We start from the raw sequence: 72,089 nt of genomic DNA, 5'->3' as shown, positions 1-72,089 counted from the left end.
TTCCTTGGAAGAATTTGAAAGATATAATTTTAGCACACCCAGATACGAAGAAGAAGGTAGATGTCTTTGCTTTGAGTATATACGGCTTAGTTATCTTCCCTAAGGCTTTGGGATGTTGATGAGGCAGTCACTGACTTGTTCGACCGACTTGATAAGAGGGTTACGCCAGTTCTGGCAATTTTGGTAAAAACATTCAGGTCACTAAATGCCTGCCGGAGAGCGGGTGAAGGTAGATCCATCGGATGTGAACAGCTATTACTCGTATGGTTCCACAGTCATTTCTGGAAAGTTGATAAAGTCTCGTATCGGGTCTTCTCTGAAAACTATTCACCACTAAAAAAATAGTAGCTACACTGAGAAGGGACGACATTTTGGAAGAGAAGTGGACGGCCATTCTTCAGAATCTGTAAGAAGAAGACATTGAGTGGAGAGCTCCATGGTTGTTTCTGGACGAGATTTTGTATCGGTGCGGTGGTTTTGACTAGGCCCCTTTGTTGGGAATTTGGGGAGCTATTGGTTATGCCCCACTGCTAGTGCTTGGACAGTATAGGTCAAGGCAGTTTATACCCACGACTTGAGGACTAGCTGAGTGTGAATTCTCATACAAGGTGATGGTTGCAAAAAGAAGATTCGAGAGATATCCAATGTGTGGAACCAGACTCGTCGGATGAAGAGATTAGCCGTAGGTCCAATGAAGACTCTTGAGTATAATGAGTGGTGGGATAGAAGAATCAATGATAATATCCCAAGCCAAGTCAGGAAAACAGTCAGTCAATAGAAGAACATTTGCAGATTGTCCCATCTGAGCTAGAAACCATAAGGCAGAACTTTGAAACAAGAAATACAGAATTAGAAAAGAAGATAGAACAAATGGAGGAAGAAAAGATGAACTTGAGATTAGATATGGATGTTCAAAAACTAGAGGCCAAGAAACTAAAAAAGGGGAAAAATAAGGCTGAGGAGGATCTAAATAGCTTAAAGACAGATTATAAGAAGTTACGTTTGTCGATGAGAACTGCTGGGTTGGGGAAAACTTTGGAGCAGTGGCGTGAAGAGATTCGAGCAAAAAAAGAACAAGGCCGATAGGTGGGAAAGAAAATTCCAGGAAGTTCAGGTACGAAACGAGGTTTTAGAGAGGTCCTCTTGTTAGAAAACTGAAAGGAAAAGGGCGAACTAAAGGATTGTGACACCCCTAATTTGACCCTAGTCGGAAAGCGGTTTCGCGACCGCTAAACCGAGTAACCAAATTATTTGAACATGATATTTATTGTCTAAAATAAATGTGTGAAAATTTTAAGCTTCGATTTAGTAAATTTCATGTGAATTTAGTCAATAGGACTTATGTGTGACATTTTTGAAATGTGATAGATCAAAACATAAGGACCTATTAGTGCATGTTGAAAAAGGGGGGACTTGCATGTCAATTTCCCCCCCCATCTAGTAGTGGCCGGCCATGACATTAGGATGGACAAAGGGTGATGGGCAAAACATGTCATAGACATGTTGTGTTGGTGCATCATGGGAGGAAACAATAAAATAAAGAGCATGGGCGATAAAATATTAGTGTTAGTAGGATGAGAAACAAAAAAAAAAGAAAGGATATGTGTGATAGTCCCCCACCCTTGCCGTGAGTTGAAGGAAAGAAAAACAAAAAAAAAAGTGTTCATCCTTTGGTTCATCCTTGGCCAAAAATTTTAAGGAGGAAGGAAGAAGAAAGATTGAAGAGGTTCGGCCATGCATGTAACTAGGCTAAGGTATGTTTGATGATGTTCCATGAGATGCATGCATGTTTTAGTTGTTAGCTTGAGTTCTACCTAGCCCATGGTCTAAATCTTGCTATGTGATGGAAATGACACTCGGCCATAGATGCATCATTCTTGCTTGGTGTTGATGTTGTGTTGGTGAGATATCAAGTTATTTTTGTGACCAAGTTGAGATTTGAATTTTTGGAATGAGTAAGGTTTTCGGTTATGTTGTTTTGTATGAGTAATGGATTGTTGAGTTCATGCTATTATGAATAAAATTGATTAAGAGAGGCTTGAGATAGTTAAATATGCATGTTGGTGGTAAGATGAGCATTCGGTTTTTATCATGGAAGCATAGGAAGCTTGTTAAAGTTGAATTTTAGAAAAGTTAAATGTGTGTGTGCTTGTGCTAGTGCCGAATGTGCCTAGGGTGATTTAGCATTGAGTTTGGTGTTATATGAATTGAGTTTTATGGTTAGGATTTTTAAATGTTGATAAATACTTTGAATAATATATATATGTGGCTTTGAAATGTGAAACTCGGCCAAGTGGTTATAAGCATGATTTTAGAGATTCAATGATATTCGGCCGATTTGAATAATTCATGGCACCCCAAGCAAATTAGTTTTAGATGTTAATAAATATTGAAATTATTTAAAAGCATATTACCGAATGTGATTTTAGTCAATGATTCGGTTATGAGTGCTGATTTGTTTTATAATTAGCCGAATGTGTATATGTATACTATGAGGTAGTTTAGCTTAAAGAAAATTAAGGTGCTCGGAAGGTGATTGTCGTGGATAGTTTAAGTAATGAAATTTAATTTCTGTTATGTAAAGTGACGACATTGCTGTTTGCAAATTTGAAGTTAAAAATTGTTGATTGAGCATCAAGAGCTTATGGAAACAAAGTCGGATCGTGGAAAAAGGGAAATTGGTCGAATAGTCGGAATTGACGTACATTAGCGATCGAGGTAAGTTTTAAGTATTAAAGCCTATAATGTGATTGAGTATGATATGTTAAGCACATATTAAAAGAATCATAACTCTATTGTAAATTTTTATGCATATAGCCTAATGGCTATTATGAAGTATAGGTAAGTTATTGATATGATATGTTGCCAAATGGATATGATATTATGAAGTGCTAAAAGGATATGTCAGAAGAATAAAATTGTGATAAACCTGCTCAGGATAGCAGCAGTAACATGAATTTAGAAAATCATTATAAATTGTACAAAAATGGTTATAAGATAAAATTTATATGCTTAGACTCCTTAATGAGTCTAGTTTCAAATGAAATCAAATACAACACACTTTGAATTCTGTAAAATGAGAAATCTGATTCGTAGTGAAGAGTGGTCAGATTAGTCAAACAGTGAAACAGGGGAAACTTTAAGAAAAATCTGGTATTGATTGGCCAAACCTAAAATTCTGGAAATTTTATGGATGGAAGATATACGAGTCTATATTCAGGAAAAATTAACGGAAAGTGATTTGGAGTTTTGTAGCTCCAGTTATAAATGATTTAGTGACTATTGCTCAGGAAAAACAGCTTGTGCTGAATTTGAGATTGTGTTGTAAACCTTGATAAACTTGTTCTAGTTGCTCATAAGCTATCGATTAAACCCATACGTGAATTCTAAATTGTGATATTGGAAAATGATAGATGTAGATTCAGCCAAGAAAGTGTATATATGTGATAAGGCCTAATGGCCGATGTGATGAATGTGAAAGTGTATATGTGTGATAAGGCCTAATAGCTGATGTGATGAATGTGAAAGTGTATATATGTGATAAGGCCTAATGGCCGATGTGACGAATGTGAAAGTGTATATATATGTGATAAGGCCTAATGGCCGATGTGATGAATGTGAAAGTGTATATGTGTGATAAGGCCTAATAGCCGATGTGATGAATGTGAAAGTGTATATGTGTGATAAGGCCTAATAGCCGATGTGATGAATGTGAAAGTGTATATATGTGATAAGGCCTAATAGCCGATGTGATGAATGTGAAAGTGTATATATGTGATAAGGCCTAATAGCCGATGTGATGAATGTGAAAGTGTATATATGTAATAAGGCCTAATGGCCGGTGTGATGAATGTGAAAGTGTATATATGTGATAAGGCCTAATGGCCGATGTGATGAATGTGAAAGTGTATATATGTGACAGGGCCGAGTGGCCAACGTGATGGATGTGAAAGTGCATAAATGTGATAAGTCCCGAAAGGCATTTGTGTCAGTACTATATCCGGGTTAAAACCCCGCAGGCTTTATGCGAGAATATTATCACTGATTAATGTCCGTAAGCTTCGTGCTCGTACTATATCCGAGCTCTAAAGACCCGATGACTACGTGTGGGAATTTTGTCCGGGTAAGACCCGATAACTTCGTGTGGAGATTATGTCCGGGTAAGACTTCGTAATAAGAATTGCTTATAAATATATTCAATGCGAAAGGTTAAACAGGTATGTACTCCAAGTTTATATGTGAGCTTGATTTGCACTAAATCATAAGGTAGTTATGTGATGCATACGAGAGCAATCTATGAGACTATTCCTATGATTATGTGACATCGGATCAGTGTGAGAGGTGATGTGAAATCATACGATATATCTATGTCACATGAGCTCACTTTTATGTGAAAGTTTATCTGCCTATTGTATATGATGAGATGTGCATATTCGGTAAAGGGATGGTATGCCCGAAGGAAGAGTGAAATAAAAATACGAACAACTATGTTATAATTTGATTGTTATCTGTTGACACTGCTTAAAACTTACTAAGCATTGTAATGCTTACTCCGTTTACTCTGTTTCCTCTATTTTATAGATCTCATTGCGAAGCTACAGGCTCGAGGATCGTCAGCAACTAGTCACACTATCACTATCCACTATTTGGTACTGCTATGTTTTGGATTATCTTATGGCATGTATAAATAGACTAGTGGCGGAAGAATATTTTGGTTAATGTATATAGCCATGCGAAAATGGCTTATATATGTTTGAGCATAATGTTATAATCATTTGGTATGGAATGGTTAATCACTATCATAATTTGTGCTATTTAAGCTAAAAAGGCTAGTTGAATCATGGAAACTATGAAATAGGTAAAGTCTACCTTAAAGGCAGATGCTGGCAGCAGCAGTGATGTAGATTTGGAAAATCACTAAAAAGAGTAGGATTGGAATTAAATAATGAATAAATTATTTAAACGAACCTTGATGAATCTATTTTCATAGGAAAGTAACGAAACGATCATATGGACAGTATGTTAAGAGATATTCAGGTTCTCGTGAGACAGGGCCAGAACGGTTTCTGGATTCCCTGTTCCAACTTTGGAAATTCATTATAAATTAACCAGAGATAATTAGGAGTCATTCCATACATGTATAGATTCCTCTCTGAGTCTAGTTTCTATAGAAACAAACGGCATCAGTATTGAAGCTCTGTGCAGGGAGATATCCAAGTCGTAATGCGCAAAGGTCAGTGTAGTCGATCCCTGTAACATGGGAGACTTTGACTAATAAACTGTACTAATTGGCCCGACCAAAAATTCTAGAAAAAAAATATGTATATGGGCATATGAGTCTAGTTTCAGGGAAAAATTACAAAACTGATTTTTGAGTTGTGAAACTCAAGATATGATTTTAAGGTGACAGTGTCGCAGTTAGCCAACTGCCTGGAAAATTTTAAAATGGACTGCGATAGTAAGCAAATTTAGTCTGTGAACCCCTCGTGTCCGACTCCGGCAACGGTCTCGGGTACGGGGTGTTACAAGGATAGAGTGGCTGAGTTAGAAAGATCTCTCCATCAGTACCAAACTCAAAATTTCGCAATCGAATTAAGAGTGAACTTGAGCAAAATTGAAGAAATGAAAGGAAGAATAGAAGAGCTAGAATTTGCTTTGCGAAATTGTGAGATCCGGATTGAGTACCTGGAAGCGAACGAAGGTCGAAAGAATAAGCAACTTCACCACTTTCAAAATCAAGGCAGAAGTAGGGATCATATTATGGGAGAAGTTGTGGCTCAAATTAGAGAGGTGGCTGACCACCTGCAGACTTTGGCAGTACAAGCCGATACACTGAGCGTAATATATGAGTTGGAATCAAATTGGGGACAGGAGTCAGCCTCGTTACTTAAGAAGATTAGAGTTCTGAGTATTAGGGTAAAGCCTTATTTGTAGTTCATCTTATGTAAAGAAATTTTCTTTCTAGTAAAGTTTTCTAAATGAAATCAAATTAGAGTCAACGCCATTTTGCATTCATTTCATGCATCACATCATATGCATTAAAAACTATCAAAAAAGAGTCTAATTGATTAAAATTATTTCAGCTAATCTAGAAACCAACCAACCAACCAAACACCCTTACGGCACCCGTGCAAAGTCAAGAAACATGGATGAAAGATTGGAAAAACTAGAACAGTTTCAAAACGAGATGCAAGACAAAATTCAGCTGCAAGTACGAGAGCAGCTAGCTAAGATTCAGCAGGATATCACGGACAAAATGCTGGAGTCCCAAAGGGACATGATGAATCAGTTGACTCAACTATTGACTAGGGGAAACGATAAAGGAAAGAGCCCTATGGATAATTCTAAAGAAGGAGACAATGATAGACTCTATCCTCCCCGCTTTCCCTCTCTGCATGTGTAGACCCAAGCTGAGGTACACCCGCACAAATCCTTTCTCACAATTAGGCCTCAGCAGTTTCAGGCCGGTGCCTCAGCCAACTTTCAAGCCGGATCAGGCTCTAACCCTGGAGATAACCCTATTAACCTCACCATCCCTAATTTCGACGAAGTGGTTGAAAAAGAAAAAACAATGGAAGAATTGTCGAAGTAGCTAGAAGAAAGGTGTAAATGTCTTGAGGAAAAATTCAGGGCAATGGAAAGCACTGAGAAATACCGTGGGATAGATGCTAAATATTTGAGCTTGGTCCCAGATTTGGTACTCCCTTATCAGTTCAAAATGCTAGAATTTGAGAAGTACAATGAGACCAGTTGCCCTGAGGCTCATATCACCATGTTCTGCAGGCGGATGACTGGGCATGTTCACAATGATCAACTGCTAATACATTTATTCCAAGATAACCTCACAGGAGTAGCGTCTAAATGGTACAATCAATTAACCCGTACCAGGATTAGTTCATGGAAAGATTTAGCACAAGCATTCATGAAACAGTACAATCATGTAAAAGACATGGTTCCTGATAGAATCACCTTGCAAAACATGGAAAAGAAGCCGAGCGAAAGTTTTAGGCAATATGCACAGAGGTGGAGGGAGGTTGCAGTCCAAGTTCAGCCACCCCTCTTGGAAAAAGAGATGACAATGCTCTTTATTAACACCTTGAAGGCCCCGTTTATCACACACATGTTAGGAAGTGCCACCAAAAGCTTTTCTGACATAGTCATAAATGGTGAAATGATTGAAAATGTCATCAGGGGTGGGAAGGTTGACGCTAGAGTAAGTAACCGAAGGTCGGCTTCGAAGAAAAAAGAGAATGAGGTGAATAACACGAGTACATATAACAAGGGTTACTTAAAATAGATTATGGTGAATTGGCCGAGGAAGGTGATAGCTAACCAACAAGGCTCATCAAGACAAGAACCCAGAACAAGGCAAAAAAATGTGAAGCTCCAGTTCACGCCAATCCCAATGTCGTATAAGGAGTTGTATCAAAGGTTATTCGATGCACACGTTGTTTCCCCTCACTACTTGAAACCCCTACAATCACCGTACCCTAATTGGTATGACGCGAGTGCGCAGTGCGACTATCATGTGAGGATTATGGGGCATTCCATAGAAAATTGCATAGCCTTCAAAAAGCTGGTTGAAAAGCTAATCAGTATGGGCATTGTCAAGTTTGATGATTTGCCCAATGTAGAAAATCCTTTACCTAATCATGCTAATAATGAGGTGAACATGATATGTGGAAACATGGGGAGAAAAATTAAGGCAGACGTTGTAGAGGTAAGAACCCCTCTGAGATGGGCCTAGAAGGAGATGGAAAATAGGGGGTTGATCATTTTAGATTCAGAAAAAAGTTATGAACAAAAGGGGAACTACTGTGAGTTCCATTATGAGATAGGACACGAGATCTAGGAGTGTAAAGAATTCAGAGCTTTGGTTCAAGGCATGATAGATAATAAAGAGATGGAGTTCTATGAAGAAGTTCAAGAGGAGGGAAACATATGCACATCGGAATCAACGTTGGCAGTTCCAAAAGCTAATTATCCTGTAGTCATCATTTCACGACCTAAGAATAGTGAAGCTAGAGCATATAAAATGCTGAGGATCATCATTCAGAAACTTGTAACCTTCTTTTACAAGGATAGCAAGAATGTCTCGTGGAACTACGAATGCAACACAACCATTCCATGAAAGGAGACTTCAGCTGTTACTGCAGAAGGGGATCAGGGTATAGGTTCTCATACGCATAGTGGGAGGCACTACGATTTGACAAGCCCCTGAACAGAACCAACAAAAGGAAAATCTTTGACAGAAAAGCAAAAGAAAGAAACAACAATCAAGCCTAAACCGTTGATCAATAAGCCAATAAAAGATGAGGAAGCTAAGGAGTTTCTGAAATTTTTTAAGCACAATGAGTATAGTGTTGTGGAACAGTTGCATAAACAACCAGCTCTCATATCTGTACTAGCTTTACTTTTGAGCTCGGATGTACACCGAAATACATTGATGAAGGTACTAAATGAAACATACGTGGCCAATGATATTTCAGTCAACAAGCTAGATCAGCTGGTCAACAACTTAACTGCCGATAACTTTATTTTCTTTAATGATGACGAAATACCTCCCGGAGGTATGGGATCTACTAAAGCTTTGCACATTACTACCCAATGCAAAGGGTATACGTTGCCTGGAGTATTGATCGACAACAGATCGGCATTGAATGTATTGCCCCTATCCACACTTAACAGACTGCCCGAGGATAGCTCACACATGAGGACGTGCCAAAATATAGTAAGGGCATTTGATGGCACAGAGAGGAAGGTCATAGGAAGAATCGATATACCCTTATTGATTGGTCCGACCATCTACGAAGTGGATTTCCTTGTAATGGATATCAAATCTTCCTACAATTACTTATTGGGAAGACCATGGATACATTCGACCGAGGCTGTATCATCATCATTACATCAAAAGTTGAAGCTAGTGTCAGAGGGACGGCTAGTGACTATAAATGCCGAGGAGGATATTATTGCAAGTGTAACCAGTAATGCGCCATACTTGGAGGCAAATGAAAAGGCAGTCGAATGCCCTTTTCGATCTTTGGAGTTCGTAAATGCAACATTTATTATTTAGGGGAACAAGATCCCAGTGCCAAAAATATCCAAGACCATAAGGATGGGTTTGCAATTGATGGTAGGAAGAGGAGCCTTAGCAGGAAGAGGATTGGGGAGATGTCTTCAAGGAAGAATTAAGGTTCCTGTACTGAGAGAAAAGCAAGATCGTTTTGGCTTGGGCTACAAGCCAGAAATGAGGCAAAAAAAGAAAGAGTTAGAAAAGAGACAAGAAAGAAGAAGGGCACGCCTAAGAGGGGATGAGGTTAAATGGGAGCCTATGACCATTCGTCACATATCCTAGACTTTTGTATCAGGAGGGATCATTCATCCTAAGAGAGGGATACTGGTGGAAAAAAGCATCGAGGAGATGTTGGAAAACGCTCACATCAACATTATACATGAAGGCACAAATCGAGAAGGGACCTTGTTAGACATTCGTCCCTATGAAACTGGGAGTGTTCTAAATAATTAGACTACAAAAGAAATACCTGAAGTTTTTAAAGCTTTCTCAGAGTAATATTCAGAACGCACTGGTTGTTTTAGCCTAGAGATAATAAGAATTCCTTTGTGAAATAGGCTCATGTCTGAACATCGTTATTTTAATGAAATACGTCTTTACAAATATGTTGAACAAATACTCCTTTAAGATTACTTTATTCTTTTTGTACGAGTAATTACTTTGGATTCTTTCAATTTCTTCCAAATCATTCTTTCATCAATTCATAATCATATCATACAACTATGTATTCTTAAAATTCATACATTCTTTGTATATTCTTTGATACGTGAAACAGGTCCCTGGATATCAATGACATGAGTGACTCTGCTATGGACTTAGAAAACCCTTTTGAACGAGACATGTGTTTAGAGGGATCTAATGACTTTGAAGACGACATAGATAGTAACTTATCTCCAGACTTGTTGAGGATGGTAGAGCACGAGGAGAAGCAAATCATACCCCATAAGGAAATGGTGGAGATTGTGACCCTAGAGGAGGAAAAAGTAGTAAAGTTGGGAACACGCATAACCAAAGAAACGAAGCAAGATTTCATTGAGTTACTTCAAGAGTTTAATGACGTCTTCGCATGGTCATACCAGGATATGCCCGGTTTGAATACCGATATTGTAGTACATCATCTTCCTGTAAGAGATGGTTGCAAGCCAGTTCAGCAAAAACTTCGAATGATGAGGCCTGATGTTGTACTAAAAATAAAAAAGGAAGTTCAAAAGCAGTTCGATGCTGGATTCCTACAACTAGTCAAGTATTCAGAATGGGTGGCCAACATCGTACCCGTCCCTAAGAAAGATGGGAATGTAAGAATGTATGTAGACTACAGAGATTTAAATAAGGCCAGCCAAAAGATAATTTTCCCTTGCCTCACTTCGACACATTGGTGGACAACACGATAGGATACTCATTATTTTCTTTTATGGACGGTTTTTTGAGATATAACCAAATTAAGATGCATCCTAAAGATATGATGAAGACCACATTCATAACCCTATAGGGAAATTTCTGTTATAGGGTGATGCCATTTGGGTTGAAAAATACGGGAGCTACAGACCAGAGAGTCATGGTGACCCTTTTCCACGATATGATGCATAAAGAAATAGAAGTCTATGTCGACGACATGATTGCAAAATCTCAGACAGAGAAGGAACATGTGCAAGTCCTGAGAAAGTTGTTTCTAAGGTTAAGAAAGTTCCAGCTCAAACTCAACCCAGCCAAGTGTACCTTTGGGACTAGGTCAGGAACGCTTCTGGGGTTTGTAGTCAGTGAAAAAGGGATTGAGATTGACCCAGAGAAAGTCAAAGCAATACAAGAATTGTCTCCGCCGTGTACTCAAAAAGACATTCGAGTTTTCTTAGGAAGACTGAATTACATTGCTCGGTTCATTTCACAACTAACTGAGAAATGCGATCTCATATTCCGTCTTCTGAAGAAACATAACCCAGGTGCATAGAACGAAGAATGTCAAAAAGCTTTTGACAGAGTAAAACAGTACCTATCTAGTACCCCCAATATTGTCACCACCTAATCCGAATAAACCACTGATCCTATACTTAACGGTGTTTGATAAGTCCATGGGATGCGTGTTAGGTCAGCATGATGAGACAGGGAGGAAAGAGAAGGCGATATATATCTTGGTAAAAAATTCACCGATTGTGAAATGAGATATTCGCCTATTGAAAAATTATGTTGTGCGTTGGTCTGGACGACACAAAGATTGAGACAATACATTCTCTACCACACAACTTGGCTAATTTCAAGATTAGACCCCTTAAAATATATGATGGAGTCAACTGCGTTCAATGGGAGGATGGCTAGATGCCAGATTTTGCTCTCTGAGTTCGATATAGTCTATATAAATCAGAAGGTTGCTAAAGGGAGTGCAATAGCAAACTTTTTAGCCAGCCGAGCTTTAGAAGACTATGAACCTCTGGATTTTGATTTCCCAAATGAAGGCTTGATGTGCGTGGCAACTGTTGAACAGGATTCTCAAGAAAATCATCCTTGGAAGCTAAATTTTGATGGAGCTTCAAATGCCGTAGGAAACGGGATTGGGGCAGTCCTGATATCCCCAAATGGAGACCACTATCATTTTACCAGTAAATTGGATTTTGACTGCACAAATAATATGGCTGAATATGAAGCTTGTATCATGGGCATCTGTGCAACTATAGAACGTAAAATTAAGACGTTAGAGGTATATGGGGACTTTGCATTGGTAATATATCAACTCAAGGGTGAATGGGAGACGAGAGACCTCAAATTAATCAGTTATCAGAAGTTGGTCCTCAAATTGACGGAAGATTTTGATGACATTACTTTCCACTATCTCCCACGAGATGAAAACCAGATGGCTGATGCATTAGCCACTCTAGCTTCCATGATCAAGGTGAACAAGCTAGAAGATATGAAGCATATCCAGATGAGCATTTATGAGACCCCGGCTCATTGTTACAATATCGAGGAAGAGAAAAATGACAGTCATCCTTGGTTCCAAGACATATTGCGATATGTGAAGAATCGCAAGTACCCTAATCAGGCAACGGAGAATGATGAGAGGGCATTGAGGAGACTAGCCATTGACTATGTCCTAGATGGAGAGATTTTATACAAAAGAGGGAAGGATCAAGTACTATTGAGATGCGTGGATAATGTGGAAGCCAAGAAAATCCTAGAAGAAGTCCACGAAGGCATTTGTGGAACACATGCCAATGGATTTACAACGGCTAGACAGATTATGCGATTCGGGTATTACTGGTCCACCATAGAAGGAGATTGCATCAATTATGCCAAGAAGTGCCATAAATGTCAAATCTATGCAGACAAAATGCACTCACCTCTGTCACCTCTTTACTTTATAACTTCTTCGTGGCCTTTCTCCATGTGGGGAATGGATGTCATTGGGCCCATATCACCGAAGGCTTCTAACGGGCATCATTTCATCTTCGTGGTTATTGACTATTTCACTAAATAAGTAGAAGCTACTTCCTATGCTAATGTCACGAAGTCAGCAGTCAACAAGTTCTTGAAAATAGAGATCAAATGTCGATATGGAATGCCTGAAAGAATCATATCAGACAATGCGCTGAACTTGAAAAATAGTACAATAGCAGAAGTCTGCAGTAAATTCAAGATCAGACACCACAACTTGTCACCGTATCGCCCGAAAATGAATGGCGCAATGGAGGCAGCTAATAAAAATATCAAGAAAGTTGTAGGGAAAATGACTGAGATTTACAATGACTAGCATGAGAAATTACCATTCGCTCTCCTTGCCTATTGAACATCTATTAGGACTTCTACTGGAGCAACGCCTTTCTCTCTAGTTTACGGGATGGAGGCAGTATTACCAATTGAAGTTGAGATCCCCTCTCTCCGGGTGCTAGCTGAACTAAAGCTAGATGAGGCTGAATGAATCCAATCCCGATATGATCAGTTGAACCTGATAGAAGGAAAATGCTAAAAGCTATTCATCATGGACAGTTGTACCAGAAGCGAATGATGCGAGCCTATAACAAAAAGGTTCATTCCAGAGAATTTCATGAGGGGGACCTGGTGTTGAAAAAGATCCTTCCTCTACAAAAGGATTTTAGAGGGAAATGGATGCCAAATTGGGAAGGACCTTATGTTGTAAAGAGGGCCTTTTCTGGAGGAGCTCTGATCTTGAGCGAGATGGATGGTAAAAGCCTACCTAATCCAGTAAACTCGGACTCAGTCAAGAAATAGTTTGCTTAAAAAGGAGAAGGGACCAAGGTGAAAACCCGTAAAGGTTACTTTGAGTCAAAAAAAAGAAAAAAAGAAGAAGAAAGATCAAGGTGAAAACCTGCAAGAGGCACTTTGAGTCAAAAAAATGATGAAAATGAAAAAAATGGAAAAAATAAAAATGGAGAGGCCAAGGTGAAAACACGCAAAGGGCGCCTTGAGACCAAAAGAGATTTGAGTTGAAAACTCGAAAAGGACGGCTCAAATATTGATCAGAATGGGGCATGAGGTGATCAGAGTTACTCAAATGTTGGTCAAAATGGGGCACGCGGTGATCTTGCTATACCTAAATCAACAGGAAACGGTAGGCGACATCTTGGGGTGTCGACAGAGTACTGTAGATCTCCCAAACACATATCAAACTCAAAATGGTCTTCAAAAAGTTTGTACAAAGAAGTTCAAGCTGCGATATTTAGGACACCTAGTCTTCATACTATTTATATTGAATTTCTTGTTCTTGAAATACTTCATTCTTTTTCAAGATACAAGTCAATTCCTCTTTTAGTCTCAATATCTTTGATGATGTATTCATTTCGAGCCATGCTCTCAAATTAATACTATTTTATCCATCATTATGTTTTTTTGCAAGCATGTTGCGTTAGAATAATGATTAATGGACTAATAAAACTTTCACAATGGAAGTTTTGCATATTACTCTAGAAGTTTCTAAATAATACAAGAACCTGAAACAGGACTATTACTTAGAGCGCACCAAGTTTAAAGGTTGGAAATCTGAAAAGGAAGAGTCTAAATTAGGACTTTCTCTTTGGATTTTGTTGTCAAAACATTGATTGAACAAAGTGACAAGATGTCGTGTCGGTGATAAGGCTTTAATGAACAAGCAAGCAATAATCACCAAGCAATAAGAGGGGGTTTCCTTGGAGAATAGAATCCTTCATTTATGCATAGGCATTTGATATGACACCCTGGGAATGGTGAAAATGACCAAAGACCTTCACATTCTATATCCTTGAATTGCGATAGGAGAGGGTTGAGAAAAAGCCAAGTTTTCTACCATTGGGTTACAGTGGGAGAAAGATGGTACAAATTTTATGTCCCAAAATTACAGTAGATTGAGCCTTGAAGATTATAGTGGGGGGCAATCTGATTAAGTGTTTCTTCGGAGAAGCCAGCCGAGTGAAGGTGTTATAGTGCGTCAGTGATAAAACCATAATAAATGTCGAGCAATGACAACCTGAGCGATAAAGAAGGATCATTCTCAAAAAAAATGACATTCTGCATTCATGCAAACAACATTCATACATACCTAGTTAGAAGCATTTGACTCATAAAATGAATTATACAGGTCATGTTCCCCAGAGAACAAACGGTGAAACTATAAGTCCTATCTCCCTGAACAGCAGTGGAATAGGTAGAAGATTGTAAGTCCTAGCTCCCTGAATAGCAGTGTAATAGGAGGAAGATTGCATGTCCTAGCTCCCTGAACAACATTGGAATAGGTGGAAAATTGTATGTCCTATCTCCCTGAACAACAGTGGAATAGGTGGAAGATTGTAAGTCCTAACTCCCTGAACAGCAGTGGAATAGGTGGAAGATTGCATGTCCTAGCTCCCTGAACAGCAGTGGAATAGGTGGAAGATTGCATGTCCTAGCTCCATAAACAGCAGTGGAATAGGTGTAAGATTGTAGATCCTGTCTCCCTAAGCAGTAGTGGAGCAGATCGAAGATACCAGCCTTGTCTCCCTGAGCAGCAGTGGAGTAGTTTGAAAATAACAGATCTTGTCTTCCTGTATTGGGAGCGAAGTAGATCGAGTGGAATGGAATAGCTGAAGTGGAGTGGATTGAAGCTGTGGGTAGCAAATCCTATATCTTTGGCATTACAGTAGAATAGATTAAAACTACAACAGCGAATCTTACTTCCCAGGCAGTGTAGTGGAATAGATTGAAGCTACAATAGCAAACCCTATCTCCTTGACATTGCAGTGGAGCGGATCGACGCACCAATTCCTATACCTCCAAAGATGTAGTAGGATGGAATGAGGCCACTTGAAGAAGAAGAGCACCAAGGTCCAGCACAACCGGGCAAAATTGGCCCTTTTTAGTCTTTGCTTCATTCCCGTTACACGACAATGAGCAAAGAGGGGCAGCTGTAATAGGCCCAATTTGCCCAAGCCCAAAAGCATAAATAAAATAAACCAAATAAAAATTAAAAGTCTGTTATTATCAATCCATGATTACAAGCCCAAAATAACTAGATAAAATATAAACTAAAATTAACCCCGAGCCCAATGAACTAGGCCCAATTAAGCCTAGCCCAACAAACCAACCCAAATCCCAACCCGATTGCAGAAACCCTAGCAACAAACAACTTTCAGCGCCGCAGCCAGCAGGCTCCCCTCCGCGCCGCATCACCATGCGTCCCCTCCATGTCACCGCGCCTCCGTACGCCCATACCTGCAGCAAACCCAAACAAACAAGCACAGTAGAGACAAAATAAAAAAAACATTTTATTTCTTTTATTTTGTTTTGGATTTTTTTTATTTTGGCTATAAAAGAAACATAGAGCCCTTTGTATTTTTTTACACGCACACAGAAAGATTGGATACGAAAAAAAACAAAAAGATTCAAAAGGTGAATATTTTTTTTTTTTGCTTTTCTTTTCTGCTCCTTGTTTTTTTGGTTCATTATTTAAGCTTGATAATAATAAAGAGGCTAGAAAACTTACTTGGTAACCGGATCTTTGTTCACTTTGTCGTAATCGGAGTCGGGCGAAGGTCCAGAGAGCTCCTAAACGGCCGCTGTACGGAGCGGCGCAAAGAACTTGTTTCTTTTAGGGTTTTTTTTAAATGATTGACGGTTATTAGTTTTAGGTTTATTTTAGATTACATACTATGAAGGAAATGGCGCCGTTTTAGGCAGGGTTCAGTAGCTTTAAAAACGACGCCGTATTGAGCCATGACCCAATGACCCGATCTGATTACGGCTTGACCCGCGTGTTTTGGTATGGGGAGGGTTATTTGCGTGCCAGGTCCTCCACTTTTGCGCTTTGGTTCAATCTAGTTTATGTTATTTCTTTAAATTGGGCCACCAATTTTCCTACAGATTTCATCTTAGTCCATGCCAAAGTGCTGTGCTTTGAGGGGAGGGAATACTCCCTATTTGGCCCCCATGTAATTCGCATATTGCATTTTGATCCTTTTTTTGTTTTTAATTCTGTTTGTTTCCTATTGATTTGATTTTAATTGCTATTTAATCATTTGTTGTTATTTGTTTTTTTATTAATTAGTTTATTAATTAATTCACTGTGATTATTAATATTATCATTGTTTTTATTACTAATATATTTATTATTAATATGGTTATCATACTAGTTTATATATACCCACCTATTTTTATTTATGTACATTATTTTATTTTATTATGTACTATTATTTTAATTCTTTTTATCACGTACTATTGTCTAATTTCATAATGTATATATATATTTTATGATCAATTTGGACACATTTTTATGATTTTATTTTATAATATATTCTTAAAACCCATTTTTTATATATTTCTAACATTAAAGATTTATACAATAATATTTTCATAAATCCATTTCATGTATATAATTTATTTTAAAAATTTGGTACATATGATTTATAAATTAAAATTTCTCCTTTTGTTATTTTTAGTGTATCTTTAAAATTTTTGATTAGTAATTCATTTGATGTTTGACTGTTGATATTGGTAATTACATAATATATGATTGAAATTATTGTTGTTATGTTTGTTTGTATTTGTTTGTTAATTGTTCGTTATTCATTGGTGTACATTTTATTTTTGAATTATCCTTTTTGCGTTGTATGTAAGCATTCAATCACATTACATTTTTTTTAAAGATTATGCTTCATTAAAGCACTAAAGTCATTCCATTTCATAAATTTTCAAAAAATGCTTGGTGTTCATGATTCTTGAGAGGATTGTGCCCTAACTTACTGGGCTTCAATTCTTTTCGATGAATTTAGATAGCCAACTATTTATTTTGCAATAAAATCGTACAGATTCTAAATAAAAATCTTTCGAGACTTCAAAATGTTGGATCCTAACTCACTAGATATGACATTTTGCTACCTCGAATTAAGGATTTTTAAAAATAAAGGCAATATTTGGTGTTTAGGAATTTCGAGAAATTGAACCCTAACTTACTGGGTTTTGATTTTTTTGTTCAACCCAAATAACCAAATATCCTTCTTAGAATGTATGGGTTTTAAAAAGATAAACTTAATTTTGAAGATTAAAAATGTTGCGCCCTAACTCACTGGGTGTGACATTTTATTTCTTTAAAATAAGAGTGTCTTATTATTCAATTCAATTTATTCAAGTTAAAGGGTCGTATTTTAAAATCTTTTCAAATTTCCAATATTAAGACATTAAACAATCAATTCGGTATCAATTTTGGGCGTTACGAGGGTGCTAACCCTTCCTCGTATGTAACTGACTCCTGAACCTATTTTCTCAAATTCGTAGACCTAAAATCGTTTTCAAGGTGATCCGATCACACCTCAATAAAAGATCGGTTGCGACTCCAATGTTCGTTCTTTAAAGTCGACAACTAAATTTTTGTTTTAAAAAAATGGTTTCGATAAATGTTTATTGTTCAATTCCTCAACTTGTAAATTTTGGATTTCTTTTCAATCTTTGGTGGATACTTTTCTAATATCAGGTGCATAAATATACGCCAACGCCCATACTTGACCACCATAGATACAATTTACTCATTAGGCAGATTATAGATTTCACCACTCAATATGGATCTCATTTCCTTTTCAGAAACAAATGCATTCCTCAGAAGGATATTCATACAGAATCTACTTTCGACGGATTTTCACACAAATAGATGTTAAACACTTCACCTAGGATGGTGTACTCTCCAATATTATTCTTGGTGGATACTTATACTAACTGATCTTTTAAAGTGAACTTCATACGGATCCTATCTTTGGCGGATTCTCATACTGAATTTGGTAGCTACCAAGATACTAGTTGTAACACCCCAAACCCAGTTGAGTTGGTACAACCCGAATCTAGCATCCCACATTAGCCAGCAAAGTGACTCTCCATTTAATTCCCAAGCGTTCCACCAACACACCGCAGTTTACAGCATAAAGTTAAGTTAGGTTATCACAATGCAACGGAACCAAACATGGATCGTAAGACATAATGAGAAAAGATGTAATAGCATAAAACATGTGAACACATAACACTTTCCTTGTATAAGAAAGAAGAGTTCATATAACGAAAAGTAAAGTTTTCAAAAAGATTCGCAAATAAGTGACGATCCCTGAACACTCACTGATTTGTCATGAATTTTAAATAAGTTTTGCTTTTCTTTTGTCCTTGTTGGTAGATGGTCCTACTAATTGGCGGCACACATAAACAGACACATATCACAAACGAAGCACATTGAATTCAAACGAACGAACATAGTTTCCTAGTCAATTAACCCTAGTTGGACAGAGGCTTACCTTGACTTCTTAGGCTAGGTTCTAAATAGAGACTTATTAACAAAGTAATCGATGAGAGACTTTTCTATAAGAAGTGCTTAATTTATAAACACTAGGTTTTTTCGTACCCTTAGGATGCCCTAGCTGACTTAGGAAAAAGGTTATGTGCATGCTTAGTTTTCCTAAGTGGAATATAAGTAAACTTCCTAACTCAAGTATGACTCTACTTATACCGGCGAATACCTATTCGCCAACCCAACTGGTGAACACCTACTCACCAACCTTTCTAGCAAACTCTCACACCTTTTGGCGTATTCTGTTCGTCGAATCACTACGAACTCCTTACTCAAAGTCCTATGCCAGACACCTACTCGTCGACCCTTTGGTGAATACCTATTTGCTTGGCTGAAACTTCTAGGCCCTATCTCGGGATGTTACACCAGTCAAATTCTAACACCCCTAACCGGTGTCCATCGTCAGATTAGGGTTCAGAGGTATTACCGATCAAACATAACATTTAATTAACATACATAATGTCCCTTAAATAGGTCTACGAGACCTTAAACATGCTTTAGAAGTGGTTTGGGACTAAACCGATCACATATAAAAATTTATAAAAAACTTAAAATTTTTCTAAGTTACAGAGTTCACACCTTTCAAGCATACCTAAACTGCCTTAAATTCATGTCATTTTTCACATAATAATAGGCAGCCTAAAAAACTCATTCTATGCACAATTCATACCATTTTATAACCATTCATTTGGCACTTATTTCATGTCCACAAACTAATTCAAAAGTATATCAATTTAACTTACTATAATCATCAATTTATCTTAGGTTCAAACATGCATTTTCTCAATATTTAAAAAACCAATTCATACCTCATCTACATACCAATCTATCATCTGAATATCATACCAATTGCATCATTTGATCATCAAGACATCCAAACCAAATTGGAAAAATTCTAGGGCATCACCTATCATAATAAGCATGCTAAACACTTAGCCATAATACGTACACATCAATTACCATGATTCATCTCATATCATAATCCCAAACGCAACTTCATCACATACACCATTTCCAAGCCAACTCACATGGCTAGAATTTACAATTCAAACGTACCAAAAGTTCACTAGCCTATACTTGCCATATACCATATATACAAAGTTTCAAAAGCATCAACAAGATGTTCGATAGTGTGATGACATTTACCGACGATCCCCGAGTCCGAGCTAGCTTTGATAATCTATAAAACAATGAAAGAATGCAGAAAGTAAGCTTTGGAAGCTTAGTAAGCCATAAGCAAATAAATCATCTCAATGATATTTATAATTCAATTCAAATAGATTGAATTTAAATAAATCTCAAACACATATACATTCAACTCACTCATGTAAATTCATACTACCACATTAAGTACTAAACTTACGTCAATATTTCATGAACATATAAACTTCACACATACCTGAACCATTTAGCTCAAAATTCACCTTCGGTCTCGATTTGACATTGTCCGTTGAACCATTTGAAATTGTTAAGGATACTCGAAAATCATGTAAGGTTCGTACAACACCATATCCTGGATATAGTCTTACATGTTAACACATATCGATGCCACTGTCCCAGACAGGGTCTTATACGAATAATACACGATGCCAATGTCCCAGACATGGTCTTGCACGTTTCCTCACTTCAATGCCAATGTCCCAAACATGGTCTTACACGTTTCCTCACTTCGATGCCAATGTCCCAGACATTGTCTTACACCTCAGAAGCCATAATGTCATGACATCAGTATCCTATACTTTTCCTAAGGTTCATTCGGGGCTTTTGACTTATAATTAAATCAATTTATGCACGAAACCAGTCATCCAATGCTCAAATCAAATCAGCAATATATAAATACATATACAAATCAATTCGAAAATAGTTGTATACCTATATAATTCAATTCGGCAATATAAGTATACATATACAATTCAATTCGGCAATAGGTGTATACCTATACAATTCAATTCGACAATATAAGTATACATATACAATTCAATTCCGCAATAGGTGTATACCTATACAATTCAATTTGGCAATATAAGTATACATACACAATTCAATTCGCCAATATAAGTATACATATGCAATTCAATTCGGCAATAGGTGTATACCTATACAATTTAATTCGACAATATAAGTATACATATACAATTCAATTCAGCAATATATCAAACATATACATTTAAATTTCAAAACATCTATTTACTTATGAACTTACCTTGTTTTCGGGATAAACAGAATGGATCGACTATTCGATAACCTTTGATTTTCCCCGATCTAAATCTGATTTCTTTCGTTCTTGATCTATATACATTCAAAATTAACTCATTTATTCATCAAATCATTCAACTCAGTCCACAAACACATATTTGGGCATTTTTGCACTTTAGCCCCTAAAGTTCCACATTTATTCAATTTAGTCCCTATTTCACAAATACACAAAATTCATGCAATTTAATACCTTCCTAAGCTAGTCGAATTTTCCTAGTGCACATATCAGCTCATATTTATCATTTATTCACACATTTAACCACACATTTTAATATTTTCACAAATAAATTCCTAGTTTACATTTTTGTCAAAAATCACTTAACAAAATATGATAATCTATCAACAAATATTCATTTTTCATCATCAAACATTTAAAAGCTTAAAAATTCATCAATGGCACTTCACAAAAACATTGACAACTTCAAAAATTAAGGCATGGGCTAGCTAGAATACAAAGCAACGATCTCAAAAACGTAAAAATCATCAAAAATCGAGCTCAAAACACTTACCAATTAAGCTCCCAATTGATCGAACCCTAAAATGAACTAAATGTTTTCTTCTTCCACCATATTCAGCTAAAGAAAGATGAAATGAAGCTTAATTTTGGTTTTGTTTTAATTTAATTAAACTTAAATCACAAATTACTTAATTAACCTTAATATAATAACATTAAATATATATAATGGTTGTCCATAAATGTCCACTTACACAACCAATGGTCTAATATCATCATAAGGACCTTTGGTTTAATAAATCATAACAATCACGAAACTTTCACGCATATATAATTACATGCTGTAAGCACCAAAAATAATATTAAACTAATTTTCCAACCTCAGATTTGTGGTTTTAAAACCACTATTCTGATTTAGCTAAAATTGGGTTGTTACACAGATCATATCTTAAATCAACACAGATGTCAACTTATTCTGATGGATGAAACATTTTAAGTCATCTTAGGGAATCCCAAACAACCATGTTACATATCATGAGAACTCTCAGGTTTAGTGGACAAATTAGACCCTAGATAACCTCTATACATCGCATGAAAATACTCAGATTTGGTGGAACCATAAAATTTAAATATCTTTCATACATAGCTAGACAAACTTAGGTCTAGCGAACACTTAAACTACCCATAATGACGAATACGTCAAGTTCTCTATACGAACAAGCTACTACGGTGGATTCACTCTTCAAAACATTGTTGAGAACTCTTTTAGGAAATACCCTTAGGGCAAATTCAAATTTCGTCACTAGGCTATCCAAATAGGGATATCTTCAAACTTACTCAGATCTCTACCATAAAGTCAATTAGTGGAGAAGTTTCAAAGCTTACCCAAATCTTGCCACAAAGGCGGTTAACCAGATTTCACCTCAAGGGCGTTACAGAATGCACCATAAAGGCATCACAAAATACGCCACAAAGGCATCATAGAATATGCCATAATGGCTTTGTAGAGAATTTTGTGTTTACTGTCCCAACGGACCATATCTGTGGGTACCATGGGGCTTCTCCCACATGGTTTTATATATATCTTCATGTCGTGACCTACTACTCCGATTTACATCTCACCGGAAGCTACACCATGAATATCATCATTGTCATATAATGCTAGGGGTCTCTAACACATGATTTTACACATATCTTCATGTTGTGATCTGTCAGTTCAGTTAGCATTATAGTTGCCCTATCGGAGGCAACACAAACTGATTTTTTTCTCTTCTTTTTACATACCCTAAATTTGTTAGGTACTGGAATCATTTAATGAGATATTATTAGGCAATGACTACACACACAACAACAACAACATCTTATATCACACAACGTCATATCATGCCACACATAGTTCACCTTATTTACGTATTTGTAGATACCCCTCAAAAAGACATATATACATAATTACATGACATGTAGGAGTCAAGTTTAAAGACTCGCCTAAAACTTACCTTTATTTTAGCTCGAAGTTCCTATTTTGATAGCCCTAACTAAACCAGCAACAACAACTGCTTAAAAGATCATGGAACTCCCATTAAAACTACATTTACAGATAGTTTACTAACATATCAATTTCATGCGACCCTCATGCAGGGCCTCCCACTCACACTTTACTGTTCTTAGGTCTTATAACATCTTTTTTCTTCAAAAATCTCAACATGTAAAGTTATAGAACTTACTAGGAGATTGAAACATCCACTAATTAAACCAAAAATCTTAGTTTCCAGTCTTAAAGAATAAGAGATTGTTTAGGTTTAGGAAAAAGAACCAGAACGTAGACTAGAAGGAAAAAAAGACCATCTGAATGTTCCCTTCCTACTATATATACTTAGTTTCCCCTTTAGTGGATCTTGACAAGTTGATACGGCCACGCCCCGAGCACGTTCTTGGACTAGTACCCTCCGCGATGCTTCCAATCCCTTGCGAGCTGAACTAATTCGCTTCCAGCTTGTTGAGCTCAATTGAGCTCATTTGCAGCTCAATGAGCTCGTTTCCATCTTTTTATTTTATGCATTTTCTTAAGTTGCTGGAATTAAAATAAATTATTTAATTTAGTTAGTTCAGTTCAAATAAATGTTAAGTACTTTAATTTGTCAAAATCTGGACATTTTAATTATATGTGTGAAATATGTTTTTATTTTATGTTTTAATGTATCTTAGTTAGCACATAGCATAAATCTGTCCAGCTTATTACATCCATTTAATGAGTCCTAGTTCCAGCAAAAATTAATAGGAAGGTTAATGTGTCTTAGTGGCTGCCGAATTCATTAAATCTTACATCTATTTAATGTGTCATAGTTCCAGCCGAAATTAAGAGCAAGGTTAAAATGTCTTCATGGTTGCAGGATTTATTATATCTCAAGCTGATGGTACCATGCGTGGACAGCAATTAAAATGGTGTGCTGCCGTTTACTTTTTCCCAAGTACATGTTCGGTCATAGCAATAGCCATAACCAGCTGATGGTTGTTGTTTCCCAAGCTGACTCTTGAGCCCACCGAAACAACTTTTAAAGCATTCATACTTGCTACAAACTCCATTCATACTTATAACCACTCGATTTTGTGTTTTCACACACAAAAGGGCTGCTCACATTCCATGTTCACACCTGCTGGCCATTGGAGTATTCAAGACACTTTTTAATTATCCAAGTTGTTCTGCTAAACCAAAGTAGCTCAATTAATTCATGCAAGCACCATGGGTGAACCTAGCATTGCCATTCAGCTCCCAAATGCTTCAATTAATTTTCTAGTTGAATTAAGGCATCTAGAACTGCCCATTGACATCTTCCATGCATAGAGAAGTTGCTTGGAAGCTTCTTGGAATTTACTTGAATTATTCTGGAAATTTCTACTTATTAAAAGCTGTCTATTTAGCTACCATTTGTCTATTCATCTAGCTTAGTTCCTTAGTTATAAATATGTAGCTTATTACCTTTTGTAAGGACTTTTGCCCATTTGTTGAATGAACTTTGTTCAAAGAGTGAGCTTTCTCCTCTCTAAATTCGTACGAGTTTCGAATTGACTTATCTAGCGTGCTAGTGGCGTCAATCATTCTCTTTTAGAACTTATCACCTTATTTTGGTGTGGCGTTCAACCCTTCTACAATTTCACAAACTCGCCTTAAACCGAATAGAAACTGGGGTGACACTCCTTAGTGTTGAATCGTTTCTGGTGTTTAAGCTCACTTATCCATCCCCACCGAATATCCTATATTTTATCTATCTTTATTATCTTTTACGAAATCGAGCCAAACAATTATCCATCTTCCTCATTCTTCTCTTAGCCGAACCTACATCTTTCTAAACCTTTTATCCCTTCCAAAAATCCCTTTGTAAACTTCCGCATACTTAACCAAAATTCTCTTATTTCTCGCGGACTCCACTACTCATCGTCAACGACCGGGCAACTACGTGAAACGACTCGATTACCCCGGGTCAGTTCGCATCACAAGTGTCAAATGCATACTGAAGTCCTCCTTTAAATGCCCTACCAAAACTAGGAAAAATATAAAAGGAAATACGAATGCGGATACTGTTTATCTAGCCAAGTCCATTCAGTTGACTCTTAACAAATCCCATTACAGGACCCACTTGCATAGTGTTCGAGCAAACCGAGTGTACCATACCACTGGCAGTAACTCATATGTGGCGTGGTCTTAAAAACACTTTACTCCCCTTACAGCTTTCTCAAATACTTAGAAGGCACTTCATGCTTAGCCAAACTCTAAGGCGTACTCTTTCTTCAGTAAATTATATTTTTTTTAATATCCAAAGTAATTTATGTTATATTGGGGCTTGGAAAAAACTAATGTAAAAATTTCAATTAAATTTTAATATTAAATATTTAATCTAAGTATTTTTTAAGAATAAAATTTATTACAAAATTAAACATATAAAGTTATATTTTATTTAATAAGGGAAAATTCGTAAATTATCATAACACATTTAGGAAAGTTAACCAAACATGATAACGTAGCTTTCCCTAGATTTTAATCAATATCATCCAATGAATATCAAAAGTTGTAAAGTAACTTTCTGACAATCACATTCTCATTAATCGCATTTTATTTAAATCATAACATAAGAAAACACCAAATGCTACCTTAATGTTGAAAGCGAGAGACGTTAATGTAATAGCCCGAATTCAGGACTAGTCAGAATAGTAGTTCAAAAATTTGTTTTCATTATATTTTTATGGTCTAAAATTTCACAAAATGATTTCATGAAAATTTCGTTCGAAAATTTTGACGTTTGAGCACTCAATTTAGTCAAAAGGACTAAATTGTAAAAAGTGCAAAAGTTGAGTTTTATATGTTAGAGGCCTCCAATTTTTATGAAATTTTAAATTGGAGGTATTTATATGGTAATTAGACCATTGGTTAAGTTGGTGGACAAAAATGGGTATGGTTAGGCATGTTTCCAATGTTTTTCATTAAGGGCATTTTGGTCATTTAGTTATTAAAATGAATTAAAAACAAAATTAAAAGCCAACTTTTGTCCATCTTCAACCCCTAGGCTGAAAATTGCATGGAGAAACCATGGCTAGGGTTTTTCAAGCTTCCAAGCTCGATTGTAAGTCCGTTTTATCCCCGTTTTTAATGATTTTTACGTTTTTGAAATCCTCGTAATAAGATTTACCTATTTTTACCATTGTTTTGAACTAGGGTTTGTGTTTAAAAATTTACCCATGAATGATATGCATGTATTTTGATGTTTTATGGAAGAAAATGAATGTTTGGAGTGTGATAAACGATTTGTACTAAGTAATTTTCGATGAAAATGCCTAAAAGGATTAATTTGTAAAAGTTATAAAATATGTCACAAGTGTGTGAATAAGTGAGTATTGTGGACTGATATAGTTATGAAAATGGTTCAGCTAGGCCTAACATATAAGGAAATTGAATAAAAAATATTTTACGAGCATATGGGAAAAATCGTAATTTTGTGAAACTTTAGGGGCAAAAATGTAATTTTTCCAAAGTATGATTTTTGGACTGGAATGAATAGTGTGAAGGTTATATAAGTTAAATGTATTATTATAAATCAAGAAAGACGAGAAATTGAAATTGATTGATAAAAGGAAAAGTGAGAAAAAGTGAAAAATTCCCGAATGAACCTTTGGAATAAAAAGGGATTGAATGAAGCGACAGAAATGATCACATGTGTGGCACGGAATGTGTGTAGGCCACTATGTAAAAGTGAAAGTGATGGTCACGTGTGTAGTACTATGTGCAGGCCACTACATGTACCGGAATGATAGGTCGCATGTGTAGTACTATGTGTAGGCTACTATGCGTACAGGATAGTTTCGATCACGTGTGTAGTACTATGTGCAGGCTACTATGTGTATCGGATGGTAATGGTCACATGTGTAGTACTATGTGCAGGCTACTATGCGAACCGAACATCATTGATTAGTAAGGTGGTTGCTATGTGTTGATTCCACCGGACATCATTGATTAATAAGGTGGTTGCTATGTGCTGAATCCACCGAGTATCTGTTATTATTCCGAAGTGTTCATCGGGAAATTGACTAAGTGTAATTGAATAATGAATATAGTTGTGGAATTGAATTGAATATCGACTTATAAATGGAAAAGTGAATTTTGAATTAAATTGTGATTGAAAATGAAAAAGTGAAATTATGAAAGAGTACATTTAGCAATAAAACAATTTAGATAGCAACAGTTGAGTGACTTTGAAATATCACCAAAAATTGTTGAGATTGAATTAGAGGTTGAATAATATATGAAATTGAAGCTGAATGAGTCTATTTTCACATAAAAGAAACAGAGCAAGCAAAAGAGTTATATATTTTGAGATATTTTAATTTTAGTTAGATAGAGTCAGAATGAGTTCGGAATCCCCTATTCTAACTTTGGAAAATTGTAAAAAATTTTACAAAAATAATTATTGGATAAAGTTTATATTTTTAAAATCCTCAATTAATCTATTTTCAAGATAAACAAATGAAAACAATATCTGAATTCTGTACAATGAGATAATTAATTTTTAGTGAAGAGAGGTCAGAACTATTGAGTAGTGAGACAGAGGAAACTTTAAAGAATAAACTGTACTATTTCGCTAAACCAAAAATTCTAAAAATTTTATGGTAAGAATATATATGAATTTAGTTTTAAGGAAAATTTACAGATCTTAATTTGGAGTTCTGTAGCTCCAGGTAAAAATAATTTAGTAACTATGACTCGAATAGACAGCTTTGAATATACATGTGAGTGAATAGTGAAATTGTAGTTAATGTTGTTTAAGTGTGTTATACACATTAAGGATGTGGAATGGAGAGGAGGAGGAGGAAAATTGGAAGAAAATATGAATTATTTGTGTATAATTGGCCATATGCTCGATTATAATCGATAAACGATTGAAAAGAAATGATGTTTATAATTGTGCATTATTAGTTATAGTTAAAGTTCATGTGAGAAAATAAAGTTTCATAGTATGTGTATGTGGTATACTTGGTATATGATTTGGTATGTAGCAATGTCGGAAATGGTTTATGAATTAACTCATGTTGATAAGTTTGATACATAAATAAATGTGGTGCTTATCCATGCTTATAATGCTTATACTATATGTTTATTTGGCTAGCATGTTTGGTGTGTATGCTTAGGCTTTGGCCAAGTTGTGGCTAGATTACGCCACATTAAATTTTTAAAATTATGCATTGAGATGGTAAATGTCTATATGGAAATATGCTTGTGATCATAAAAGGGTGGTAAGGTTTAAAGTTTGTAATCTTTATTAAAATGGTTTATCATGTGGTTAGTCTTCAAAAAGACTAGCTTGCGACTATGGTTGAGTGTAATATTTATATCTTGTGTGATATGCATAGGAAACGGGAGTGGAAATGAAATGAAATACTAGGTTCATGCTTGAAGAGTAAAATGATGCAAAAAGGGGATGTTAAGTTAAATGATAAATATGTATTAGTATTGAACTTAATGAAATTGAATTGTACGTGAATTAAATGGAAATTACAAATGATATGATGTGAATTAAATGAATTATTGTGGCATTGAAATGTATATTGGATTGAGAAATTGAATTGAACTGTGAACATGAGAATCGTGAATTAAATGAAATGGAAATGAAGTATTGAATTGCATGAGTATGTATTGGGTCTCAGAAGCCCTATTTGTTACAAATATAGTATTTTGAAGTTATAACGTGAAGATTTATAAAAGCATGTTAAAAATTTGAAGAGTTTAAATTTGAATGAAATTTTATAACTCGGTTTAACATGTTTATAAGTGTATGTGTTCTAGTAATGCCTCGTACCCTATTCCGGCGTCGAATACGGGTAAGCGGTGTTACAATGTGACATTGCCAGATTCAATCATAACGTTTAGACCGGATTTGGGGTGTTACAGTTAAAATACCTAACTATAATCCTGGATTTGCAGACAACAAAACATTTGTTGGGGGACCCTTTTTCCCCCTAGAATTGCAACTCATCCAACAAATCATGGATGTCCTTTTAAGAGTTTATAGAAACATAAGGTCACATGAGAACAGCTTGTGTGTGATCTTTAACATCTCTTTCTCAATCATTTTCATGTTATACAGATTTTGATGTTGATATAACTGCTTTTAGCTACTGAAATGGAAGCAACAACCAAAATAAAAACTCAAATCACTATTAGCAAACAGGGTGAATCTAACAAGCAAAGAGAAAGGCTTAAAATCTAGTGTACAATGTGAAAATTACATATATTAATGTAGTCCTTTCTATAATCTTTACTTCTTATAGCTTCCAATATATGCCCAATTTGTGTAAGATACCCGAAAGAACTCCGTAGAAAGTGATTTCTGCAAATATCACATATAAAAGGGTCCCTAATCGCTCTGACTTCCAAACATTGTTGAAAACATGTTTTTGGATCCAAAAAACCTGATAACACCGTAAGTTGTGTCACCGAATACTAGTAAAAAATAAATCTACGTCATCACTTTAACACCAGCAACTAACTGTGTTAACAATTTGGACCAAATTATATCAAGTTAAAGTAGAGGGATTAAATCCCGAATTTCAGCATAATAGAAGGATTAAAATTTGAAATAGTTAGATGATATTACTTACAAGGGTATTGTTTGTTGACTTATAATACCATCCATTTACAAATGCTGGAAGGATGCCTTGTGCCCCAAGCACATATATCAGCATTGCATTCATGCCTATCCATTCCAGGAATAAGAATGGTGTCCTCCATCCCCAAACATCAATCTGTTTCATTTATTTCACAAGGGGAACATCGAAAAACAAACACACTTCAATAGATTAGTGTTGGCATTTAAAGGACATGATGAGGTCAAAGAGTACGGAGTTGTGGTTACTAGGATGTAGAATACTGAAAATACAATCCCGGCTGCACCAGCAGTGAAACACATGTAGCTAAAACTGTAAAGCTGTTTGTTGATGGGAATGGCTGCAAAATTTACAAAGAAAGTAATTTGTGTTTAGATTTCATATTGAAGGATGTAATGGAAACTGATTTAAGGAGGTTGGCTCACCATCTGTAAAATGAAGAATGATGGCTACAATAAGTAAGCCTAATGCTATTGAAACCCATTGCTTGAGCCTCTCTGAGTGACCCTACAAATATCACATTTCATTTTTCAATTCCTTTTCAGATATTGCTGATTGGCAAATTACAAAATCATGATATAGTTTCTAACCTTGAAATGAATTAAAACATGTCCGTAATGGATTCCGATAGTGCCAGAGAGGATAGCCAAAATCGAACTAAGACAGAAAATAGGAGCCGATAAAATCACTGTATATGGACTATATGTTTAGAATAAAGTTATCTTTAATCAAAACAAACCTTAGCAAGCCTTCTGGTTCAAATGGAGCTCGGCACCAGCTCGGTGCATCTTCACGGATTTCACCAGAACTCGGAGAACTATGAGTGCAAGCCTACAATTTTGTTGAAACAACATAAAATATTACCATGGTAAACAACAATGACTTACCAAAATCTAATGGAAATTGAAGCAGAGGAAGGACCAACCTTTAGGCGTTGCCAGACTGGATACATGTAAAGATGATTAATGCCCCAAACCTCTCGATCAACATAACCAACAGCATTGCAAGCGGGTCCTAAGTGTCCTCTCATCCCACATTTGACCTTAATATTGCAGGAAAAAAGGAGTGATTAGTTAACTGAAGTAGTGGAGGTACTTGATAAGCTTTATGTATTAAGCTATTGAGCTTATAATTCACCTTACCGTGTATTGTGTTGTTTTACTGTCTGTGGACACAACAAAACTCCAATCTGGGACGTATAGTGAATATGTTGTGGTCATGTAAATGACAAATGCAACGAATCCTCCAAGCCTGGATTTTCACTTACATAAAATGATATGTTACTTTAAGAGAAACTCAAAACAACAATACCAAAAAATGGAGAGTCCAAGTAACATCAATTATGATTGTAAAGAGATCTGTCAGTTCTAAATCAAACTCAAAAATCTAACTTAGATTAACCCGAATTCAAATCCAAACCAACTTTATTTGATCATAAAAGTCAACAACTCAAATCTGCTTAACTAGAACCCAGAAATGACTTGAACAAAAGAATATTCAAACTTAAAATGACTCGAATCTAGAATAATTCAAACTTGAAATTACCCAAACAAGTAACTGAAATGACTTTAACTGACTGTCAAATTTTGAAATGAGTCAAACCCGAGAAACTCAGCTAAGCAAACTCTAATGACCTAACCCCACAATAACTCAAATCTGTTAGAGCTTAAAATGACCTAAACTCAAAATGCTTCAAATACAAAATGAACTGAAAATTTTAATTAATCTGACTTAAATTGATTCAACCCAACGACTCATTCAATTGATAGCTGTAATTGTAAATATAGAATCCATGTGTTAGTTTACCATTGCCAGCAGTAAGCAGTGAAAATGGATGAATAGCCAGGTTCCAAAACTGTTGGTCTATGCTTGGTGGTGAGAGTCTCGATCACGGCCACAATGAAGTAAACCAAAGCTATTCTCTGTTTACACATAAGATATTCATCATTAAATAATAGATTAATTTTGAAGACAAAAATTCAGTTTCTAAATCTGTTAATTTTTGAATTGTATGTAGACCTGATCATGGGTCGGGCCACCCGGCCTGACTCGAAGGCCTGCTCAAAATGTGGGAGGGTTTTGGCAAAAATATGAGCCCGAAAAATGGGCTTGGACAAAAAATAATGCTCGTTTAAAAAATGGATCGGACGTCGGGTAAGACATTTTTGGCCCGGACCTGGCTCGGCCCAGCCCGGCCCAAATTCACTAAAGGACAAAAAAAACTATTTTTTTTTGTTTTTGAATGTTATTTTCTTGTTGTTTTCTCCCTATTTTGCTATTATTTTACTATTATGTTGCTACTATTTTATTGTTATTGTTTGGATATTGTATAAAACTTATTTTATTGTTAATTTTGTTATTATTTTAGAGGCATTTGCTTGTTAAGTTATATTTATCTTAGTGTTATTTAAGTCTACATATTTTTTAAATTTTATTTTCAATTTGCTGGGAAATATTTATTTTGATATTTTTAGTATTTTTGATGTATTATATATATTTAAAAATTATATAAAAATTAATATGGACGGGCCGGGTCGGACCCGGGTTTTATCATTTTTATCTGGGTCGGGCTTAGGCAAAGTTTTAGACCCATTTTTCGGGCCGAGCCAGGCCCAAGCCCAATAAATGGGCCTGAATTTTTTGTTGAGCCCGACCCAGCCCATGAACACCTCTAATTGTATGCAATCTCCATTTTGATTGCATTGTTTTCATGAAAAAAAGGAAAATATTAAGAATGTGTGGTAAAGATGAAGATGTTCTTTACCTGGAGGATTCCACACCATCGTATTAATTTCATGTCTACTCCATAAACAAGATCATTTGGCGCATGGGAGTATCCACCTGCACATTTCATTTGCTTGATTCAATCCCATTATTTTTCATTTTAATTTGATTTTATTAAAAAGTTAACCTTAAACTCCAAAATTATCTAAACCTAGAATTATTTGAATTTGAAATAATGTAAATCACAATAAATCAAATGTCAAACCCAAATAAAAAAAAACTCAAATTAACCTAATCCGAATAACATAAATAAAAAACTCAAATAACTTTTAAAAAAATACCCAAACTCAAAAAGTCCAAACCCAACGTAAACAAAACGGCAAATTATACAAAAATTGAAATAATACAAACTCAAAAAAAAAAAAATCCAAACTTAAACAAGCTGAAAATTCTGAAACCGAATTCACCCAACTTAAATTAATTTAGTCTAAAACCAATCCCATCCGCTGATAGGTTTAATTTCTGAATTATAACACGACTTTTATTAATACTTTCCGTACATTTGGAGAATTATTTTCCAATACTTATGTGAATATGTAAATATCATGTACCAAAAAAATTATTAAATATCTGTCACAAGGATGTTCAAACTTCGGTTAAAATTGAATTAACCGAACATAATAAGTAATATTATATATTATATATATTAGGCTATTACTAGTTTGGTTAATTCGGTCAAATGAACATTATAATTTCTTTTTGATATGTTTTATACTTGTTTTAACAAGAAAACAAAACATATAAATTTCGGTTAATTTTTTTAAAAAAAATAATTTGATTAATAGTTAAAAAATTAAAAAATTCGATTAATTTAATTAATACTAATTCGATTTGATTAACCGTTTCAACACCCTACTATACCATACATCGATACCTCAGAAAAATAAAAATTCGAATAATAAAGCGCCTGATTTAGCATTAAATGATTAATGAATGGGAAATATTTGGGAATGATGAATACCTTGCAATAAAACTCCCCAAAATAGAAGCTTTAGAGTTCTCAAGCATATCTTCTTAATTGCATCCATTATCTTGGGAATTTTCTGGAACAGAGAAACAAGCATTTGAGTTTGAGGTAAAAGTATATAGGATTGTATTTTACATTTTTTTTTAAAAATAGATAAATTAATTTTTTATTAAAGATTTTATTCATTTTTATTTAATTAATAATATAATTGCGATGTATAACTTATAATGATGTGATTTTTTATCAGATCAACAAATATTTTAAAAATTGAAATAACATAAAAATAAATAAATTTTTAATAATTATTTAAAAACTATGTTCAAAATGAATATATACAAATAGTTGTCCACATTCATTTGAACTTAAACAAATGAATATCTAAGTTTATTCTACCCGTGGTTTCTTAAATAATTATAATAATCATTTAAAATTGTAATAAATTTAAAATTTTATTACAAACAACGTTCATAATGAGCCTGATCAAATAGTTGTTGAAGATTATTCTAAAATGGTTTCTTAAATAATTTTTAAATTGTTATAAAATTTATAAAAAATATATATATATAAAAATTATTAAGAATTATAAGAAATTAAATTTTTAAATTTTTTCTAATAATTTCTTACCATTATTAATAATTTTAAAATAAATTTCTATATTTTATAATTTTATAATAATTTTTATATTTATTTAGAAAACAATGTCCTAAATGTGGTTTTAAAAATAATTATAAAATTTAATTTTTTTAGAATTTTGAATAAAAACTAATATTGTCATGCGAACATGACATATATGAGACACATCACGTGTCACTATTTAGTTGCTCCATCAATAATATCAGTATTTAATAGTAGAAATAAATGATTTTTTTAATAGAATGATCATTTTACTTTTTTAATTTAACGTCTAGTGACTAATTTATTTATTTTTAATAAAAAAAATATAATTTGAGTCTTATTAGAAGTAGCTTTTATCATAGTTTTATGTTTAATGAAACAAAGCAGTGGTAATTATGATATTTAACTTTTAATTACAAGAGTAGCACCTTTTCCAAAAAAAAATAGAAGAGTAAAACGTGGAAAATCATGAAATATTATATGAGAAAATATGAAAATGACATCATTGAGTTTAGTCTCAATATGAATTTTTTTTAAGTAAAGAAGAGAGACAATAACATATAGCTTAACTAGCTACCAAATAAGGAACCGCCAAGATGTACCCAAATTTTTATATTAATGTGATTTTTTTTACTACAACAAACCCAAATTTTTCCCTTAACATTAAATTTTTGTTAGTAAAATAGTTTTTGTTGATTACTAAAAAAATTAAGTGTTAAATTTATATTAAATAATTATTTAGTAAATTAATAAATATAAATATTAAATATAATTATGTTATTTGATAAAAATAAATATTGATTTTTAAAAAAATTATTTATTTTTTAATTTTAATCTTATTAATAATATTTTATATTATTTTAAATAGTTTTGTATAAAAGATAAATCTATTAATTTTAATATCTTATTTTAAAAAAATAAATATTTAAGTTTTTTTAATAAAATAAAATTAACTTAATATTTTTTAGCTTAAATGATAAGTAGCTTCCTACCTACTTATTTTATTCTAATACTTTTTTTTGTTTAATATTTTATATTAAGTAAAAAATTAAAATAATTATCAAATACATTTGAAATTAGACCTGATCATGGGTCGGGCCACCCGGCTCGACCCGAAGGCTTGCCCAAAATGTGAGAGGGTTTGGGCAAAAATATAGGCCCGAAAATGGGCTTAGACAAAAAAATAAGGCCCGTTTTCAGGTAAGGTATTTTTTGCCCGAACCGGCCCAGCTCGGCCCGAATTCACTAAAAGACAAAAAAAATATGTTCTTTTTTTTATTTTTGAATGTTATTTTCTTGTTGTTTTCTCCCTATTTTGCTACCATTTTACTATTATGTTGCTACTATTTTATTATTATTGTTTGAATATTGTATAAAACTTATTTTATTTTTAATTTTGTTATTATTTTAAAGGCATTTGTTAATTTTGTTATTATTTTAGAGGCATTTGCTTGTTAAGTTGTATTTATCTTAGTGTTATTTAAGTCTACATATTTTTAAATTTTATTTTCAATTTGTTGGGAAATATTTATTTTGATGTTTTTAGTATTTTTGATGTATTATATATATTTAAAAATTATATAAAAATAATATAAAAAATTAATTTGGGCGGGCCGGGTCAGACTCAGGTTTTATCATTTTATCTGGGTCGGGCTTGGGAAAAATTTTAGACCCATTTTTTGGACCGGACCCAGGCCTAATAATGGGCCTAAATTTTTAGTTGATCCCGGCCTGGCCCATGAGCACCTCTATTTGAAATATTAAATATTGAAAATTTTCAATAGTTTATTAAACACACTATTATTCTCATAATTTAGATTTTTTATAATAAATTTATTGGTTTGGACTAAGGCCCTGATAACTCATTAGAAAAATTTAACCAGCTAAAAATTAATATTTTCATTAATTTAATTTTTAAACATGCCTGACAACCCAACAAAAAAACCAAATGAAAAAGTATGGGAAATGTTAAGTAGATAGAGAGTTACTTCTCAATTAATATAATTTTTTTTTTCAATTGTTTCTAACTTAATTTATTTATTTTAACATTATCCTTTAAATGCTTTGCATTTAAAAATTTAAAAATTATATTTATCAAATAATTTAATCATATCCGATACTTAATTTTAATAAATATACCAAATAAATTTAATAACCTAAATTCAATGCTTAATTTCCATTTTTTTTTAAGTTTATCAAACATCTAAAATATAACGTTTACAATAGTAGAATAATAATTATGAGTGGACCAAATTTGTACCTTGAGAGCTAAGGCAATGGCCACCCCAACAATGAACAGAAAAAATGGCATCACAAAGTCAGCTAGTGTGCATCCATTCCATGGTGAGTGATCAATCCTGGCATATGATCCCCCAGCATCATCTACCAATATCATCAACTACACCCAAAAATCACAACACCTTATTATTATAATAACAATCCGATTAAGGTTTAATCCAGTCGAGTCAAACTCTAGACTTTCAAATTTTGAATATTCTTTCGAGTCAAAATTTGTGTAAGTTGCGAGCACACTTACCACAATGGTGAGTCCTCTAAAAGCATCCAAGGTTGCTACCCTCTTGGTCTTTTGCTTAACCAATGGCTGTTGCTGCTCCTGCAACTGTTGTTGTTGTTGTTGTTCAACCAACTTATCTCCCTTTTTCTCCATATTTTCTTCATGAGCTAGCCCTTCTTCTATCTTTTCAGGGTCCGCCATAACTTTACTGTGAAGCAAGGTTACAAAGTAGGGAAGCTTGGAGGATGATAGCAATGGTGGTGAGAGAGCTCAAAAATGGAGGCCAAGAGAGACAAGTTTATAACCAGAGAAGGCCGGCAATGGTTGGCGCCTAAAGGGCATGGTGGGGCCTCATAGATACCTCAAAGTGTAGAGTGAGACAAATGGATAAAGGTTGATTCGGAACCATCAATGGACAGGTTATGGCCGTTTAAGACATGAAACAAGTCCTCAGATTCCTTGGTGGGTGGTTAGTAACTGTCATAACGACATGGTGAAAATTGGGATGGTAAAATAATTACAAATTAGTGGTAGGATTAAAGTTTAGTTTAGATGATTCAGGTTAAGTTTTATATTTTGATAAAATTCCAATTTTCGATGTTTTGGTGTTTTCTGTCAAAAAAAAATTATTGAAATCGCAATGATCTGTTTTTGGAAGTTGGTATAATTGTAGGAGTATATTAATGATAAATTTTAACTAAAAATAATAATAGTTATAATTTTCGGGGGGAAAAATAAGAGATGCAGTTTTTAAGTTTTAATATCAAACTCCATTGGAGTATGGGTAGAATATTTGACAACTCTCCTGTTTTATCACCTTAGCTGTTTGATTAGGAATCATCGTATGTACAAGGAAAAATGTTAGAGAGGGAAGATAAGATTAGTTTGATTCTATAATATATTTTGAGGAAGTTTAACTTGGGTTGTCTTAGCTGTTTCCTTGGTGTTTGATTGTAAGTATCACTTCAAAAGTATCACAATTTTGTTTTTAATCATCAATATATATACTAAAACAAAGTTAGAGTTCAAATAAGGAAATTTATTTTCTAAGTGTTGGTTAGATTTATGCCATTTGGCAAATCCATGGAGTGCCATGTGTAATTTAAGAAATCTATTAAACTTATTTTTACAATATTCATATATTTAGAATAGCAAATTTTAATACATTAATAAAAACACCATATATTCTAATTGTTATTACATTATCTCAATATAAAAAAAATACTATAATTGGTTCAATCAAAAGTTCTCTTTCAAATCAAATTCATATGATATGAAATATTTTTATATTTCAGTATTTAAAAAATAATATTTTTGACATGTACTAAAATAAGATAATATATATTACTAATTTATTTTAAATCATATAATAAAACATTTTAAAAATAAAATAATATGACACTAATTACTTTAATAATTACGTAACTTTCGTATGTGAAAAATCAAATAATATGTCTAAAGAAATCAAGCATTTTCACATGTATTAAAAGGGAAATTGATTACCTTTTCACATTTATAATTTTGTTAAAAAGGAAAATTGATATTAATTACTTACATTTTAACATTTATAATTTTATTAAAAACGACAATTAAAAGTTATCATTAATTTTGTGGTTGAATGGAAGAAACTCTCTCTCTCCGGTTGACTTTGTGGTTGGAACGGACTCTGCGAGTTCGAATAGTGGTATGGGTAGGGCAACGGAAAAGGTAAGACGATGTACGGATGGGCCTTCGGACTTGACTGATCCAACTATGGATGGAAATGGACAGGCATACAGACTGAGACTATGAATATAGCGAGGATATCTTATAAAACTAAATTGATGGGTGATTCGGTGAGTCACAATTCGATGGTAAATTTAGAGGAAGATTTTGAATTGCAGGATGGAGATGTAACCACAGTGCTAGTGGATGGAGTTCCATCGATTATTTTCTTCGATCGTGTTCAGCAGTTTATAGCGTGGAAAATGGCCCTAATTGTTGTGGTGAAGCTAGTGGGGAAGAAGATAGGGTTTAAAACATTGTTTAATAAGGTCTCTTCGTTGTGGAAACCACGGGGTCAATTTCAATTGATGGATTTGGAAAATGATTTCTATCTCATTCGTTTCCTGGACAAAGATGATTTTGACAAAATTCTAATGGGTGGTCCATGGGTAATCTTTGGTCATTATCTAACGATAAGACCTTGGTCCTTAGATTTCTCGGCTACTAACAAAGAAGTAGATAATCAAATTGTTTGGATAAGATTGCTTGGTTTATCAGAAGGATACTACTTGAAAATGTTGCTTCGGGCTATAAGAAAAGCAATTGGGTTGGTGATTAAAACTGATGAACATACAAATGCTGCAATACGAGGAAGGTTTGCTCGATTGGTGGTGTGTGTAGATCTCAGGAAGCCTTTGATTTCAAAGGTTCAAATAAATGGTAAAACGCAGAGGGTCGAATATGAGTATCTGCCAAATATCTATTTTACTTGTGGGTTGTATGGGCATACAACTGCATTTTGTTTAGGGAAAAATATAGGCATGATGGAAAACCCGACGGACACCACTGCACCAGTTACAGAGGAATCAGACCTGATTAATAGGGTTGAAAAGGAACCATTTGGTCCTTGGATGTTACTGGAACGAAAATAGAGAGGAAGGTTTATAAGGTCTGCAATAGTGGTTAACGGTGGTCAAGACAACCGATCAAGGGGATCGCGTTTCTCTATTCTAGAGGAGGGCGGGATTGATAATACAACCATTAATCGCGGAGTTGATTTTGTTTCTAAAGAAGTAAACAATGAGGTAACGGTGGATTTGCCGAAATGTGGAAGGGATGAGTTCAAAGGCCACTAATGATGTCAGTGAGAATAGGAAAATTGTTTCTAGGGCAAAAGGGAAAGGAGTAACTGTGGCTAATGGACATAGGAAAAGTCTACAAATGCTAGTGGTTTAACGATGGAGCAATTTTGGTAAAATTGGGCTTTGATGGGCCGTTTGGTAATTTGAAGACCCAAGCTATGAATTTTAAGACAAACTTAGAAATAAACACAAAGCCTATCATCTTGTTACTGCACACGAATCAGGTTCTGGGAAGGAAAATAAAATGTTTTGGTTTGGTATCACGGGAAAGGAAAGTATGGGAAGAGAAGTGGTCACTGTGGAGGAGGACATGCACTATAAGAAACCTCTTGATATCGGGCCAGCGAATCATAATCAACCTACGGTGGTAATTTTGGAGGCTATAGAAGGCATCATTCAAGCCATTGAAAATTCCTATCAATAAAACAAACATGATGATCCATCGAATTCTTTGATGGTTGCTATGGAAGCAGAAATGATTCAGGAAAAGGAAGTAAGTCGTTCATTCCTCAGCCATTAGTTTGATTGTGGGTTTCGACTATTACTGTTGATGGTTATGGATTCTAAGCTGATTTTTTTAGAATTGTCAAGGAACATGGCATCCTCGATTCTATAAATTTATTAGTGAATATAGAAAGGAGTTTGACCTTGATGTTTTTTGTCTGTTTGAAACGTGAATTAGTGGCGAGCATGCTGAAGTTATTGTAAGGAGAATTGGTTTTCTGAACTCGTGTAGAGTTTAAGCAAAAGGCTTTGCAGGGGGAATTTAGGTTTTCTAGAAAGATAATGTACATGTTGAAATTCTTGATTTACAGCCTCATGCAATTCATATGAGGATTCGGGGTACTCATTATTCTTCTCAATTTCTTTGTACGATTATCTATGCTAGTCCTCAACCGACAAAAAACAAATATGTTAGAATATTTGGGTTCATTGGTAGAACAGATTATGGAGTCTTGGGTTATTGTTGGAGATTTCAATGTTATTTATACTCTTCAGAACGAATTGGTGGTGCAGATTTGACAAGAAATGGATGTCTGTATTTTTGGGAATTCATGTTTAATTACAGTATTCGCGAGTTAGGCTTTTATAGGTTACAATTTACTTGGAGTAGAGGGGGTCTGTCTCAACGGTTGACCGAGCAGTAGGTAATACAACTTGGTTCTCCTTTGTGCCAAATTGTTATGTTCGAAACCTTTATCATCTAAAATCTGATCATCGTTCGATTTTACTTTATTTGAAGCTGAAGCAAAGAAGAAGAGTTAGACCATTTTTTTGTTTGGAGAGTTGGATGTTACATGCGAATTTTAAAGAGCTGCTTTCTCAGAATTGGGGGAATGATGTAACAACACCTAACCCATATCCGTCGACGAAATAGGGTTATAGAGTATTACCATAAAAACAAAACATTAAATCATTTATTTCATACATCAATGCAAACATAATCTAATTACCTTCAATCACATACATAATGTCCCTTAATCGAGCCTTCGAGGCCCTAAAAATACTTTAGAAGCAATCCTAGACTAAATTAGAAACATTTCGAAAGTTTAAGAAAAAGTTAGAAAATTTGGACTGCAGGGGTTAAACGGTCGTGTGGCCAAGCCGTGTGACTCGCACGGCTGAATCACACGCCTGTGTCTCAGGCTGTGTAACAATCGAAATAGGGACACACGACTGTGTCCCAGCCTGTGTCCTCACCCATGTAACTCTTTGAGTTGGGTCACATGACCAAGCCACACGCCCGTGTGCTAGGCAATGTAACTCTCGAAATAGCCATACACACACCCGTGTACCAAGCCGTGTGCTAGGCCGTGTAACAGCCAGACTTGTATGGATTAAAACCTACAAGGGACACATGGCCATGTCGCCTGGCCATGTGTCACACATGGCTGAGTTACACACTCGTGTCTCAGGCCGTATGAACATGAAATTGGCCAAAATTAAGCCATTTCCAACACCCACTCATGTAACCACCTAAAAGAATTTTTATGCACATGATCCAGGCATCATAGACTAAAACCAACATATAATGACCAATTTAATGGTCCCAAATCAATCAACCAATATGCCAGTCAAGGCACCTCAAATGCAAACATTTAAACTTAGCTTAACATGCATTGATTTTATCACATTTCCATCATCAAACCTAATTCAACTTCTAGCAAATCATACCACAAATATGACCATTACTATTCCATTACAAAGCATGCAACATGATATAGTCACAATGACACAAACTAACAAGGCATCAAATGTACCAACATAGTTAACTTACATAACGTATACTTACCAAATCACTTTCAAACTATTTTCAAACTATCATCAATATGCCAAGTGAATCATGTCAACAAGCACTTTAAAGTAATCAACATCACATAACTTGGTAAGGTATCAAGGTGTACCAAACCAATATAGCTTTCCAAAGCTTACACATACCAAAACATCATTAACACATGCACTATAATACCATTACAAACCGTCTTATATATGTCATTATAAACTGTAACCAAATACTCAAAAACTACCAATTTGTCCTTTGGATAGTGTGATAGATCTCCGACGAACTTCCAACCGATTGAGCTTCCGATAATCTGTAAAGCAAAGGAAAATAATTACGTAAAAATTGAATGCTTAGTAAACTCATATAAAATTTAAACATAATAATCCATTTCAATAATAAACTTTATAGGATAAATATAAACCTATACCAATGCCATAAGATTTATAAAATTATATAACCATCAACTCACAAATGAGTAAGTCCATCAACATCACATATATTTTTCATTCATAACATAATAGGATTTTATAAGACATATTACGCAATTATCAACCTTTTCATAATGTTATGAACCATTCCACTTACTTATACTTACTTTGTAACACCACTTACCCATATTCGATGCCGAAATAGGGTACGAGGTATTACCAGAACATATACACTTTTAATCGTAGTAAACCAAGTTGTAAAATTTCATCTAAATTAAAACTTTCAAGTTATTATTTTGAGTCGTTAATTAGGGTTTTCTTGGCTAAATATACTCACAATCTTTCACTTCCTCGTCGTACGAATTTATAAATTTTCACTTACTTGTTGAATTCGTCCTGAGTACCTGAATTTATCCGTATCATTACATATTCTCATATCGTCAAATTTTCCTTTTTAACTACTGTAATATATCAATTACTCACTATCTAGTAAGCTAATTGTCACATATATATACATTATCCATTCATCTCCCACAAAGCTAACAAAATTAGCTACAAAGACAGTACAAATTTTCTCCATTCGATATAAATCAAAACCTGTTATTTCTTTTCCAACAAACCTTACTAAATATACACTTTATACTAACCCAAGTGTTTAACCATTCACCCATGACATAAATATATTTTATCCATTATTGCCGAATATAGATATGCTTCACAAATCATAATTCACCTCACATAGTAACCGAATTAATTTTTATCATTTGTCAAATAGATTACAAAATAAGTTATATAACAAAATATAGATGCATTTTAAACCACACAAATAAACAAATTTTCATGGCATTACATGATCATCACATATCAAAGACAAATGTTCTTGACATTTCTATCACATAAACCGAATTAATCAATGCAACCTCAATGATATAATCATCCACTTCACACATATAAATATCATGACTAAATTTCTTAAACATTTGATCAATTGCTTTTCAATACCACAATAGTCCTTCAGTATCAATACATATTTACCATTCAATTTAACATTTACCGATTATAATCGGGCATATGACCATTTATACACAATTCATTCATACATTTTATTATCCTCCTCCTCCTCTCCATTCCACATCCTTTATGTATAAAACATGCTTAATTAGCATTATACATAATTTCACTATTCACTTATATTTAAATTCAAAGCTGTCTGTTTGAGTCAGAGTCACTAAATCATTTTTATCTGAAGCTACAGAGCTCCAAATTAAGTTCTGTTAATTTTCCCCAAAAATAGACTAACATGTCTTCTTATCATAAAATTTTCAGAATTTTTTACTTGGCCAATTAGTACAATTTATTCTTTAAAGATTCCCTTCTTTCACTACTCAACATCTCTAACCTCTCTTCACTAAAAATGAATTATCTCATTGTACAGATTTCGGATGATATTTCCATTTATTTCCTTTGAAATTAGACTCATTGAGAATTCTAGGAATATAAATTATAACTCATAATTATATTTTTACAATTTTTAATTATTTTCCAAAGTCAGAACAGGGGATTCCGAAATCAATCCGACCGTGCCCCACTAAAATTCAAATATCTCAAAATGTACAACTCTTTTGCTTGCTCTATTTCTTTTATGTAAAAATAGATTCATTAAGATTTAATTCCATATCTCACTCAACCACTAACTCAATTCCTATAATTTTTGGTGATTTTTCAAACTAACGTCATTATCACTGTCCAAATTTGTTCTATTTCAAATTCACTCATTCACATAACACTATAACAATTTATTTTGTAAGCACGGTACAAAACTTCATCACTCCAGTGACTCTTTTGCAACTCGTCGCATTTCAATCACATATTCTTATTGGTTTGCAATTTCTCATATCCGTTAAACATGTCGGTATAATAGCGAACATTTGGTGGTTTGCACACAGTACCACTCATTTAACTATTATCATTCGATACACGTAGTAGCCTTTACATAGTACTACACACGTGATCAAACTTTCTGGTTCACATAGTAGCCTGCACATAGTACTACACACGTGACCATTAATATCCGATACATGTAGTAGCCTGCACATAGTACTACACACATGATCGAAGCTATTCGGTACGCATAGTAGCCTGCACATAGTACTACACATGTTACATTTCATTCTAATACATGTAGTAGCCTACACATAGTACTACACACGTGACCATCACTTTCACTTTCACATAGTGACCTACACACAGTCCATGTCACACATGTGATCATTTTTGTCACTTCATTCGTATCCCTTTTTATTCCGAATATTCAATTGGGAAATTTCTCACTTTTTCTCATTTTTTTCTTTTTCACTAATCAAAGTCAATTCCTTGTCTTTCTTGACTTATAATAACTCATTTAACTTATTTTACACTCACATTATTCAATCCAGTCCAAAAATTACATTTTGGAAAAATTACATTTTTGCCCTTAAAATTTTAGAAAATTACAATTTTGCCCCTAGGCTCGAAAGTTAAATTTTATTCCTTTTTCTTATGTTTTATGGCATGATGAACAATTTTTACTTCTATAGCAACATCAAATTCTTGCTCTAAAGTGCACTTATGAACAATAATAATTTTTAACAATTATACCGTTTCACTCGTTTTCGCTGAAAATTACAATGATACCGCTTCATATTCTATCATGAAACATCAAAATTCACACTTTTCATCTCTGGGTAATTTTTCAAACATAATTTCTAACTCGAATTAATGATAGAAATAGCTTAAGCAAGTTACAGGATTCTAAAAATATAAAAAAACAAGAAAACGGGGCTAGAACGGACTTACCATGAAGCTTGAAAGAATGAACAAACCCTAGCCATGGAGTCCACATGATATTCGGCCAGCACTCATGAAGAAGATGATGATTTTGGCCTTATTTTGTCTTTTTAATTTATTTTAATTACCAAATTACCAAAATGCCCTTAACTTAAAAATATCATATTTCACCTATTTCATGTCCATTTTTGTCCATAACATAACCAATGGTCTAATTACCATTTAAGGACCTCCAATTTAAAATTTCATAGCAATTTGACACCTCTAGCTTCTAGAACTCAACTTTTGTACTTTTTACAATTTAGCCCTTTAGATTAAATTGAGTGCTCAAACGTCGAAATTTTCGAACGAAATTTTCACAAAATCTTTCTGTGAAATTGTAGAGCATAAAAATATTATAAGAAATAAATTTTTTCTCATCGAATTTGTGGTCCCGAAATCACTGTTCCGACTAGGCTTAAAATCGGGCTGTTACATACTTCCTATTCCATTCCAAATGCTTAACATAAGTTTAAACAACATTATCAATTCACGACTTAGTGTATTTATCCATGATATAGGTAAATTCATTCATAGCATAAGTAGATTTCTCATATATAAGTACAACATTTAACTCATCAATCTTTTTATATCATCATATTATATCTCAGTTATGAACTTACCATTTCATTCCCTTTTCTTACCCATTTCATTTGCATAGTACAAAGCATAAACATAAAAAAATCAACTATACGTGTTCCTGTCATCCACAATCTCAACTGGTGAATTGTAACATTCAACTCAAACTCAAATATATGACAAAACCATCAAAATCACTGAACAAGTTACCTTACCGAGATTTACAATCTGATGAACGACTTACAAATACGAGTACATCGATAATCCAACCGAAACACACCAGATACTCATAAGAGCTAACCCATCCAAAACACACCAAAACAGAGAGTATAACACAAGAGTTCGCAAAAAATGCTGAACCTCGATCCACTTGGGAAAAAGTATCCACAACAATCTCCACTTCAATCCCCCATAACACACCATATCTCGATTGTACACTACCCAGCATTCAATCTAATCCAAGTATTGAATTTCAACAAATTTTCTCAAATAACTTACACATTTATAGTCAAATATATCTACTATACTATTTCATATCATCCAATATATCATATAGATGCTAAATTTTAAATCGTATAAACTTACCTGACTAATTTACAGCAATGACTAAGTACAAGGGTTATTTTGTAATTTTCTCTTCTCCACGAATTTCCACTCGTTCTTGATCTAATTTATTAATTTCATTCAATTCATGAATTCAGACAACAAAACCAATTCATTTTATGCAATTAAGTCCTTTTTGACATTTTTACAAAACTACCCTCAACTTTTTATTTTTATTCAATTTAGTCCCTTTGTCCTAATCATACAAATAAACCAATTTTATTGAAAACCCTTACCACCCAAATGTTAATAGCTTCCATGAAAGCCCACATTTGTAAAAATTTCACATCAAGTCCTTGAATTATTATTACTTTAGTAATTTAATCCCTAAACATTTAAATCATTAAAAATTACTTAACAAAATACTTATAAATAACAAATAATACTTCAAATTCATCATTTAACATCTAAAATCACAAATATTCACCAATGGAAACATTCAAAATCTTTAAAGATTCAAAAATGAAGGTACGGGCTAGTTGGACCTAGTTGACACAATCTCAAAAACATAAAAATTACAAAAAAAAATGAATCAATTTTACCTTCCATGCAGAGCCAAGAAGTAACCGATACTCCTTAGGTCAAAAATGGTGCTTTCAGCCAAAGGTTGAAGAAAAATGAAGAGAAATTGATTAATGTTTCAATTTGTTTCATTAAATTTTAACTTACTTACAATTTTGCCATTATACATATCATTTTTTTTATTATTTTTCATTTCAATATGCCGTCCAACATATTGACTAGGGTTAAATTACCATTTAGGTCCTTCCTCATTTATTAATTAAGCCATTTGATTAACTAAATGTTATAATTACCATATTTTGCACCTTTTACAATTTAGTCCTTTTTAATTAATTAACTATCTAAATATTAAATTTTCTTAATGAAACTTTAATACAACCTTAATAATACTCAATAAAAATTTATTAAAATATTTACGCTTGGTTTATAGAAACGAGGTTTTGATACCTCATTTTCTAAAACTACTTGACTTTAGGGTCATACCACTTGAACATAATTGTTCTCTCAAATAGCATAAATTACCAATTCAACATTTATTTTAATATCATATTTGACTAGTAAATATTAATTAATAATATTTATGAACTTGCTCGTTAGATTTGTGGTCCGGAAATCACTATTTTTGACACTACTGAAAAATGGGCTATTACAAATAATGTTTTTATGGTGGACAATTTGAATTGGTTTCAAGTAGAGGTTCAAGACTGGAATAATATGGTTTACGATAATATCTTTCAAATAAAGTGTCAGTTAATTTCAGAACTTAAATGGGTGCAATGTATTTTGGAATTAAGATACTCTCAGTGCCTTCGTAATAGAAAGTTGGAATTGAGACTAGAGGTAGAGGAAAATTTGCATCATGAGGAATTATTATGGTTCCAAAAATCACGTTCTAATTGGCTTGTGAAGGGGCACAGGAATACCAATTTTTTTTCATAGTCGTACATTGGCTAGGCGACAAAATAACAGAATTGTGGGTCTCAAAATTGATGGTGAGGAGTGGTGTTTTCAGTCGATAGAGCTTAAGAAACATGTTGTGGAGTTTTTCAAAAATATTTATTATATGGACTATATTGTCCATGGTGGTCTTTCGTGTAGAGGGCATTTCCCAACATTATCACAAATAGATAAAGAGAACCTTAGTATAGTGGTCTAAGATATAGAGATTTGTAAGGCAATGTTTGATATGGCACCACTTAAAGCACCTGGAATTGACGAATTTCATGCAAAATTCTACCAATCACAATGGGATGTTGTAGGACTAACAGTGTGTAGAATGGTTCGGCGGGTTATGGAGGGCATCATTTGAATCGAAGACTAAATAAAACATTACTTGTTCTTATTCCAAAAGTTCAAAAACCTGAGACGGTTTTGCAGTTTAAACCTATTAGCCTATGTACGGTAGCTTACATAATTATCATGAAAGATATTTTCAACATATTAAGAAGGGGCCAAATCTTTCTCATTTTTTTTTGCAGACGACTTATTGTTATCTACTAAGCTAATTTGGGGCAAGTTGATATTGTTACTGATATTCTAAATTAGTTTTGCTACTACTTGGGACAAAAGGTGAACAAAGGTAAATCCCAAATCTTTATTTCACCTAATGTTCCAGATGATTTATCTTCGGCTATTTTGTAGGAAGATGGAGTTTGTGTGCATTGATGATCTAGGGAAGTACCTTGGCATGCCAATTTTACATGGCAGAGTTCGTATTCAGTTATTTGAGCTGTTGTGAAGAAGGTCTGTGACAAGTTGAATGATTAGGTTGCAAAGAAACTTTCGTTGGCCGGTTGGGTTATGCTAGCCAAAGTAGTACACCTATCCATTTCGAACTATTTCATGGCAACGGCTCAGTTGTCGATTTTGGCCTGTAGCGAAATTGAAAAGTTGGCTTAAAATTTCATTTAGGGATCTACGGTTGAGACAAGAAAGCCGACACTAATTCGTTAGGATGTTTGTTGTACTCTTATGTCTGTGGGTGCGCTTGGTATACATAGCTTAATAGACCAAAATAAAATTTTCTTATTGAAATTAGGATTCCAGTTGCTTACGAAGACGGAAGCCTTATAGGTACAAGTTGTGAGAAACATGTATAATTTGTGTGGAGTTACCAATCGGTATCTCAAGAAAGAATTGTTCCTTCTTTTGGAAGCCGCTCATGAAATTTTGCCCAGAGGTACTAAAAAATGTTTATTGGGCAATAGGGGATGGGCATCTGGTGAATTTTTGGAATGACCTTTTGGTCCCTCATGTGGGCATTTTGAAAACATGGTATACTGGAGGGCCAAGATTGGATGATACTTTTCGAGTCAACGATTTGGTAGATGATAATGGTAATTGAGATTAGGGCTATCTAAGAAATTTACTTCCCAACAGCATTGTTTTGCAAATAGGTGCAGTAGCCCCACCTTTGTTGGATGCTGGGCCAGATTGTCTTGCATGGAAATGGGTGACTAGGGGGATGTTCTCTACATCTGAAACTTATAAGGGACTCCATCAGTTTGATTTAGGTGTCAATGTACATATCTGGAAAATGATTTGGGAAGTAAAAGTGCCTCAAAGAGTTAGAATGTTCATGTGGACTTTATGGCATGGTAGAATTTTGACTAATGATGAAAGGGTAATAAGACACATGATGAATGATAGAAGTTGTGGGAGGTGTAGCCATGTTGATGAATCAGGTATCCATGATTTATGTGATTGCAGTTTCGCTAAAACGGTGTGGTTTTCGATTGTGCCGAAACATAATGAGGCACAATTTTTATCCTTTTCGCTTCAAGACTAGTTGTTGTGGAATTTGCAAAATATAGGTAATTATAGTTATCATGATACTGAATGACAAATGTTATTCCCAATAGTTTGTTGGCTATTATGGAAAAATAGGAATATGTATTTGTTTTTGATAGGCCATAGTTGTGGTTAGGAAATTGTGGATACAGACATAAGTTGGGAAATAAGTTATAAGTGGTTAAACATGGCACGATTGCATGATAGTTTGAGGGTGACAACCAACTAGTGGGCATGTCCGACTAGAGGATGGGTTAAACTTAATATGGATGGAGCTGTATCGAGAAATAGCTCATTTGCGGGCATTGGGGGAGTGTTTAGATGTGCCGATGGAAAGTGGTTAGGTGGTTTTTCGGTGCAGTTAGGAAATGTCTCAATTTTCAAGATTGAGGTGAGAGCCTTACTTGAAGGCCTACTTATATCATGGAGAATTGGTTATCAACAGTTGGAAGTGGAATGTGATAATGCTCTCTTAGTTGAATTGATTTTAGCTGGCGGAGCTGCAGATAGTCATTTGACTGAAATGTGCCTTATCCATCATTTATTGAGTCGAAATTGAAAGGTCCTTGTTCATCATATTCCAAGGTCGCAAAATACAGTAGCTGATCATATGGCCAAGTGGATGGCGGATAATTCCACAGAAATTCATTGGTTTAAAGAACCCCCGCAATCAGCTATAAGTTTAATTGAGGGGATTATGTTCTTGCTTTGAGTCACTAGTATAATTTTTTGAGTTTTTCGCTTTAAACTATCTTTTTTTCTACAAAAAAAATGACAATTTATTTTTTAATGTTTAACCTTAAATCATTAGCTCAAATTATTCTCTCGATCATTATCGTATTTTAATTAATTCCCTTTTAACATAAAGTTGATTAGTTTTTTTAAAGCATATAAGCATCCATTAAATAAAAATATGACAAAAACAAACTTAGGAACCAACACTGAAAACTTATCTCAAGTTAATAGATTTATCCAATACATCCAAACTTAAAATCGGTCCTTGACGTAACAATAAAACAAGATATTTCAGATAACAAAAGTGAATTCAAACACGAAAGAATAACATCCCAAATAATACAATTTATAAATAATAAAATTACCCGAATTAAAGAATGAATAACTTTATTAACAAATCGTCGAATCCATTGAAAAGGCACATTATGACATTCATCTTTCAACGAATCACAATCGTTCAAAATCAACTCAAATTCTGACATAACAGAATTATGTTGACCTAGAGCAGTAATTACCTCCCTAGAATCAAGCTCAAGAACAACGTTATCCCACCTGTGGTCTTCGATCCAAGAAAGAGCTAGCTTCCGCAACATGGGTTGGCATGACACCAGACCTTGATAAAACCCGGAAATAACATGTATAAACGTACCATCAGCATCCCGAAGAACGACAGCATAACTAGTTTTCTACTCCAAATCTAATTCATTGTAATAAAAACACCATAAATTTCAACTTATTTTGCATTATATATCAGTAAAAAAACCTTTATAAATAACATCACAATTTAAAAACCTGTATTAAATCTTAAATAATTAAAAAATAACACATTCTGTCTCTTAAAATTTTTTAAATAAAAATACCAAATAATCACATGCAATAAGATGCATTAATAATACCGTTATTTAAAAAAAATCACATGTATTTCCTTTTAAAAACAAAGTTGCTTTCTTTTTAATATATTACTACAAACTTACAGGCTAATTATATTTAATTGTGGAAGTTTGTTAAAATGATTTTTTATTAATTGATTATGCTGGCAATGCAATGTATATATACACAAGATATTTAGTATAATTTAGCTAATAGCCCCCTCAAGCTGGAGAGTGTATATTGAGCATTCCCAGCTTGGAAATCATGTCTTGAAATGGTTGTGCAGCAAGAGCTTTGGTGAAGAGGTCAGCCAGTTGAGTAGATGAAGTACATGGCAACAAATGAACAACGTCTTTTTGCAATTTCTCACGTACAATGTGGCAATCGATTTCGATGTGCTTTGTACATTCATGGAAAGTAGGATTAGATGCAATCTGGATTGTCGATTTGTTGTCATAAAATACTGGAGTAGCATGAGAGATGGGAACATGTAGATCACATAGAAGATAATGTAACCATTGAACTTCACAAATAGTGGAGGCAAGTGCTCTATATTCAGCTTCACTAGAGGATCGTGAAACAGTAGGTTGTTTCTTGGCACGCCAGGATATTAATGCTTCACCAAAGAATATGCAATAGCCTGTGATGGATCGTCGAGTTTCTGGACATCCAGCCCAATTAGAATCACTGAATGCTTTAAGCTCGAATGAGGAGGAAGCAGGATAGAAGAGACCAGTGCTAGGGCAACCTTTTAGATAACGTAGCACTCGATGAGCTGCTTGAAGATGATTTGTAGTAGGCTTGTCCATGAATTGGCTAAGTTGTTGTACAGCAAAAGTGAGATCAGGACGTGTAGAAGTGAGATAAAGAAGCTTGCCAACAAGTTGCCTATAAGAGGTAATATCTGAAAGTAATTCACCATCGGTTGATGTGAGTTTGTAAACAGATTTTGTTGCCATTGGAGTCTTGGCAGGCTTGCATTCAATAAATCCAGACTCTTGTAGTATTTTTAGAGCATATTTCTGTTGAGAAATATGTATTCCCTGGCTAGTGCGTGCAACTTCGAGAACGAGAAAATATTTCAGATCACCAAGATCTTTGATTCGAAAAGTAGTGTCAAGAAACTGCTTTACTTTCATTATCTCTGGTGATGATGTGCCAGTCAATATAATATCATCAACGTAGATAAGTAACACTGTGAAATCCTCAGAGTGTTTCTTGGTAAACATGGAGTGATCAGTTGTAGATTGAATGTAACCAAGAGAAATTAAAGCTTTAGTAAGCTTCGAGAACCATTGTCTGCTGGCTTGTTTGAGTCCATAAATGGACTTGTGAAGCTTGCAAACTTTGGTAGAGTCATGAGAAAAACCATGAGGAGGTAACATATATACATCCTCATTGAGATCACCATGAAGAAACGCGTTATTGACATCAAGTTGTTGTATCACCATGAAGAAACGCGTTATTGACATCAAGTTGTTGTATATGCCAATGTCTCGAAGTAGCTAATGCAAGAAGAAGTCGAACAGTAGTGATCTTTGCAACCAGTGAAAATGTGTCAAAGTAATCCACTCCTTCTATTTGCGTATAGCCTTTTGCTACTAAACGGGCTTTATAGCGCTCAATGGAGCCATCTGCTCGATGTTTTACTCGAAAACCCCATTTACACCCAATAGGTGTTTTGCCAGGAGGTAATGTGGTCATTGTCCAAGTGTTATTCTACTCAAGAGCATTAATCTCAACTTGCATTACCTCATTCCAGTGGGTAAACTTACTTGTCTGTTTATAGGTTTTGGGTTCTATGAATGCTGAAATGGCAAGTGTAAAATGCAAGTGTTGTGGTGAAAGATTATGATAAGAAATACAGTTGAAAATAGAATGAGGCTACCTGGATGATTGGTAGCAGCAGGCAGTTGATAGTGTTGATAATCCTGTAGGTAAGAAGGTGGTCGACGGTTTCTTTGTGGTCGAGAAGAGGTAGATGGTTGTGTAGGTGGGTGGCTTGTGGACGATGGTTGGTCTGTGGATGGTGGTTGGCTTGTGAATGATGGTTGTGGAGGTGAAATAGGTGAATCATAAATGGTTTCAGATGCAAGTAATCTGACTAGAATGGTAGGGTTGTTTGGAGAATGTTGAAGAAAAGGAAAAATTGTTTCATGAAATGTGACATTGCGAGAAACAAAAATTGCTCGAGTCTCGGTATCAAGAAGAATATAACCTTTAACATGTGGTTTGTAGCCAAGGAAGACACATTGTTTTGCTCGAGGATCAAATTTTTTACGATGAGCAGATAAAGTAGATGCAAAACTTAAGCATCCAAAAACACGAAGCATGGAATAATCAGGCTTGGAACCATGGAATTTTTCAAAGGGAGTAAGGTTGGCAAGTAGAGGAGTAGGGGTTCAATAGATTAAAAAAACTGAGTGAGAGATAGCATAACCTCAAAAAAGTTGTGGTAAATGAGAATGAAACAATAAAGGTCGAGCAATGTTAAGAATGTGTTGATGTTTACGCTCAACTAAACCATTTTGTTGAGGCGTTTCATTGCATGAGGTTTGATGAATTGTGCCTTGAGAAGCATAAAAAGAAGGCATATCAAATTCTTTGCCATTATCAGATCGAAGAATTTTGATGGTTTTAGAATATTGCGTGTTGGCCAAGGCAAAGAAATTTTGAATATGACCTCGAACTTCAGACTTTGTTTTAAGTAAAATGATCCAAGTGTATCGTGTGAAATCATCCACAATTGTAAGAAAGTATCTATGGCCATGAAGTGAAACAATTGAATTAGGACCCCAAATGTCAACATGAATTAAATCAAAAATATTATTGGATCGAGTTTGGCTTACAGGAAATGATAACTTTTTGTGTTTGGCAAAATGGCAAGTTTTACATGCTGAGTTATCAAATAAGGTAAGAGATGGGATAGAATCAGTAAGAAATTTAAGACGAGAGTCAGAGATGTGACCCAAACGATGATGCCAAAGGTCTGGTGAAGATGTAGAAACTGCTGTGACAGGCTATTGGGGAAAAATAAAATGTTGAACAGGATTATCCATTGTATAGAGGCCATGTTGTGCCTTAGCTGTACCAATCATCCTCCAAGATGGTAAACCCTGTATAATGCAATGGGAAGCATGAAAAATGAAACAACAAGGTAGATTAGAGGTGAGTTTGGTGACAGATAAAAGATTAAATGAAAATTGAGGAATATAAAGAACATCTATCAAGCAAAGGTGGTCATTAAATATGACAGTACCAGAAAAATGGGCAGCAACCTTGGATCCATTTGGTAATGTAACAAAGATAGGTTTAATACGTTTATAAAAAGTGAATGAGGATAAAGAATGAGTAAGATGATCCGCGGCACCAGCATCCACGATCCAAAATGAGAATTTAATGCATTAAGAATGAGAGAAAGTATTACCATCTGTAGTAGCTAATGAGTAAGCAGATGTAGGATCTTTCATGACATGGTTGGTGACATGGGATGGTGAGGGTGTGGTAGGTTTGGTGGCCATGGATGAAGACTGAAGCAAGACAAGTAGCTGATCATATTGCTCTTGAGTGAGATTAACACCAGGACTCGAACCATGAGAGAAATCACCTGGAACAACAGATTTGGAATCCTCCATGAAATCATCGAGATCATCAGAAATAATGTTGTGTGCCCGAGAAATAAGAGCACGAGGCTTAGCACCATTAGGATAGCCATTCTTCCGATAACACGTGTCAATAGTATGTCGAGGCCTTTGACAAAATGTACACCATCATTTGTCAACGGTAGAAGAAGATGAACTAGAAGTTGAAGATTTCCGGAATGAATCTGGAGCAGATCGAACAGTATTGCTAACAAAGGATTTAGGTGAAGCAATAGTAAACTGACGTTCTTGTTGAATCACTTTTGAAAACGCCTTATTAATAGAAGGCAAAGGATCCATAAGAAGTATTTGAGATCTTACAGCTGAAAAAGAATCATTTAATCCCTTCAAAAATCTAATCACATAATCTTGATTATGATAGCTACGAGCAGTAGCAACAGCTCCACATGAACAGGGTGTTGGACAGGAACAAGAAGGCAGCGGACGAAATTGCAAAAGTTCATCCCAAAGTATTTTAAGCTCAGTAAAATAATCAGTGACGATTTTATCATCTTGCTTAAAAGCATAGATCTCTTCTTGTAGATCAGAGATTCGACAAAGATCACTTTGTGAAAAACGTTCGCGAAGATCGACCCAAATGTCAGAAGCTAAATCAATCCATAGAACACTATTAAAGATAGAAGGAGTGATGGAACGATTGAGCCATGAAATTACCATATTGTTGCATCTTTCCTAAGCAGGAAACAAAGGATCAATGCGAGATGGAGGAGAAATAGATCCATCAACAAACTGAAGTTTATTTTTAGAGAGCAAAGCCATACGCATAGCTCGAGACCAATGATGGTAATTTGAGCTTGAAAGAGGTGGTGTAACAAGAACAAGAGAAGGATTTTCATTGGGATGAAGATAATAAGGGCTAGAAGCCTGGGTGGGATCAAGATGAACGGCCATAGAAATGGCAAGAAAAGAAAAATCAAAAAAGGAAAGAAGGATCGTCTGATACCATGTGGAAGTTTGTTAAAATGATTTTTGATTAATTGATTATGCTGGCAATGCAATGTATATATACACAAGATATTTAGTATAATTTAGCTAATATTAATCATCCCCAATTCTTTGACTAAACTTTAAATACAAGCCATCCCCTCCCTATAAATATTTTATATCTCTTTCTTTCAAAAGTTTTCAAATTTCTTCAGCAAATCCTTTCAATAGAGAGTCAATCCTCCTCCAAAAGAGTGTACGTTTTGATATCATTCACCACAACTTTTTAAAACACTGACAACTTGTTTTTTATTCTTTTCATCGCAGGAGTATATATGGATGATCAGACATCATAAATCTACAAATTGTTATATTAATAAATCAACTTCAAAATTTGCTTGTAGAAGGAATGTAACAATGATTTTGCCAAAATTGCATATTAAAATTTGACTGTACCAAAGCATTAATTTAAATTGATGAAAGACAATTCCTTTCTCCATTCAATTAAATAATACTGGAAACTAGAATCTTAATTTTTAGGGTATTACATTATTGACTGTCCAATTCTATAAATAACTTATTCTCACTTATTGTTAATACCAACAATTAAAAGCACAAAAATTTAATCTATATTCTTAGTGCCACATAACGAGACAATACAAGGAATTGATTTTTATTCCTTATAAAATTTAATAAGCCTAAAAATTTCATGCACTTTTAATCTTTCTTTGCCATATTTTCGTTGTTTACAAACTTTATATTTTCATTTTACTGTTGTCCTAATATTATATAGATACTCTTGAACAAATTTATTTTCATTTCCTGATATATACTCATATTTTGTTATAATATATACATACTCTAAAATCTATTTTGGGTTTTTATTTAGTCATATTTAGTCTTATTAATTTTTTTTATTTAGTCATTAAATTTTTTAAAATTAAATATTTTGGTCACTCAAAGTTGATTTGGATTTTTTTAATTGTTTTATAACAAATTTAGCCCTCCAAAATTTAAACATTATATCAATTTGATCTTAAATATAAAATATTCAACAAATTTAGCCCTCAATATTTACAAAATTTATCATTTTAGTTCGTATTCTAAAAAAATCACATAACTTTATCTATAACTAAACTATCAATTTCCTATAATTTTATCTTCTATTTTGAAGATAGAGATGACAATTCGAGCTCACTTTTTTTTCTATTTTGAGTATTGAATTTTGTTGTTTGGTGATTTTTTATTATTATTATAAGTTGTCTGGTTGGCTATTGCAGCATTTGCCAGATATTTGTAATTAACTTTGCTTCATCAATTGTGATGTTTTAAATATCACTACTATATGGTGTTCATTTAATTTCTTTTTCCCCTTTTCCAAGTCTTGGGTTGGTAAACAAGGTGTATAAAAGTAATCTATGCCAAAGACGATGTTAGAAAATTTTATATTGGAGTAGGATAAAATTTTGAAACCTAAAGCTAAGATGTTTGGGTTAAGAGATTAAATTATTAATTTTTGTAAAAGACCAAAGATTAATATATTGAGCTTTTAGAATTCAAACTAAAATGAAAAAATTGTAAACATTGAGGGTTAAATTTGTTGAATAGTTTATCTTTAGGATCAAATTGATATGGTGTGTAAACATTGGAGGGCTAAATTTGTTATTAGATAATAAAAAAGCCCAAATCAGCTTTGATGAAAATATTTGATTTAAAAAAAATTAGTGACTAAATCGTAAAAATTAATAATTTAGTGACCAAAATAGAATAAAAATAATAATTTAATGACCATTTTTATAGTTTATCCTAAATAATTTATACGAAATATTAAAACAAATATAAGTAAATCTGCAAAGTAAACATTAAAAGGAAATAATTTTTTTAAAAAAAAAACCTATCATTTTTTGGCTTCCATATATATCTTCGCAATCAGAAAAACGGAAAAATGTGTGTTATCATGGAAAAGAATTAACTGGCTAAAGAATAAACTAAAAGCAAAGAAAAGACATTGAACGGTTTTTTTTTTCTGTACATAAAAACAATGTTTTTTTAGCTAACATTATATCAAATGAAAAAAAAGAACGAAAGAAGTTTAGCTTATATACTCTTTATAAATTGGATTAATTAACGGAAAAATATTTCGTGTTTTTGGTTCAACTATTGAGGACTTCCACTTGTATCACTATCAATTTTAGTCTTTCATGTTTTTCATTATATTTAACAATGGTTAAATTATATAAACATCCTTCCGTGTTTTAATTTATACGATATAAATTCTTCAATTTTTTACCAATTTATATTTAGTACTCAAATTACATGTACTATAATATTTCTTTAATTATTATTTGACATATGATTAATTTAAAAAAAGAAAATTAATTTGAAAACTCTGAAATTATTTTTTTCATTTTGTACTTATATTACTTTTTCAATTTATTACTTGAAGAAACAGTAGATATAGTGTCATCTTGGTGGTCGGTAGTGTTATGCCAGTAGGTGGGCTTATTGGAAAAGGTAGAGTCATGATAATGGTTTTTCGTTGTTGTCATTAAATTCTTTCTAAATAAAGAGGATTCAAATGTTGATGATGTCACTATTGAAACCTTCATGTTGCAAATAAACGAAAAGAAAATGTATTTGAATAATTATAGAGATCCCTAGCTTTACTCAAAATTAAAAAAGAAAAAAGCCATATCAACAATCCATTAGTGGATTAATGGAATTTTTAACGGCAGTGACCAATTCGAGCAATTATCTTATTTACAATGACTAAATTGACTAAAAATATTTAGAGTGACCAAAAAAGGAACAACCCTATTTTAGAATGACATGTGATGTAGTTTGCCCTTATATTAAATAAAAAATATTAAATATAGATATCATTATATTTGTAAAATTTTATAAATAATTTTAATAAAAGTAAATTAAATAAAAATTATTTTTAAAATTTAAGTTTTTACCATGTATATTAAATCAAATAAAATTATGAATAATTTAAAAAAAATCACATTTTAGGTTGAAAAATGAAATCAAATTATTAAAATCCTCTCTTGAAATTATTCACAAATTTTGAAATTCTTCAATATATTTGCCCAAACAATTATATTCATTTTTAGAATTTTAAAAATTTTGATACAATTAAAATTCTTCCAACAAACTCCTATAATATCACAAAACAAATTTAAATTTATTCTTATTTTATATTATTTTATAAAAAATACATTATGTGTACTATTTGCTTAATTAAATGTCTATCAACTTTATAAAAAATCATATGTATATAAACATTATGATCATGAATATGATTAGCAATTTAATACAATATCATTTTAACTAATTTAGTTAAATATATATAATATAAAAGTTTAAGAGTAAAAAAAACCTCAATAAAAAAATCAATTAAGTTTTTAAAAAATTTACTTTATTGAACCATCAGTAATAAAAAAAATCAACTAAGTCCTTCTGTTAATAGAAACTATTGTTAATCGATTTGACCATTAACAAATACTGATGTGGCTGATGGAAACAAATGGCATGTCATGTAAGTATATATTTAAATTTTAAAAATCTTAAAAATTGATAATAATAATAATAATAATAATAATAATAATAATAATAATAATAAGCACATTTAGAATGAACTTAGACAAATGGATCTCTAATGAGAATATTTTTGGTTTTGCTTTAGATGATCTTTATATATTATTTTTTTACATCTCTAAATATATTGTATAATTATAAGTACGCAGGAAGAACATTTTTTAACTTCAAACTTATTATTTATAATTTTATCTATTTCCTTCAAAATTAAATGTTATAATTTGCTTCTAAACCTATAACATAAGAAACTGCCAATAGCTTAACCTATATATATATATTTATATATATATATATATTGTTCACAATAAAGTTTGATGGAGATGACTACTTCCCTACAAAATTGTAGCCTTTGAAGTCAAAACTGCAGTCTGCATTGCAATATATGCAGTTCCAGAAAATCAGCAATGGAACCTATCTATCAGTGAATAAGTCCAGTGATGTAATGTTAATTTGATGACCAAAGGGAGAAACAAAACATATATTTTAAGCTTTTGAGAGTCCAAAATTATCTTTATATGTGAAAGGTCTCTTTCTTGAGCTTGAATCATATTGAAAAGTGGAGTAAGAAGCCGGCATTAAAATGTTTAAACTAGATTAAGATCCAATTTAGTTTAGAGAAGTTAAGGGATATTAAATACATTTTACCAATTGGATTATTAATAGATTCCAATATTTGACTCAAATGGCAAGAATCTGACTTTGTTTTGAATGAGCCAAAAACACAAAAATGCTTGGTAATGCATTAATTATGTTTGATTGAAAGACATTAAACATATTGTATATGAGCTTTAATTCGTAGAGACGGAGAGTTTTCAACAAGGTTGACCCACAAGATGAAAGAAACAAGTTGATTCTGTTGGAAACATAAAAATCAAGGATGTTCCACCAACTAGTAGCAGACAAAACATGTTTGACTAATTTGGTTCCAAGTGATTTCAATATTCTTAAAATAGGCCAAAAGTTAATGTTTCATTTATTGTCTTCAAATTAAAATGGAGTGCAGTTGCCGGCTGCCAAAGTTCAGTAGTGGAGATTGCTTGGCTAACATAAGAAAATGGTCTCCACTGGTAAAGATATTGTTGAGGTTTATCATAATGTCCATAATTGCGATAAATGAGACCCAAATGAAAATACGCATGTAACTGCATTTAAAATCTTATTCTTAAACACATAAGGCCTTTCCGAACTTCAAATGGACGAAAACATTGTCTCTCACATGTAATTATGCAAACGTGAAACCAGAAGTTAGTGTCATTGTCGACAAATTTAACCTAATGGCGTACGAAAATTCACAAGGATGAAATAAAGAAAAAGAATGGTAATTTGAATATTTGAATCATATATATATAAATTATAAATTTCTTCAATTATGTTTTAGTTAGCAAATTTTTAAAAAAAATATAATATGATCATTAATATTATCAATCTATCACGTTTTGATAATTGAGTTGTTAAGCTCCACTAACAATGCGACAAAAACCTCACATGCATACAAATTTATGATTTATTGCATACATTGAATCCTCGTAGTTGCCAACTAGATTATTAGACCTTTTTACTATTTGACTTCTTTTAACCATTAAAAAGTATTCTTCGCATACCTTAACCTTTCTATCCACCTTTGAAAGGCTATCAATGAAAGATCTATTCCAAAGCAATTTCATCTTAACACCACTAACAACCATCAAAGACTCAACCTCAAACAATGCCATACCATCCCTCGAGTTACTCAAATCAAGCTTAGACTCATCTTTTTAATTTTTTTTGCAAACTCATCTTTTTATGAATCATCGTACTATAAAATCATATTAAAAGCCGCTTAGACTTCATTGTGTGTGTTAGTTACTGCTCAATCGCCTCTTCCTATGGGTTCGACCCCTTGGAATAATTTGTGTTATATTAGAACTATAAATATTACAACTAACTTGTACACTTGTAATAAAATCGGACTTTAAAATTTGCTTTATAAATTTGTTGTTTTAGTGCGCACGCACGTAGCTGGTTAGTATACATATTCACCAACTTCTATACTTGACCAAACTATTCACAGGTTCCTCTTTGGACTGGTTCCCGACTTCACCAATCATTACAGATCTCATTTCCTTATCAGAAGTGCAGATGAACTTCATAGAGGAATATCCATACAAAGCCTACCTTTCATGGGTTTTCCTTCTAATAGACATTGAATACTTTTCCCCTAGGATGATACTCACAAATACTATTTTGGCGAATAACTAACTAACTGATCTTCTATTAAGAACCCCATACTGATCTTACTTTTGCCTGATTCTCATACTGATTTTGGTAACTATAAGGATACCAAATAGATTCCTCAATTAACCCCGACCACAACTTATTTTGATAGGTAATACATTTTAAATCTTCTAGACAACTTATGATATGTCATGAGTACGCCCCTCTTGGCAGACAGCTTAAACTCTAGACACCCCTTTTTTCTTTATAGCGTATAACTTTTAGATTTGATTAATACCGAATAATTTTTAGTGCTTTCTTTCATAGCATAAATAAACCTAGATTTGGCGAACACATAAACCATCCATATCTACGATTATACCAAGTTCTCTGTACTGACGAATAATTATGGCAGATTCCCTCTTTAGAAACACTAATGCAAACTCTTTCAGAAGTTTTCCCTTAGGTTATATTCAAAATTATGGCATAAGACTAACGAAACGAAGATACCTTGAACTAACCAGTTCTTTATCATAACTTCGATGAGCAAAGAAGTCTCAATCTTACTAGATCACGACATAGAAGCATTTGGCCAAATTCTGCCTCGAGGATGTTACAGAATACATTACACAAATATCATAGAATACGCCACATGGGCTTCATCAAGTATGCCATAAAGGCCTCACAGAACATGCCACAAAGGTGTCATACAGAATTACGTGTTTACTGTCCTGATCTATCACAAATCGATGTGGCAAACTAGGCTTTTCCAACACACTTAAGGAGCTTTTTCTTAAGCAAAATAGAGTTTTTAGCTTGATTTTTTTGTTATTTTTGTATTTTTATATTTTTCAGGTAATAAGTGAAAATATCTCGTTTTGTCTATTTTTTGACCCAAATTGGCCAATAGTGTTATTAAGAGGTCTAACGTGTGTTTGAGTCATGTAGGGACATGTCAAAGGTCAAAAACGAGCAAGAATGACATCTAGGGCAAGGGTATCATGATATCCAACCCCTAGAATCGCGATACCTCTGACAGTATAGAAGACCAATGAGACATTCATGTAACAACTTGTTTTTAGTGAAATCGGAACAGTGATTTCGGGACCACAAATATGAAGTTCAAAAATTTATTTTATTATTATTTTATTGCCTACAGCATGATAGTAATACCATATAAAAATTTTGTTAAGAAATTTTACCGTTTACATACTCAATTTGATAAAAAGGACTAAATCGCATAAAGTGCAAAAATTGAGTTCTAGTAGCTAAAGGTATTAAATAGCTATATAAATTTAAAATGAAATTCCTTATATGGTAATTAGACCATAAATGTGTTGGCATTTTGTGAAATTTTGATTAATTAGTTAATTAAGTAAATAAGTAAATAAATGATAAGTTTATTAAAATAAAATTAATCATCATCTTCCATTATCATTTTAACCAATTTTCACAAGGTAAAGAAGACATTTTTGTGCTTAAAATTTGGCCAAGTTTGTATGCTCAATTAGGTATGTATTTTTGTTCCATTTTTAATGATCTCTATGTTTCCGGGATCGTTATAGCTTAATCTAGCTAGCCCGGGGACTAATTTGTGAAACTGTTAAACTATTAGGGTTTTTCCATTGATGCATGTACATGGGTTTTGAAGTTTGATGTTAGAAAATGAGTAGCTGTTGTTAGATAAATAACTTTTGTAAAGAGATTTTTGATGGAATTATCAATTAAGGGTTAAATTGAAAAATGTGATAAATTCATGGTATAATTTGTGAAATTATGAAATATGTGGGCTGCTATAAGTTTGTATAATAATTTGCTAGGCTTGGGTAGGGGTAAAATTGAATGAATTTCATTTTTCGAGCCTAGGGATTAAACTGTAAAAATTAAAAGCACACGAGCAAAATAGTAATTTTTCCAAAAATATGGTTTGGATTAAATTGAATGAATTATATGTTAATTGAGTTAAATTTATCCCTATAGATCCAGTTAGACCTCGTACGGAGTTAGATCGGGACAAAGAGAAAGTCTTAGATTAATCGCCTCCGTATCTACGAATACTCGTCGAGGTAAGTTTGTGCGATTAAATTGAGTTTCTATGTTTTATATTGAATTAATTATGAATTGTGAATTGTTATAAATTTACATAGTTGTATATCCAACGAAGTTCGACCAATATTGGGTCTCGTTTGAACCTTAGGAATCCGTAGGATACAAATGACATGTCATTAGGGTTACCGATTTATAGCTCGTAAGAGCATACCAATTTATAACTCGTGAGAGCATACAGATCTTTAGCTCAAATAAGCATATCGATTCATAGCTCGTATGAGCATACATGAACATGAATTGACGGATTACAGTTATATAAGCTAGCACATTATGTGTGAGCTATTCTGGATATCCAACGGTATTCTACATGGTTCAATGGGCAATGTTCTATTACAAAACGATATGAGTTCGATACGAACTATTACAGGTATACACATGAAATACATAGAAATGATGTTATATGATATATAGATAAATGAAATAGATGATACATGTTTTTGAAACTTGATAAATTGTTGTGTTCATCCATGATTATTGACTTATATATATGTGTTTACATGGCTAACATGGTTGGTGAATATGTACTTAGGCATTTGGCCAAATTATGTTGGGATATTGTAACAGTCTAGTTTCGGCCCTAATTGGAACAATAGTTTCAGGACCACAAATTTTGAATCAGAAAAATAATTAAATATTATTATCTGTGTTTATATTGTGTGAATTGATATCTGTGAAATTTTCGTGATTTAATTTTATCATTTGAGTGTCTGATTTAATAAAAGGACTAAATCGCGTAAAAAGTAAAAGTTAATTATTTTTTAAAGTGCTAAATTGATTTGTTCTTTTAATGGGAGGTATTTATGTTGCAATTATACCATGATAAATAGTGATGGCCGGTTTTGGACATGAAATTATATAGTTTACTAATTAAATTTACAAGGTTAAAATGATAAATAATATATTATAATGTAATTAAAATAAAACACAAATTACAAAGCCATGCATTATTCATATTTTTGACCGAAAATACAAAAGAAATAAAAGAAGAAAAGCTTTGAACATTCGGCCTTGGCTTTGCTTGATTGAGGTATGTAATTTGTTCAATTTTTGATATTTTCTACGTTTTTGTGATCGTTGCTTCGAGTACTACAAAACCCATGTCCTAATTTTTGAATTTGACGATGATTTTGTGTTTTGCCATTGATGGATAGGTTGTGATTTTTGTTGTTTGATGATAAAATATTAAAGGCATGTGAAAGATTAAAATGTTTTGTATTGGAAATTTTGATGATTTTGAGTAATTAGGGCTAAATTGTAAAAATAATAAATTGAGGGACTAAAATGTGAAATAAATGAAATATATGGACTTGTATGATCATGGGGTAGATTCGGTCTAGGCATGGAATTATGAAATTTTGCATATTTTGTGTTTTATATAATAAGGACTAAATTGCAAAAAGTGTAAAATGTCCGGGGAAAAATGGTAATTTGCCCATTTATGTTTTTTAGACTAAATTGAATAAAATGGTGTTTAAATAAGTTTAATTTGAATATCTTTAGATCAAGAACCAAAGAAAATGGATTTGGATCGGGGGAAACAAAAATAATCGAATAGTCGTTTATTTCTATTCGTCGATATCCGAGGTAAGTTTATAAGCATTAAAATGTTGTTAATTTTGAATATATGTAAATTTTATATGATGAATTGAATTCTTGATAAATATATATGTGATGGTCGAATGTCTATAAGCTTGGGAGTTATGCTTACGAGTTTGATACAATCAAGTTATGATGTCCGAAAGTCCCGTACGAACCTTAGGAATAGCTAGGATACATATGTCATGAGATAGGATTACGTTATGTGTTATCGTGTAAGACCACGTCTGGGACGTTGGCATCGACTGGTGACTTACGTGTAAGACCCTGTCTGGGACAGTGGCATCGTTATGTAATTACATGTAAGACCACGTCTGGGACGTTGGCATTGTACGAAATGTTCGACTTTTCGAGTATCCTTTTTAATTCCGAATGGTTCAACGGGCAGTGATATGTTAAGATCGAGTGTAAAATCAAGTTAGAAATGCTCAAGTGTGTACTCATACTAAGTTATGAAATTAAGGTAAGTTGAATATTTGAATTGATGATATAAAATTTTACGTAATATGAATTATGTGATGGCATATTTGAACATATATGTATTCGGCCTATTGATGTATATGTATTGTGTAAAGTAATGGTTAATTATACTAATGTTTAAATGGGTATTCGGCTAAAGTAGAATTTACGTAAAACTTATATGTTTTGATATATGAAATTAAATTGGAAATGTACATGAATTTTTAATGGCTTATTTCAGTTTGAATAGATTATTTTTTTTGTATATGATTAAATGTTTTCATTACTTATGACTTACTAAGAGCACGTTTGGTTCGCTGTATTGGATTAGAGGTGTATTGGATTAGAGGTGTATTGGATTAGAGGTGTAATAGCAAATCAACTGTTTGGTTGAATGTAATGGAATAGAGGCGTAATAGTAAAACTGTGTTTGGTTGAATGTAATAGAGGTGTAATAGCATAATGGAGAAAACTAAAATGACCAGAATACCCTTAGCATAAATTTGTTTTGGTAAATGATTATTGTTATTGTTATTTAAATTTTAATAAGATTATTTATTATCAAAAATAAATAATTTAATCATATTTAAACATAATTATTATTTAATATATTTTAATTAAAATATATATTTTAATAAAATTCTTAATAATTAGCAGAAATTTGTTTTGGTAAATTATTTTATTTAAATTTTAATAAGATTATTAATATCAATAATAAATAATTTAATCATATTTAAACATAATTATTATTAAATATATTTTAATTAAAATATATAATTTAATAAAATTCTTAATAATTAATATTCTTATATGAATTTACTCAAACCATAATATATGATACTGTAAAATATAAAATAACATAATTATTATTAAATATAATATAATTAAAATATATAATTTAATAAAATTCTTAATAATTAATATTCTTATATGAATTTACTCAAATCATAATATATGATACTATAAAATAAAATTTTAAATAATTAATATTAAATATATTTTAATTTAAATATATGATTTAATAAAATTTAAAATAATTATAACTAATAAATTATATTTTATGAATTTGTATAATTTAAAATAATAATTATTACATATAATTTAATAATAATATAAAATTTCATAAAATTCTTGATAATAAATTTTATTATATGAATTTATACAATTTAAAATAATTAATATTAAATATAATTTAATAGTGATATATAATTTCATGAAATTGTTAATAATAAAATGTTCTTATATGAATTTACTAAAATCAATATATAACTTGAACATAATTAACTTATATTAAGAAAAGGTTAGATGAAAATGAAATCGTACATTATAATCCATATATTATATAGTTTTACAACATCAAAAAGTTTGAACATTGATATTTAATGGTAAGAAAGAAATCTTCTAACCCATTCCAATCGGGCAACTGAAGGTAAACTAAAGAAAACGATCATTTGAGTTGGATGGTCGGGAATTTTACTCAATGCATCATACCGCTGATCGTCGGTTAAACCTTCAATTGACCATAGGGCTGAATATAAGTTTGAAGCTCTCTCTTCCATATTTTGATGTTCTTCTGACCACTGCTGAACTACCACCTCGGAGGCAATACTCCTACTGATTTGCTTCATAATGCTCTTTAAAAAAAATGTTACCTATTAGTAAAAACATATAACCAATTTTAAATTCAAAAAGGAACAATAATTATGCAGCAATAACCATAACCATAATTCAACAAGCTTTAATGAGCATTACAAAAATCATAGGCATGAACTCAATTTCTTAATTTTATGAAGCAAAGAATGCAAAGGCAAAAACCGTTCCAACAAAGAGCTTTTTGGACAAATGAAGAAACTTGAGATCATAAATAACAAAAATGGAATAAAAAAAACCAAGCCCCCATACTGTACAGAAAAAGAAAAGCAAAATCTGCAAACAGTTTCCTGTTTATTCTTTCTCCAACTCATAGCAAAGAATAACAATAATCTCGATGGAATAAGCAACAATGAATAAAATAAAATAGCAATTTCAACAGAAATTAATCAGTCACAACCCCGTACCAACAATCCAACCGTCAATAGTTCCAAGCAAAATCAATCATTAAGAGCTCTAAATTGAACTATCCCAAGCATAATTTTCAACACGGCGACTAGAACATGGGCGCTCAATTCCTTGCTAACACAACCAAGGTCTCATTGGCTTCTAAAACAAAAACTACTGCTACGAAAAAGGCTTAAAAACAACAACACAACCAGCTTCACATGATGTAGTCTAATAGAGTTCCCAATACTACCCCAGAGACCATTTTGAAATTTACACAAGATTTCCCTTGCATAACATCATCAAATTAATGCCAAAGCCAGAGAGGATTCATGATTTGATATTATATACATAGAAAGCATAACCAATACACAGTGTAACTTGTAGGAACTAAAACAGGTAACAGTTAAAGGTGACGATTACGCTTAAAAAAGTAAAGAGAAAAGCATGCAGAGGGGTTATTTACAATTGGGAAAAACATTGAGATACATGTACTGCAATTGGCAGATTAATTTAGGTCAGAATTAAAACTCACCCGATATTGGATCCTACGTGATGACCCGAAAAACGCTTCACTCTTTTTTCAATGGATTAAGCAATCCTAGCATGAAAATTATAAAAACATTAGGTAACATAAGCATGAATAAACATGAGAAGCATTTACCTTCTCCTGATACTTGGGATCTCCTGTTCTTTGTGAAAGAGCAATAAACTCCAGTTGCTCTGTCCCTGAATCTGCAAGAATACTATCACCCTAGGGAATAAAGGGTGAAAAAAAATCAAACTCAATGAATAATGTATATGTAAAAAATAAATATCAAGTACCAGCCCCCAAGTCACATAGTAGTGGTTACTGCTTAGAAGGTAATTTTTCTACTGATGGAATGACATAAACTACCATATAAAGGATAATGAAAGGCCTAACAATGATTTATCAAATACAGACACAGAATAATCTCCAGTGCGCCTGATTGTATTTGTTGGATAACCAAATAACAGTTTTCAAGTCAATGCAGTTGAGCATCAATCTCAAGTATAGGAATCAGATAAATAAATGCTTCTACATAAGTCCACTCTAATCAAAATATGATCCATCATGTCTTCAAAATGTTGTTGAAGACAAAGAACAAGGACCCAGCCACCTTGCTTATTCATAGAACTTAAAATAACTTTTTACTGCTATAGCATCAAAGATACTAAAGACTAACAGCAGCAATGCAAAAAACATACCCCAGTCCAGCCAGGGTTATGTGCATTTCCACGAGCCAAGTTGATAATGTTATACGGGATCCCAGAAGGAGTATCCCATGCAGGTAGCAATCTATCTGCAATATCTCTAGCCTTTTCAAGGAAAATATTGTCGCCTGAAAGATCATATGTGCTCAGAAGTCCACCTACAACTCTAAATATTCAATTAGAATAGACAAGACAAATTAGTACAATTTGAGTGTCAATTAAAAGGTAAAAAAAACTATTCAAAAGGGGGAAAAGGATCATGACTCATAAAATTTTCCTGATAAAACAATTAATACATATATAAACCTGTTAAATGCAACCTTATGGTTGTCTCAAAAACACTGGCATCATAGGTTTTATTAAAATCCAATGTGTTTGCAACCCACCTGCAAATATCAGCACAACTTACCTATCAGTATTAATTTAATCATAAGCCTTCCAGGAAAACAGTATACATATTGTGTGTGCTTAGAAAATGATGACAAGATAGAAGAAATTGGTGGAGCAACCAAATGCTTCCTTGCTCTACAAAGCACCACTGATCACAAGACAGAATTGTTCAAATGGCCAGGATACAACATCCTAGCTATCGTCAACAGTAGAGCATGTGCCACAATCAAATGCTTGACAAACATATAAGAAAAAAAGGAGACAGTAGGTTAAGGAAAGGAAGAGAGAGAGAAATGAAGAAACATAATTGCATCACATGATAAAAATTTGCCCCTATCTATTATTAATAATCTCAAATTGTTCATGATAAGAGAAATAAGATGATCAAAGAGTTTCTTACGCAAATTAAAAGGTCATCTAGTAAATGAAACTTACGTAAAGCTTTAACAAGGAAGCGATGACGACAGAATAATCAACGGAAGCAGTGGGAAATGGGAGGAGAAACTGATTAGGACGGAAGAGGAGAGGGTCGGGTAGGGAGGGAGGGTAAAACAGAGAGATGGGGAGGGAGGCCAGACGTAATAGCTAATACAGCGATTTGGGAAGGGATTGGAAAACACGGGAATTTGGGGATTAGGGGCGTATTATAATATGCGCGTAATACCTATTACAGCGAACCAAACGCCGGAATAGGGGCGTAATGTAATACGCGAGTAATCGAGGCGTAATGGATTGGGTAATACGGCGAACCAAACACAGTGTAAGTTGTGAAAGCTTACTGTGTGTATGTTTGCTTTTTGTTTTATAGATTTTGGAAGTTGGTTACGAGCTCAAGGATCGTCATAGAAGTTTATCACACTATCGACTATTTTCAGTATTTTACTAAATTTAAATTTGAACTTATGGCATGTATAGTCTAGTTAAAATGTTTGATTTTGGGATATGTAATTATAAGCCATGCAAAAATGGCTTATTACTTTTGGTTAAGCGTAGTTTCGGTCATGGTATATATATGTTTTGGCATGAAGTAATTATATATGGCTTATGATTAGATCATTTGGAAAGCTTGATACATGTGATTGTTGAATGTGTTTGGTTATGGATTGTTAATGACTTATTATAGAGATGCATAATTTGAAACATGAATCAATTTGAATATTGTTTATATTGTAAATTATGTATTCAGCCATGTGATGAAATATAAGTGATGGTTATAAGTTATTTATGATTCGGCAATGGTGTTTAAATCATGTCATTAAGTGATTAGTTATATGGTAATATTAATTGTGGTATTGGACATGTGTGGACTAAGTTAAGCTATGAAAATTTAATTAAAGAATGTATTTTTTTGTGTCGGATTGAAATGGCATACTTGCATGGGTAATTTGGTTTAGAAATGATAATTAATACGTATATGTATATTCAACTAAGGCTTTGGATTCATAATGATAAGTATGTGATACGGTTTGTAGCATAATTACATAATCATATTATGTATTGAATGTTGTCATGATTGATTGAATATGTATTCAATTGATTGGGTTGTGGTTAACTAATTAGGTACGAAAGTATAAGTTGATGATATATTCGGCATAGGCTAAGTAAAATATTTATATACATATCCATGATATGCTTTGCTATGGTTAGGTATACAAATGTCATAATAATAGATTCATTAGTTAGCCGAATAAATGTTATATGAAAGTTTTATTAAATGACCAAATATGAGATATGTTAGTTTAGTTGTGTGAATGAAATTGGGCATGGTTAAAAGCATATGGAAGTGGTAGATTTTGATTCGGCTAAGTACATGGAAATTGGCTAATGAAAGTCAAGTGAACATTATAATGTCTTATAAATAAATGTTGTAATATGCGCACTTGGTTTATAAAACCAAATATGTTTGATTATAAACTAGGTATTCGAATATCATGTATGTAATGTTTTTATGTTTTGAATATTATACTTATTAAGTAAAGTAGTTTAATTGTAAAACATGAATAATTTATGTATTAATGGTAATAAAGCATGGCTGGGTTTTAGTTGATTAAGTGATTTATATGTATAATGATTTATATGAATGTGCTTTGATTTATAAGCCGTGTGATATTGTTTATTAAAGATAAAATCATGTGTATTGATGTGATTGTATTACGAAGCATGAAATGTAATGAATGCCTGTTTTGAGCTATGTTCTGTTCGGTAATGCTTCGTAATCCTAATCCGGCGATGGATACAGATAAGGGGTGTTACAGATATGCTTTATTTACTTACCTAATATGTGACTAAATGGTAAGTTATATTCTATGTTATACGAACTTACTAAGCTTAAATGTTTAGTCTGTGTTATTTTCCATGTTTTATAGGGAGTCAGAAGTTCGTTCGGGTTGGAAGCTTGTCGGAGCTATATCACACTATCCATCGGCTCTTTTGGTACTTTCAGATGTTTAATTTCGGTTATAATGACATGTATAGGTATTTTGGATAAGGTTGGCCTATATGTTTTGTTGTAAATATGGCCATTTGATTTGGCTTGTGTTTGACATATTTTGTATGTATATAAGTAGCATTAATTTGGTTGATGTGTTGCTTGTTTTGTTTTTGAATTATGGAAGTTGAAATTATGGGTTGAATATGCATATTGTATAAGTCTTGTAATTTGTTGGAATTTTTGTGAATGGTACTTTGGTTGAATGGCATGATTAGTACCATTTGGTATGTTTTAGTAAGTAAGTTCCATGATGTATTAAGGCAAACATGCCTATAAG

The 72,089-nt window shown here is 33.2% G+C and overlaps 3 protein-coding genes and 1 long non-coding RNA gene across 4 annotated transcripts; 1 reads left to right on the top strand and 3 right to left on the bottom strand.

Moving 5' to 3' along the window:
* Nucleotides 1-29,159: 29,159 nt before the first annotated feature.
* On the bottom strand, nt 29,160-36,850 carry LOC107955810 (heparan-alpha-glucosaminide N-acetyltransferase). The gene is made up of 13 exons (XM_041086563.1): nt 36,615-36,850; nt 36,339-36,476; nt 33,458-33,539; nt 32,477-32,553; nt 31,519-31,634; nt 30,855-30,963; nt 30,638-30,754; nt 30,452-30,543; nt 30,303-30,369; nt 30,138-30,219; nt 29,961-30,052; nt 29,707-29,850; nt 29,160-29,517 (listed from the first exon to the last, which is right to left on the bottom strand). Exons 1-13 carry the CDS (start codon nt 36,792-36,794, stop codon nt 29,371-29,373), a joined length of 1,443 nt encoding a protein of 480 aa, XP_040942497.1. The 5' UTR covers nt 36,795-36,850; the 3' UTR covers nt 29,160-29,370.
* A 1,593-nt stretch (nt 36,851-38,443) lies between these two features.
* LOC107955812 (uncharacterized) lies at nt 38,444-39,229 on the top strand. Its single transcript, XM_016891609.1, has one exon. It carries the CDS (start codon nt 38,444-38,446, stop codon nt 39,227-39,229), a length of 786 nt encoding a protein of 261 aa, XP_016747098.1.
* A 12,107-nt stretch (nt 39,230-51,336) lies between these two features.
* On the bottom strand, nt 51,337-52,500 carry LOC121213580 (uncharacterized mitochondrial protein AtMg00810-like). The gene has a single exon (XM_041086373.1). It carries the CDS (start codon nt 52,498-52,500, stop codon nt 51,337-51,339), a length of 1,164 nt encoding a protein of 387 aa, XP_040942307.1.
* A 15,892-nt stretch (nt 52,501-68,392) lies between these two features.
* Nucleotides 68,393-69,890, bottom strand: LOC107956476 (uncharacterized). Its single transcript, XR_001700116.2, has 4 exons — nt 69,757-69,890; nt 69,252-69,317; nt 68,926-69,097; nt 68,393-68,449 (listed from the first exon to the last, which is right to left on the bottom strand). It is a non-coding gene; the product is annotated as an uncharacterized lncRNA (long non-coding RNA).
* Between the last annotated feature and the right edge of the window lie 2,199 nt (nt 69,891-72,089).

The sequence above is a fragment of the Gossypium hirsutum genome, chromosome D01, assembly GCF_007990345.1.
Source record: "Gossypium hirsutum isolate 1008001.06 chromosome D01, Gossypium_hirsutum_v2.1, whole genome shotgun sequence".
In the NCBI taxonomy this organism is placed as follows: Eukaryota; Viridiplantae; Streptophyta; class Magnoliopsida; order Malvales; family Malvaceae; genus Gossypium; species Gossypium hirsutum.
The sequence above is the reverse complement of the archived record's forward strand: the minus strand, read 5'-3'. Positions and strand labels throughout refer to the sequence as shown.

What these genes read in the sequence shown, in the direction of transcription:
- LOC121213580 (XM_041086373.1), bottom strand. Translation starts at nt 52,500, where the DNA reads ATGTTACCTCCTCATGGTTTTTCTCATGACTCTACCAAAGTTTGCAAG.
- LOC107955810 (XM_041086563.1), bottom strand. Translation starts at nt 36,794, where the DNA reads ATGGCGGACCCTGAAAAGATAGAAGAAGGGCTAGCTCATGAAGAAAAT. An exon ending in TTAGAGGACTCACCATTGTG is followed by an intron (nt 36,477 to 36,614) that starts GTAAGTGTGCTC and finishes TTTTGGGTGTAG; the next exon opens with TTGATGATATTGGTAGATGA. An exon ending in CATTCTTCATTTTACAGATG is followed by an intron (nt 30,053 to 30,137) that starts GTGAGCCAACCT and finishes TAAATTTTGCAG; the next exon opens with CCATTCCCATCAACAAACAG.
- LOC107955812 (XM_016891609.1), top strand. Translation starts at nt 38,444, where the DNA reads ATGGTAAATTTAGAGGAAGATTTTGAATTGCAGGATGGAGATGTAACC.